Raw genomic sequence first — 72,089 nt, 5'->3', positions numbered from 1 at the left:
GTAACCGAGTAGTCACTGCTAATGCAGATTCTAAGGGAAAGCTGTTTCAGTGTACTACCTTTGGTTGCCATGAGCCTGATCCATTTTTCAGCAAGAGAAGCCAACTCCTGATTTGTCATGTCGATGGTAAGGTCAACGATTTCTATTGGTATGTTGTCACGGAGATATCGTATCAGAGTTCGATCGACCAGCTCCTCCATCGGCTTTACTTTTTCTTTATCTTCTTCCTTGTCAACCAATGTTGCAGGTGTTAGAGGAAACCTGATGATAGGGATGGTATACCAAGCATGCAGCCATGACTTAGACAAGACGCTTGTACGGGCGGCTTCTTCTACCGGCAACCGCGATTGTATATCGTGGTACAAGTTGGGAATATCTTCTAACTGTGAACGCCTTCGCCTCCGTTTCTCCATCTATGTATGTGTATGGGTCACAAGAAAAACACCAAACCCTATTGCTTTATATATACCTAGCTGATAATCTTTAGATCTAATTTCCTCAAGCTTTTAATTTAAGAATAAACTCAAACATTTTAGAATCATATATATAAGTTAACTAAAATTTTATTAACACATATATATAGTTACCATATATAAAAGATTTACTATATATATATATATATATATATATATATATATATATATATATATATATATATATATATATATATATATATATATATATATATATATATATATATATATATATGGGTAAAGTGAATATACCTAACAACCTTATATAAGCTTAGGTACCTAACTCCATAATACAACATCGGTTTGTATCATATTTACATGGTAATTGCCTAAGGTTCTTAAACTTCAACCCCATAACTTGATTACTTTCAAAATCTTTGGACTTTCACCAATATCTTTCTTTTACATTACGTCTTTGTATCGAATGCCACCTGATGGGCTTCTTATCCTACCACTACAAATAAAAGGATGTAGGAGAAATATAATGATGAATTTCCAAAATTTTTTTGAAGTAAATCAAGTTTAGGAATGAAGTTTAAGAACCTTGGATGATTGCAATGAAAATTTAATGCAAAATGACGTAGTTTGATGAGGTTAGGTACCTAAGCTTATATAAGGTTGTTAGGTATATTCACTTTACCATATATATATATATATATATATATATATATATATATATATATATATATATATATATATATATATATATATATATAGGGAAAAAGGAATATACATTATAGCCCCACCTTACCTGGGTGAAATAATAAACGATAATTGAGTAAAGAAAACAGGGATGGTAAAACGATAATGAAAGAAAGAAATGTTGTGGTGGATGATATATTTACCAAGTGAAACCAAACCGGGTATATCTAGCATGTTAAAACGACATATTTTAGAAGTTTAGAACTTAAGCTTAGGTGGGGCTGTAATGTATATTCCCTATCCCCATATATATATGGGAAAAATGAATATGTATCTGTTATGTACCTAAGCTTATGTATATAACTTTTTAAACTATGTAGTTTTAAACAAAACAAATCCAATTTCATTGTCTCTTAATGTTGTTTTAATAAAATATCATTGAATTGAGTTAAATTATGGAATGAAAAAAATCAATTATATATATTTTTATTGCAAAAAAAATCATTTAAGTTTATAGGGAAAAAAAACTAATATTTTTAACGAATATAACTCAAACGTTTTGTCTTTCAATCAAAAAACCATATCGAATGATTTGTGAACATCTTGATTAACTTATGTTATATTCTTTTTTTATCTTTTATTTTATTAGTATTCATTTAAAATGTAGTAGGATTGATTAAATGGGCATGAATTCTAACGCTTTAAGTTTTTAGACACAATTAATAAAAAGAACATATATTCGATCTATTTAGTAAGTCACATGATTAAGGGAGAATATTAAAAGAGATGTCACGATTAGTTTGAATATAGATTGATCAAAACTACATTGTTTGGGGAGTTCTATATATAAGCTTAGGTACATAACAACCACATATTCCCTAAGCCCTATATATATATATATATATATATATATATATATATATATATATATATATATATATATATATATAGAGAGAGAGAGAGAGAGAGAGAGAGAGAAAATAATGATCATTAAAGAATTAATTTCTCGAGAACTAAACAAAATTCGTTAAATCAAAATAAGAGAAGATCAAAATGATTTGTGACATTTTTGTAAATAATTGAAAAAAAAATAACACAAAGATACCTTATTAAAACTGATATGTGGCATTTTTGTAAATAATTGAAAAAAATAATACAGATGTACCTTATAAAAAAAATTATTTTCTTCGATCAAATTGAATATTGGCTAAATAATATCCTTATACTCTATCCCTCTATCTCCTCTCTCTCTCTCTCTCTCATACACACACACACACTCACACATGCACACACACACACACCCTTCATCCCGCCTCTGACCATCTCACGTCCGACCATCCATATTCAATAATCTCCAGACCGTCGACGATATCTGGTTTGACCAAATAAATGTTTCTGGTGATTCGGATGCCTAAAATCAATGTAGATTCGCCGAAAATTATAGATATGGTGAAATATAATCTATGATTAATGGTGTTCACTTCCAAATTGGAAAAAGTGGCATCCGAAGAACTCACTTATGAGTGGAGATACATCATTGAAAATCAATGTAGTTTGATTTTTGAGCTATTTTATTGAACCAATTTCTGCAATCGATTTCTATCTTTCCTTCCTCCTGCTATCGCATCACCTCCAGACGGTGTAGCCTCCTCACTCAAGTTCTTCTTTGACGTCTAATTTCCTCTTCCAGTTCCAGTTTTCATCGTCAATTTATGTAAAATCCTAAATACACCAACAATCTAGGTTTCATTAATGTCAATTTTCAACGCCAGGTATGTATTTAAAACTCTAAAAGCAAATCACCGCATTATTTGTAACTTATATTTTTTTAGTTTGGTTAGAATTATATTATATTTGCATTTTCCATCGAAATTAATGATCTATATTTATGTTTGATGACTTTTTGTTGAGCGAGTTACATTTTTTGAAAGAGTTGTTAATATAAATTTTTTTCATCAATTTTTCTTTTAGCAGACTAATGTTTTTGCTTCGTGTTCCTTCTTTTCTCTAAGATGTGGTTGTCTTCAAATTATTCATTTTAGGATTAAAATTGATATATGTTTGTACAGTGATTATTGAAAAAAGTTTTTGTAGATTTATGATTCACCTCGTGAATTTATAAGAAATTCTTATTACATAGATATGTAATTTCATTTTTAATTTCATCCTATGTTTGCCTAACAATTCATTTTAATTGGACTGATTTGTATATTCGTTTTTGTATCATTCTATATTGTTGCTTTACTTTACACTAGTAAGTACCTTGCTTTGTATCAACAGCTATTTGATTTTTATATGGATATTAAATGCTTCTGTTGTTGCTTGCTTTATGTAAACGGAATTAGCTTATTGTTTAGTTTTTATATCGTTAATTACTCTATAAATCTACCATACATTAGATTGATAGATTTTAATCTATAAATTATGTATAATGGTTAACTTAAATTCTTTTTGTTCATAACATAACAACTTTTGAGCATTTGAATTAATTGTAATTCACAAGTGAATCGCATATGAATTACATGTAATTTACATATGAATCACATGTAAATCATAAGTGAATTACATATAAATCACATATGAATCACATATAAATTACGTCTATATACAAACATGTTTTTTGTGTGTGTCTTCGTTATTTTTTTTTATTTTCTTGTGAATTTCACATTTGAATCTTAAAAGAAACAATCACATGTGAATATCACATTATATTATCATATGTGAATCTTAAATTATATAATCACATGTGAATCTTATATGATATAAACATATGCATTTTTGTGACTGTTCTTGTATTTGTAACGTCCCAAAAACACGATAAAAAATTTCAATTTTAATTTAAAGATATCATTGTTTTCAAGAAAACCCATCTCAAAATCATGTATCAAAATACAAATATTTCTCAAGATCAATGTATCATAAATCTCTAAAACATAACATCGAAGGATGTGTACGATCACTCATTCGTCTTGCCCCGATCATCTAAAGTACCTGTAACATAAACTTAAACCGTAAGCCAAAGCTTAGTGAGTTCCCCCAAAATATCACACACAACCATACAAATAACAACATGCATATATTAGCCTACAGCCTGACTAGACTGCCGCATTGGGCCTACAACCTATCTGGATCGCTCTTAGAGCCTTCAGCAAGACTGGACCGTTACGTCGGGCCGCTCTTCAGGACTTAGGCCCGACTTGATCGTCTTGCAGGCCTTCAGTCTATCTGGACCAATTTGGGTATCTTGGCCTTCAACAAAAAGCAGGATCACCTCAACTGAAACAACAATAACACATCAACATATATCATAACAATCAATAGCCAGCGAATACAGGTAGTCCTACAGATCTACCGGTCCAACACATATTTAGTAATACAGGTAATCATATAGTTCTATCAGTCTAACGTGTATCAGTAATCATCAGGAAATCATACAGATCTACCCCAAATTCAAAATAAAATCTATCAATATACCATGATATCATATCCAGTGGGCCGACCTTGGTGCCTTCGACCCATAAGTACAGTGAGGAAACTCACCTCTCAATCTAGAAAGAAGAGGACACTACTCTAAATATCAGCTCTATTGGTCACCTATTCATCAGATAGAGGTCAATCTCAAATACAACCCAATATACCCTTTGTTGAAACTTGGTTAAACCCTGGTCAAAGTCAAAATCAATCAAAACTCAAATATCCCACAACCACTGGTCACTTCTTGGCCTGATAAGTCAAAACAGTCGAGGAAGACCATCCTCATGTCGTGACATTCAAGAGCTCACGTCATGAGGACGCTTTAGACAGAAATGATGAATGAAGCTCTTAATCCCTTTGGCCAAGCAACCAAATCCTCCATAGTGTGTTATTTACTTCAGAACATCATAAAAATCATGTATTTTTGGACATGAATGTCCAATGCATGTCCAAACACTAACTAGGGCACAAGAGGAGGAAATGACACCAAATCTCATGCAAGAGTCTTAAAACATATTCTAGATCTAGCATCTATACTACTCAATGGACACTGGAGATCCATAAAGTTGGCAACTTTATGGATTTCAACCACTACATCATCTTGCATATGAAAGATAAAGGATAAAAATTTTAGATCTAGCTTATGGACTTATAAAACTATGAACTTGAAACTTATAAAATGTCCAGAAGGTGTGAAAATGCTTAATGGTGTAACTTGAATGCAAAATTGATGGACTAGATGCTCTTCCTATTCTTCTCCTTGGATAGAATCACCACAATCAAGATCAAATATGGATTCTAGGGTTTCAAAGGGGAGTGCAAGGAGGTGATGGAGGCCGAAGGTGGGCAAACCCTAGACCTCACTTCCTTTAAATACCGAATAAAATCCCAAAAATTAGGGTTTCTGCTAAGGCAGATCTCGCATCGTGATCCATATGTGCTCACATCGTGAGCCCAAAGGTGATGCACAATTGCACTAATCTCCTCACGACATGACATACATACCTCACGTCGTGAGTAGGGTTAAAACCTTTGAATTTTTAAACTTGAAAATTTCTCACTTGAAGTGAATATTACAATTATCCCCCACTTGAACTAGACCTTGTCCTTCAAGTCCGTTGTTGTGAACAACTCAGGGTAATGCTTCTGCATCTCTTACGCGGGTTCCCACGTCTATTTGGAACCTTTCTGATGCTGCCACTTAACCTTGACCAAAGACACCACCTTGTGACGTAAGGCCTTCGTCTTCCAATTCAAGATTGCCACTGGTCTCTCAATATAATTCAGACGATCTTCAACCTGAACATCATCCAAAGGAACAACACTGAATCATCAGCCACACACTTCCAAAGGTGAGAAACATGGAAGGTGTTGTGGATTTGACTGAACTCTTCAGGAAAATCTAGCCTATAGCTACCTTACCAAACCTAATAATCTCTCGAAATGGCCCAATATATTGGGACCCTAACTTGCCCCTCTTCCTGAAGTGTAGTGCACCCTTCCAGGGTGACACCTTCAGCAAAATCATGTCGCTGACCTAGAATTCCAACTCAGATCGACACTTGTGGGCATAACTCTTTTGCCGACTCTGAGTTGTCTGAAGTCTCTGTCTAATCTGTTGAATAAGATCCTTCGTCTGAAGGACTACCTCCGTCCTTCCAATGACTCTGTAATCAACCTCACCCCCAACAAACTTGGGTACAACACTTCCTCTCATAAATGAGCTCAAATGATGGTGTGTCGATACTAGAGTGGTGGTTGATGTAAGAAAACTTAGCTAGGTGAAGGTAGGAGTCCCAAATCCCACCGAAGTCAGTCATACAGGCTCAAAACATATCCTCAAGCATCTGTATGGTCCACTCACTCTGGCCATCGGTATGCAGATGGTAGGTAGTGCTAAAGTGCATCCTTGTACCTAGTTCCTCATGGAATCTTTGTCGAAACATCCGATACAATATAAACTGGGATGCCTTGCCGAGCGACAATCTCTCGCACATAAACATTGGCCAACTTCTCGACTAACAAGCTCTCACGGATAGCTAAAATGTAGGAACTCTTGGTCAACCGGTCCACTATCACCCAAATCGCATTGAATCCTTTGGCTGTTTGAGGTAACTTGGTGATGAAATCCATGGTGATATGTTCCCATTTCCATATAGGAAACTCCAAAGGATGAAGTTTTCCATGCGGACTCTAGTTCTCAGCTTTGACCATCCGATAAGTCAAGCACCTCTCGACATACTAGGTTATCTCCCACTTCATGCATGAGCACCAATAACTAAGTAGCAAGGGTGTATCGAAAATCTGGACTTGTATGCCTCCTCCAACATAGCCTGCTTGACCCCACCAAAATCTGGTACCCAAACTCGACCATACCGAGTCAATAATTCACGGTTGTCAGTAGAAAGCCTATCAATCTCACCCATGATTTGCTCTTACTTCTAGTTCTTTGTCTTGACTCCCTCTGCCTGAGCCTCTCTAATCATACCCAACAATGGAAAATCAATATAAATCCTCATACAAATTATCTGAACAGTATAACTAGTCGTCTTGCGGCCCAAAGCATCAGCGACCACATTTTCTTTCCCTGGGTGGACCAGAATCTCGCAATCATAATCCTTGAGCACGTCAAGCCACCTGCGATGCCTCATGTTCAGATTCGGCGGATCCATGAGATACCTCAAACTCTTGTGATCTGTGAAGATGGTATAATGGACCCCATACAGATAATGTCGTCATGTATTGAGAGCAAACACCATTGTTCCTAACTCCAAATCATGAGTCGGATAATGAACCTCATGCGGCTTCAGCTGCCGAGAAGCATAACTGATAATGTCACACCCTCGAACCGGACGATGGAAACGTCCGAGGGCTGGCGTGACTAACAATTGAATACCATTACAATGAATATAAATGAAACAAAAACATACACCACCAACATTACATAGTACAACTGCCATAGTTCACATCAAGTACATTGAACAAATATTACATAATTATAACGTAAATTATTTAAGAGTCACAAAACATGAAATATGCTTGATAATTATTCCTACTTATCTGTTACATGAGAATACAAGTTATTTGAAAACGGGTCAACATATATAATGTTGGTGAGTTCATAAGCATGTTTGATATAAAAATGATTTGTATCGTTGTATAACCTAGAAAATTCGATATTTTCTTAAATAAAATTTGTTTACGATGTGATGTGACGATCCAATATATGCAAATGTATACGTGATTTCAAAACATGTATATTTGTATGACTATCCCAAAAGCGCTCGTTTTATTGTATTTGATGTGTTAAATGAATAATGTAAATTTCCCGGAAAATCTGATATTTTCCAATTAAAAACAGATGTATGATTTTGTATTATCACATAAATCGCATTGAATAACCACCATGTATGAAGTTGATTTCCCCTTATTGATGAAATGGTAATGGATCTCTATGTGAAACGTTATAACCATGCATAATAATGACTATTTCGCCTGTCTTGGCATTTTCGCAATGTCGGTTTTGATCAAGATTTTGTCACCCTAGACTGGCCGAGTCTAACTGTAGCGAACAGCTCAGGTGTGGGGGAGTCACCCCCTTATAGATATATACACAAACTCTCGCTCTCCCTCCAGGAGACTTTGATTATAACTACAGGCTACGACCGGACACTCGTTGGTGCCGACCAATATTTCTCACTAAATCCCAATTATTACCCCATGAATATGAATAACATTGATTACAACCCGTTTGATATTTATATTTATATGAATAAAGCCTAATAAACACCAAAAAGGACAATTGTGGCCCACTAATCATGTGTGTTATTTAGAGCCTGTCGAGTATGCTTATGGACACGTTGGCCCATCGAGCATATAATTGATTTGGATCATACTAGCATTGCGAATGGGTCACTAAGACCCAATAGCATGTAAAAACCATTGAGGGTCCATTAGGTATGTAATTGGGTCACCGGAAGCCCAATAAACATGTTTTGCTTATATTGGGCCCAATAATCGTGTAATTGGGTCACGAAGGCCCAATAAGCACGAATGGTAATATTAGGCCCAAGCATCGTATTGTTTATCCGTTTGTAGATATTAATTGTAATATACAGTTTAGTTTACACAGATCACTTAGTTATTCTATGAAAGTATTTGACATTTGAGTTTTAACGATAACATTGTTTTATGGAAATATACCAATTTTAATTTCATATTGTGTAAAAATTTACATCTTTGGCCCAATTGGTTTAAATGTTAACATATTTAACTCCAAAATATTTATTTGACCATTTCAGCCAATTTTTCATATAAAGTTACATCTTCAGCCCCTTTCTTAATAAAAATGACATTTTAGTCCCTTTTGATGAAAATTGGCATTTTAGGTCCTTAACTCATTTTTCTTGGCATTTTCGGCCCAAAACATTATTTAAATTGTGGTTTCAACCCAAAAATATAACATTGAACATTTTCAGCCCTTAATTGTAAAAAGTTCACATTTTGGCCCAAATTTCGTAAGTTTTACATTTTTGTCCCAATTTCCAAAAAAATTGCATTTTTAGTCCAATTTATCAAGAAATGTCATTTTTAGCCTTGATTTCTACCCATTTCTAGTTTTGGACTCGAGTTTTGCATTAACGACAATTTAGCCCTTAATGTTTATAAATTTTCGCATTTTGGGCCCAAAACCGTGAGGCCCATTATTTAGGCCCAAATGCTAGAATTTATATTTTTGACCCCTTGAAAAGTATTATTATTATAAAAACCCAGTTATAAGCTAGTATTTACCATTTTCATCCTATATAACCGAATATGTCATCCTTTTTCCAAATACTTTGTTCTTTTTGCAAAAATGATACTTATACAATCTTTTGCTTTGTTTTTCCTTTCTTATACATAAATACACTTAGATCCTTGAAGTATGTTGTTTAATATGTTTTTGTTTATGAGTCTTTCTCATTTATACTATAGATCTCGAAATATATCAAGTATTATCACATTTTTCATGATAATAACCAAAGAAATCACACATAACACTTGTATCCCCCCCCCCCCCCCCCCCCCCCCGTAAAAAAAAGTAAAAACTAAAAACAAGGGGGTCTGAACTCACCTTGTGTTTGTGGTTTTGGTTTTGAAGAAGAAATGGAAGAAGTCTTGACCTTTAGCAAGCTTTCTTAAGTGATTTTCGGACTTATATGGTTTCTAAGAGTTAGATCATGAAGTAAAGCTAAGTAAGAAGGAGTTCTTAACATTAAGATGAAAAATAGATGTTTGTGTTTAATAATAACTTACCAAAGGTTGAAAAACTTATGAAGATCCTTGAAAACAAGCAAATTTTGAGATTTTGATGGAAGGAAGAAGGTGTTCTTAAGAGAATTTGGAAGTGTTTGAAAATTAATTATGTGTGTGGATGTGTTTATGCTCTCGGCCGAAGGTAGAAGAATAAAGGGGAGAGAAGGCTTGAGGTGATAGTTACATGGAGATATGAGAAGTTGCATGGATATATGTTGAGTAGTTTCCTAATTATCCCCAAACAAAGATGAGGTGTCAAGGCATTAGTTAATCATCCATTTCTCTTTTTTTTTACACACACATGGGTCGAGTTTGGGCTAAAGGAAGAAGAAATGGATTAACTTGGCCCACTTCAAATCTTGTTTCTAGATTTTTTAAGGCCCAAAGAGAAAGTTTTCGGCCCAAATTGTATAAAGGAATGGATTTATGGTCCATTAAGTCTAATTAGGTTAGTTATGGCCCAATAAGGCTTATTAAGATAAACCAATTCATTTTGGATCTATTATGACCCAAAATGTTAAGTTTCATGAAAGTGGGTCCAATTAGAGCCCAAATAATGGTTCTAAGCCCAAAATAGTCAAATTGGAAACTTATTGGTCCATTAGGCCCAATAAGGAAATCCTAGTCCACATTGGACTTAAACCGGGAATTTTAGGGTTTCCAATCTTTCGTTGACCAATTGTAGTGTTTGTATAGGGTTTTTGATGAAATTTGTTGTCATCAAATAAACACCAAGCATGCTTTCAAAATTATGGTTACAATTGCTATCATTGTTATAGTTACAGGGATATAGAATTTCCTAGTTGTGACAGATAACCCTCCCTCGCTACATAAGCACCACCCCCAAACCAGTAACAGATGTATCACAATACACAACAAATTTATCCACACCCTCATAGACGGTAAGCACTAGGCCCTCACATAAATTCAGCCTCAAAGTCTCGAATACATCCTGCTACTCAGGCCCCCAAAGGAAATCCACACCCTTTATCGTCAGATGAGTGAGGGGTACCATAATCTTGGAGAAGTCCTGAATAAATCTCCGATAGTGCACTGCTAATCTCAAGAAACTCTTGATCCCATATGTAGATTTTGGAACCTCCCACTGCATAATAGCCTCAATCTTGGTCGGGTTAACCAATATCCCATTCTGGTTAATGAGATGCCCCAAGAGCTGGACCTCTAGTAATCAAAACTCACACTTTGAGAACTTGGCATATAATTGTTCTCACCTCAAAACTCACAGAAGTTCTCGAAGATGCTCCCCATTTTGCGCCCTAGTCTTGGAATGCACCAAGATATCATCAATTAAAACATTGACTAATCGATTGACCATCGGACTGCATACCCAATTCATCAAATCCATAAATGTCGTCGACATATTGGTGAGCCCAAACGACATCACCACGAACTCGTAACGAACATAACGAATCTGAAACGCAGTGTTATCCACATCTTCCTCTCTAATGCTCATCTGATGATACCTCGACCTCAAATCAATATTGGAGAACCAAGATGCACCATGCAGGTGATCGAAGAGGTCATCAATCCGTGCAAGTAGATAACGATTCTTCACCATCAATTTGTTCAACTGTTGGTAATCAATGTACATCCGGTATGAACCATCCTTCTTCTTGACGAACAAAATCGGTAATAAACTGATTTCCCAACATATCCTGAAGCTGTGAGGACAAATCCTGCATATCAGGTGGTGCCAAACGGTACGACGCCTTGGCAATCGGAGCTGCACTTGGAACACAAATCAATCCTGAACTTAACCTGTCTCTCAGGAGGCACGCTAGATAACTCTTCCGGAAACACATCCTGACATCAACAAACTCCCTTAAAATAGGCACAACTGAAACCGAAACCTCCTTCCTAACCCAGGTGTCAACCACATACGTAAGATAACCCATACACCTATGTTGCAAATACTATCGAGCCATGGCAGCAGAATAAAATACCAATCCAATCCTAGTACACTCTTTGTATATCACCAGTTATCCCCCATTTAGGGTTCGAACTACCACCCACTGACCCTCGTTGAAAATCATAATGCTAAACCTACTCAACCAATCTATCCCTTTAATCACGCACACATCCAACATGGGAATGGGAATCAAATCATTCGGATAACACACCCTAAAAATCTCCAAGACACAACCATGATAAACAATCGATGTCGAAACCCCATGTTTTTTGGCGATAGAAACCCGCAATGGACACTCCAACTCTCCAAGAGTCATACCAAAACCCTTACTGAAAGACTGAGATACAAAATACCGACTCGCACCTAAGTCAAATAACACAAGAGCAGGCAATGAGTTCACTAAGAAGGTACCTAATAGGAATATAATCATAAGCATACGATAAAATATGTTGACAGAATAATAAATAGAAACATACTAGTAACGACGTCTGGCGCCGCCCTAGCCTCCCATGTTGTAAGCTAGAAAGGACGACCCCAAGCCCTTAGGGGATCCTCATTACCCTCTTGCCCATCCATGATCCTAGGAGTATCCGTAGTTGGTGCATGAACATGCCTGGTAGTAAGTAAGGGGCAATAGGCCATCACCTGGCCCACCTGCTTGCAATGATAACAAATCATGGGACCCACAGGTGGGGCCTACTAACGAAAATCTCTCGAATTGTACCCCTCCTTGCCATATTTATGGAAACTAGTAGAAGAAGATCAATAAATCCCATCATGAATCAGCAAATCAATGGATTTGAACTGCTTCATTGCAGGCTGGGACTGAACTGGAGCCTAACTTTGCTCCCTCGATTGCATCTCAATCTCAATCTCTCACCTCCTCGCGACCTCTTGGAGCTTAGTGAGGGTACCGTATTGCTAGGTAGACATAAATTGACATATATCTGTCTTGAGCATGCTCAAGTATTGTGTTATCTGGGCCTGCTCCAAATCCATAAATTTAGGACAGAACAGTGCCCTCTCAGTGAACATCTTGGTGATCTTCGTCACCGTCTCAGTCAACTGCCTCAAATCCAGGTACTCCTGGGCCAATATCTCATTCGCCACCAGGGGTATACCTCGTATAGAACATCTTCGAGAACTTCTCCCAAGTCACCGCAGCTAGGGCTGGCAATTCTCGACACGACACGCGACACGACCCGCGACACGACACGAAATAAATGGGTTTGGGTTGATTTTTTCAACCCGCTAACCTGTCAACCCGCCAACCCGTTTATTAAACGGGTCATATATGGGTTTCTCAAAAAATAAATGGGTTGACCCACCAACCCGTTTATATTCTTAAGTATTATATAATATATACCACTTATTTATAGACCATTTGATTGTTTTGATATTATTACTCATGGTGGATGGTCTAAGGCTATAAGTCGTACCCTATAAGGCTAAGTTTGTAACATGTTTCTATGAATGTTTTTAATTTTCATTTGGATGTTTAAGACTTAAATATCTAAAATTTAGACCCAAGAACCCAAATCTGACCCACGAACCCGCCAACTTGTGAACCCGTATAAATAAATGGGTTGGTGGGTCATATATGGGTTTATGTTCCAAACCCGCCAAACCGTGACCCGCCAACCCGTGACCTGTATATTTAAATGGGTCGTATTTGGATTGGCATATTTTGACCCGTCAACCCACGACACGCCAACCCGAACACGACACGATTGCCAGGCCTAACCGCAGCCCATTACTCAGGAGTGTAAGATCCATTCACCAATTTATACCAATCCTTCACCCCCGATGTGAGAACTTTCAGGGCGTACTTGACCTTTTGGTCATCCGGATAAGAACAAGTAAAGAAACAACCCTCAACATCAGACAGCCATATTATCGCCACAATCGGGTCCTTGACCCCATCAAACTCTAGGGGCTTCGTATTGTCGAAGTCCCGGTAATGGAAAGATCTCTCCCCTCGAATCCCCGCAGCAACTACAGTTATGGTAGCTACAGCAGCAGTAGTAAGAGCATCGCAGCGATCATCGAAAAGCTCAATCATGATGGTCTTGATAGACCTAAACAACTATGGAATAGATCCCCGGATAGCAGTAGCCACCTCCGCGGCAATAATCTCTCGTATCTGATCATCAGTCAATCTTGGCATATCCTAACGACTCGCTCCAAATCCGGAACCATATCCTCTCACGAACACCATACTGAAAAAAATAAACACAAACATAATAGAAATATCATAATTCATATCGTCACACTATCACAGATAGACTAAACCCTCGAGGCTTGTGACTTCCTTGCTACGCGTACGGGTCCTATGCTTTTAGTAGTATGGTGTAACATTCGAGATTATTAGTATGTTTCCTTTTAAACCTTAATATAAAATTTCTCTGATTTGTTGTCCTTAGCTAGTACGCGGGGCGTACTCTATGAGTACGCTTAGCGTACTAGCCCATTAAAAGATCATGGATGCACCTACATACGATGGGCATACTTGGAGTATGCAGAGCGTACGCACTGCAGGTGTAAACCCAAAATTTTAGGGTTTTTACCCTTTTTTAAACAACTTATGACACCCTTGGACCTCTAATAAACAACCTCCATCTCTTTATACCCTAATATCAAAACCATAATTACCATTTGTGAGATTTGAGCTTGGAAGTGAGTTTTGGTGGTGTTTTTGGTGGTGTTTTTGGTGAAGAACACTTGGAAGTTTTTTGGGAGTGACTTGATCTTGTAGATCCAAATTCATCTTTATCTTATCAAGTCATTTGAGGTAAAAACCTCTCATCTTGATGGTTCCTTATTCTAGATCCAACTTAGGGTGTTATTTGTGCATTTTTAGGCCCTTTATGCCATATTTAAGATTATGGTCTACTCCAGAAGCCATGGATGTTAGATCATAGCACTTTTGATGTCCCTTGTCCATAAAAATGCAACCTTTATGAGTTATACTAGTCCATGCATGTTTTTGGATCCTTAATTAGCTTATTTTTAAGATTTGAGTCCCATTAAGTCATGCATGGGAGTAAAGATGCCAACTTTACGTGTTAAATCACCATTTAGGATCAAATTTGAGAGTTTAGCTTGATAGCTTAACCGGTTAAATGCTTATTGTGTTGGTTTGGTCATTTGCGGAGTATGCAGGGTGTACTCAGCTTGTAGGATGTGCGTACTAGCCCCGTAAGGAGTACGCTAAGTATAAGTGTGAGTATGCCCAACATACTCAACAAATTGACTTTTGGTTGGCTTCCACAGGTTTGGGCCATATTTTGGACTTTTAGGGGTTGGGCCTCATTAGGCCATTGAACTTCTGACTATGATTCATTTCCAGGCCAGGAGCTTTCTTGGAATTAGGCCCATGATGATTTTTGGCCCATTTAGGAAGTTGGGTTATAGTGGGCTTTAGGATGCCGTTTAGGAATTTAGGTTTTTTGAGCAAATGGGTTGGGCCAAGTAAGAGAATGGTAAAATAGTCTTTTACCTTGGATGTTGGACGAAGATTTTCCAGATCAGCAGACTGAGATTTTATTTGAGAGATTCAGCAGCTTGAGGTGAGTTTCCTTGTTGTGTTTAGCGGGTCGAAGACACCAATGTTGTTCCATGGTTTATTATGATTGGGATGCTAGTTGTCTGCATGACTCTGCATGTATTTTTTCTGTATGTATACCAGGCGGAACCTGATGATTATATTGTATGCTATTTATCTTTGTGATTCTTGCATGTGTTTATGTGTTTGTATGTATACCGAGTGGAGCCCGATGTCAGGCGGGTCCTGATGACTGACAGATATGTTCTGAGCGGGGCCCATTATATGTTTGATATGTATGGTATGTGGTATTTTGGCGAACTCACTAAGCTTTGTGCATACGGTTTTCAGTTTATGTTTCAGGTACATGTGGTTCGAAGGGGAAGAGCTCGAGATGACTGCATTGCACACACCACATTGTTCCGCATTTTACATACTCTAATGTATTTGGATGTTTATTGTCATACCTTGATTTCACTATGGTTTTATGATATTGTTTTTCATAATGGATTTATTAATATAAAAATAAAAAATTTTGGTCTTAATTTTTAGGACGTTACAAGTTGGTATCAAAGCCTTGGTTTTAGGGATTCGGGCACACTCTCGGGTGTGACTAAACTCAAACTAAGGATTTGGTAGGTTTTTATAAAAGTAATCTTTTATACAAAGAATTTTCTAACAAAAGAAAGGGGTGCGGTGCATGTAATCGACTGACCTCAAGTAAGTTTTCCCAAAAATACCCATACATGTTTTATGATATGCTTAATCTATGTATATGTGAATCGCATGCTAGATTAGGGATAAGGATCTAGGAGATATGCCTTTGCATGTTTGGTATATGAGCTAGTAGACTTGCATGCTTATACTGACCAGTCAGTGATAGGATGGCATGTTTAGTATATGCTTGATTCCGATTAGTCAATACTTGAATGCTGCTTGCTTTGTGCTTTTTAGGATTTCTCATTAACTTCATCTAACTAGTAAGCGAATATGCTAAGTTACATATTATTGAGATTAAATAATTTTAGAAGGTTAGGTTTTAACTCTATTGCGTGGCTCTTGTTTGATTCCAACCGTTGTAATGTGATACCTTTCATTTGAAGAATTATCTGGTGTCGGTGATATGTAATTGTATTCGTGATCTAGTTAGAGGGTGTTAGTGGGAGTTCCTCCTGCAACTGATGGGGGAGAGCAGCGTGGCGATTTCCCTAGGAAATGTTTGGGAAGAGATTTACTTTTAGGAGCCTTCTCTTGTTTAGGGTTGTATGTATGGATAAGGAGGTGACTTGGAGGATTCGGAGTGGTCCTTAAGGAAAGTACGGATAGATGTGGAAGGTAGTATGGGCCCACACTACTGGAAGCAGAGGATCCGTACTCGAGTCAAGGAAAGTTATGATGATACCTAGAAGCTTGTAGAGTATGAGACTCATTGATGTGTATATATGTATGTTCTAATGGTTTATATGGTCTATTTTCAGTATGGTGGCCACACAAGGAGGATCAGGTAGTGTTTCGGGTTCGGGCTCCGGAGCTGGATAGTTGGAAGAGTAGATACGGGAGTTCATGTCATTTGAGATTACCCTCAGCATACTTGAGCAGACTCCTGTGATCTTTGGTACGGTCAAGGATGGCATCTTGGAGACTTTGGATCAGTGCTTGAGCGCTCTTCGGTCTGAGATGTTGGCATTGATGGGAGCTTGCACGTTGACCTTCCGAAAGTTTCGAGCATGTGGGGCTACAGAGTATTTCGGATAGAAGGACCCGATCGCATGCAGACGATGGTTAGAGGATGTCGCTAATTCCTTTCGCACTAGCAGTTGTCCCGATGGGGCAAAGGTCAGGCTTGCTTCTTGTCTTCTAAAGGACAGAGCTCGAGATTGGTGGGAGGAGTTTGGCAGTGTCGTAAGAGACGTGGTAGTTGATTCGATGAAATGGGATAATTTTGTGACGATATTTTGAGTTGATTTTGCATAGGTAATTAAGGTGCAGCAGTTGACAAGGGAGTTCCAGGACCTTCGCAAGACTACTGAGACAGTGGATAAGATCACTGAGATGTTCCGCAAGAGGGCGTTGCTGGCTCCGTAGTATGTGGCGGATGAGGAGATGAAGAAGGCGAGATACCATGAGATGTTGAGGAGTGATATTAGGTAGTTTTTGAGTTGATCCAATTGCAGCACATTGGAGGATATGATTGCGAGAGCCATAGAGAGGGAGATTGATCTAGAGATGGAGAGCAAGATAAAGTCGGATCAGACTCAGGGTTCAGGGGGTTCGGGAAAGAGGCCCACGGTATTTGATTCGAGATCGAGAGTCCAGTAGGGACGGAGCCGCTGTGGCAAGTGCGACGAGATGCACGATATAGCGTGCATAGTGGGTGGTGAGGCTTGCGTATCTTAAGTACTTCTTCATGAAAACCTACATCTAAACACATGGGATCATAAAGCATGTAGCTTAAATACTCACAAAGATCTAGAGTGTGTGAGAAAAGATGATGGTGAGGCTTGCAAGCTAAGATAATGCACCAAAACTCTTCTCTTCTTCTTCTTGGCTAGATATCACCCAACAATGGTGGAATAGGGTTTTCTTGAGGGTGAAGGGATGTGATCGAGTAGCCCCCGAATCAAATAATACATAGCAGATATACCATTCACAAGGAACGATCCTATAATGAAACACATAAACATAAGCAATAAATCAATATATAAAAAGAGATAAGGAGAAGATACATATCCATCACCACATCGGGAACTGCACGTGTCTCCACTACTGTCAGCTGAAAGGCCCTGCTCTTCGCCACAGGCACCTTCGTCCAGCCCTATCGGCCATCCATAATCCTCAATTTAGTAGGAGCAGGTACCGTGTACTATCATGTTGCTGGTAAACTTAGGCACTGGGACCTCTTATGTCCCCTCTGATTGCATTGGAAGCAAATCAAATATGATAATGTGGTGGTGGTGGTGGTAGCAGTACAATCCCTACTAACATGACTTATTCGGTTGCACTTAAATCATCCTGAACTACCTACCTTGCAGGTCCCCTCGGGTATCTTGCCGCACTTTCCATAATGGATGCGGCCCTGCTGGCTCCTCGATCGGTGATCTGATACCTTGGGCTTCTTTCCGACACTCCCTCTCTGAACCCCCTCTAGCTTCCTCTTCTTCTCCATCTCCAAATCTAGATCCCTTTCACAGGCCCTCACAATCATATCCTCCAGCGTCTTGCAGTTGGATCGACTCACAAACTGATGGATATCACTCCGCAACATCTCATGGTATCAAGCCTTTTTCATCTCCTTGTCTGCCACGTACTGCGGAACAAGAATGGCACTCTCCCTAAACATGGCGTTGATCTCAGTCACCATCTCAGTAGTCTTCTGTAGATCCTGGAACTCCCTCGCAAGTTGTTTCATGTCAATCATAGGTGCAAACTCGGCCCTACACCTAATCGAGAAATCAATCCAGGTCATTTCATCAAGAGCGGAATCATCTCCGATAGCATGTCCAACCTCCTCCCACTAATCACGCGTCATGTCCTTCAGAAGGAAAGAAGCAAGTTGGACCTTGTCCCCCTCGGGACAACGGGTGGTGTGAAAGGCATTGGCAACATCAACCAACCACCTACTGCTAGCAATGGGGTCCCAAGCCACATGGTAGTCTAGAGATCCACAAGCTCGGAACTCCCTGAATGTCATCGTGTGCGCCCCTATCATGGCCGCCATCTTGGTGCGTGTGACATCCCCATTTTCACAGCCAGAAAAGACCGATTTTGTTTATGCTTTATAAAAATCAGAGTACTTTTTTTAATAAAAATGTTGCGGAATTTGTTCCAAGAAAAACATGATAAATGTGTCATCAACGCATTTCCGAAGAAATGTATTTTTATTCCTTTTAAAACCTTGGGATGTCATCGTCAGTACAGAAACATAATCATAAATATAACTTACATTCATTTACACTAGTAACAGGTTACTTCCTCATTACATCTTCCTAAGTTCTTCTCCTTATACTTTTCACACCACCTGGCCCCATACCTTTGGTCATCGAGGTTAGACTTCGAGAATTTTCCCTTCTTATCATGTCTTGAGGATCCCTCAAGCTTCCTCTTTTCGCCAATTTCAGCTTTCTCCATACCCTATTTCCTTATTTGGGTCTCAACATTCTTGGCTGCCCAAATGGCGGCTTTTAAAGTGGTTGCTTGCTTGACCATGGGACCAAAGTCTGCTGGTAATCCATGGGCAAACTTGTTGACCTTGGAGAGTTCAGTTGGAACTAGGTAACTAACAAGCTTCATCTTCTCCCTAAAACTTGCAGTGTACTCAGTGACGCTCATTCTTCCTTTCTTTAGGTTCTAAAACTCGTTGTTGATCTCTAGTAGATCCTGCTCAGAGCAGTACTGCATTTTTAGTTGCACCACAAAATCTTCCCAAAACATCTTGCTTGCTTCTCCTTTGGGCATCGTATTAGCTAGTAGCTACCACCAGTTTAGTACTCCAAACTTTAACTGTCTGACCGCTAATACAGTTTTCTGCTTGTCTTTACATTCACAGCTTTCAAACACCATCTCTATCTCAGAGATCCAATCCACAACCTCTATAGGTTTTGGGATTCCCGAAAGACTTGGTGGTTTTGCACCCAAGACATTCTTATACATTCTCCCATTTTTATCATTACCCCTCTCAGGGTTATTCCTCCTTTCCCCTTGGGTTCTTGCTTGACTCACGGTGCGGCTATTTTTCTAGTAGTGCCCAAAAAGGAGTATGCACAACCGGGTCAAATACTTACCAAATATAGTTACGGGCTTAGACACCAATCCAAGAGTCTCCCACTTAGATAAGTCTAGTAACTATAAATGCAAGTATTATTCGATTAGCAATCATATCTCTCAAAGACACTGTCGAACTCTGATCTTATCAGTAACCTGTCCTTTAGATAAGGGATCATATATTCCTCCATTCTAGATATCCAATGAACTGAGACATGGATTTTAATCATACTCTCTATTCGCGTGTTGTTTCTCAATTTCCGATTTATGACGACTGACAACAGACTACAGTTGAACACATCAACTTAGTCACGACTTGGCCAAGCGCTTAGGTGTCATCACTAAATCATCGAGGGGCCCACAGATATCGTTTTTATCCCACTCTGGGTAAAAGGAACGGATAAACTTTGACTCAATGCTCGCTTGTACCCACTCATCAAATCACACACAACAATATGTTTTACAACACCAAGTTACTGGTGCGTTTACATATTATCAATGTTCAACCGACTTGCAGAATATAAATCACACATCTCGGTTTCAAGGATATAATATATTAGCATCTCACCAATCACTCGAGATAGAATCCATGAAGCGATCCAAGTGAGCGTGGGTTTAATCCAATACTCTAATCTTATAGCAGCACTCGTGAACTCTACAACAAACTTGTGCTATGTCCAAACACTTTAGACAATCTACAGAAGGATTCATAACAATCTTCATTCATACCTACTTCCAAAGTATGAGCAAATGTGGAGGTTTTGAATAATGTTATTATTCAGGAAGTCAAAACATGCAAAGTAAAACACAAGAATAATACTAATCATATATGGCCCCAAACTTTTGAGTATAAATAAAACACCTTTTATTTAATCACCATATTGATTTCTCATTATTTGTTGTTCCGGGTAATCAACTTCTTACTTGAATTATAACAATAGTTTTCCTAAGCTCTTAGCATGCACACTATGTTTTCCTATGGTCCTTACTTTATAAAATAGATCAAATGAACACATTTCCAATGATGCTCATTTCACAATTCCCAATCCTAATCAATTAGGGTAAGAATACAAAATTCTCGCCACTACTAGAATATCTCAGATTCTAACATTTTATGCAACGGTCCTTTTGTAATATCACAGTGCCAAAGTCACCAAGACTTCGCCAATGAAATTACAAAGTACCCTATTGGAGATTGTCACAAGACAATTCCATAGTCATGAAGTCTCGCATTCAAAGTAAATTCCTTTAAACATCCTTCTTGCATATAAGTTTTTACTCTAGACATAGATTCTTAACGTTCAACTCCCAATAAGGAAACATTTCCATATTTGTCATATGACAACTCATTCTAAATAGAATCTTATCTATTCATAATAATGCCAATATGGTCCATCCATGACTATACTTCCAATTGTCCGCAAGCGACCAATCCTTAGCGAACCTTAGATTGTCCTTGACAGTTGTTTGATTATTTTAGTCAAATCCGATTCTATTCCATTTGTCCCTCTAAATGCCCTAGGCATTTGGAAAATTTTAGAACGGTCGAATATTATAGCATATGCAATCGATCCTATACCAGAAGTGTATAAGATACTATTCATAATAAAAAAAAATTGATACTTTATCAGCTTCTTACTATAATATTGTCATAATGTTCCTATTTGCCGTGTTCTCAAAATTTGAACTATGAAGAGGGATGAAAATAATAAATATATCCTTGACTAAATTCAATTAAAATTTCTCGATCTAAGCTTTTAGATTGGAAACGAAGTACAACATTCTCTCCCTTAATTATAGCAAAAACAACTTTTCAACCCCTGCAACTTTGCAAAGTGAAACTTTTGTTTTTTTCTATAATTAATATTGCCAACTAGCAATAATTAAAATAATAATCATCATGCTCTGACTAATATGATGATTATATCCATTCCAGCATAACATTTATACTCCACTAGCTTTGACACATATTCAGAAAACAGTTGGACTTCTAGGAGACAATACTTATTGACTTCCAAAGTTCATATTTCCAATACGATGTGTTTCGATAAGCCTTTTATCTAAGCTTCTCAAACTCACACACCTTTCCGTAGACATCTCACATGTGTGTCTAAACTAATTCAGAACTTATATTACTAAGTCCTAAATGTTCAGACCAATTTCCAAATCTCACAATTCGAACTATGAAGAGGGATACCATAATCATAATCGAATTTGAGAATGCAATTTACATAATTGCTATCTGCTTAAAATATATCTTAGTGAAAGCGTTTCCTCACAATCATTTCATGAAGGAGAGAAACCTTATGACACTTATATTTTATGGTGCATGTGTTCCTATCCATGTGAATTTTTCATAACCATAATCATGAGATAATGTTTGTGACAAATCCAAACTCTTATGGACAGAACTTGTTCATTCTTAATTTATGCCATCAAGGGTCCCACCATTGCTTCCAAGTTATTTAGCAGCTCACCTATGCCAGTCAATGTACTTTCATTATACAAGGTGTTTGCCCTTATGCAACCTATTGAGAACTCGTAGAACTCATATGCATAATCAACTCAACTAGATTGGCACAGAAATAAGAATTTTGTCAACACGATAGGTTACAAACCTCAAGTCGTGTCCTAGTGTTTAATAGTTTTACTTCTTGATTTGTTCTTGAAACTTTTCATGATCTTTAGACTCCCATTGACCTCCTGGCATATTAGATTCTCTTATAAAGAAACATTTCTTGACTAAACAAATATCCAAGAGTTAGTGTGTGTCTATATCAAGACAAAACCTACACACAATTTGGTACTAGTTGGTCTTTGTCTTATTCAAGACATCACAACTTACCAAAATATGCAAGTGTAAGAACATTCCTACTTAAGATTATGCCACTCAAGTCACAATCTTGGAGTATGACTCTAAGACTTGATTTTGGAACGAAGTACGATACATCTTATTGACTTAACCACCACAACAATTATCCATTCCTCTTCTTAGCCAAACTAGTGCACTAAGGTTTCCTTAGATGATGAATTATAATATGGTTCCTACGATTACCAAGACGATCATAAAACACGATATAAAAGTACTTTCCCTTCTTCTTAGATTGGAAAAACTTTCAATCTTTTTGCCTTCGTTGACTTTACTTATTCGTTCTGCCATTCATTGAAACTTTTCAATGATTCAGAAATACATTTAATCTTGTAAGTATAACCACATTTACTAGACTTTTAGTAAATCATGACGAATAATATTATTATTATTTATGGTGGACTCAACTAGTGCACAATATTGTGTACTAGTTCCTTTAGTTCTTCACTTGACTCACATACTTATGTAAACAAGGAATTAGTCTTAATTACTTAAGTACCAAGATGTCCATACATCACACAATACAAGTTGTATCATTCCAAGTTTATGTCCAATTGAAACTTGGGCGATGGGAATCTTTCCTTACTTAGAAAATTCTGACACTGCCATAAATAACATAACTAAGAATCACTTCCATTTCAACATTACTAATAATAGAAGTACACAAACATCAACTTTTCATACATGTCATTGCAAGGATAAATAAATAAGACAAAATCAAAATTTATTTTATTGCGGAAAAATTTGTCCTTACAACGCAACTCAAATGAAAAAATATGCTATTACATTTCTTAGCAATCTACTCTAAAGCAGCAGCTCGAAAATCCGATCTTCGAATACATGCGATCGAAATCCATTTCTTCACGATCAGATTCAGCATGCTTCTTCCTTTAAGCTTCCTCTCTTTATTCGATCCATCAAAAAAATGTAATCTTATCACATAATGTATCAAGAATCAAAAATAGGAACTTATAGAGTTAGTTAATGGATTTTACCTGAAGTAGAGTCATACATCTTGACTCTCCCATCTCTTAGATCTCTCAGGTAGACATGACAGTTTTGTCTCCAATATGCCCCTTCTCTTGGCAATAAAAGCAAATTGACTCTTTTGGAACAGCACATGGAACTATTTCATACTTTGCCTTTTTCTTATGATCAAATTTTTCGACCATGGCATGCCTTTCATTGCCATCGCCTATGTCCATGGAGGCTTGGAAGGCAGATCCACTAATCAACTATGTGGTCTAATTTAATAAATTACACTTTTAATTTAATTAAATGTAAAGCATATCACTATGGATTTATTAACTTTTAATTTTCAAAAATTAGGTTTTTAGAATTTAACATTTTAAAATCAAACTTTTAATTAAAATTTAAATTCCAAAACTTGAAGGAAAGTTTTGAAACCTTTCAAAACAATTAGGTTAACTATTTAAATTTCAAAACTAAAACTTTTAAGTTCAAATTTAAACTATAAAACTTAAGGGTTTAAATTGAAACTTTTCAATGTAACTAGGTTAAATATTTAACTTATAATAATCCTATATTATCCATATTTAACCAAATCCATCAATTTTGATGAAGATAATCATTCCAAACTTAAAAAATCGGATTTAAGCAAGAAAAACGAGTTTTGGCAATTATCCTCAACAGAATCTGGTAGAAAAATCAAAAATCCCAGCATCAGAACAAGAAACTCATCGAGTTGTGCTCTGAACTCGTCAAGTTCACCCAACTCGTTATGTTTATATAGAACTCGTCGAGTTCATGCTCCAGACAGCAAAAAATTTCGATTTCCTAATCTTTTAGAGTTCGCAATTGCATCAATTCATTATACAAACAGTGTAGGCTCTGATACCACTGATGGGAATTGAGCACTACATCAATCATATGGTGTACATGCAAACCCTAAAGATTTGGATCTAGTTTGTCTAATGAATATGCAATAATCACCCAAAGCTCATAAACCCTAGATCTAGCATATGTATATCGAAATTAACATGTAAGAAAAGATCTAGATGAATACCTCTTATAGAATGGCTTGAATCTCGTGTCCTTGGAGCTTAGAGTCACAAATGTCACTCCTCTAATGGTTTACAAACACCATAAGCAAGAGGAGGATATTGGAAAGAGGAGAGGATCACCAAAACCATCCAAGATCTCTACCAGAAGACTTAGCCACATTTTTGGGATCCTTAGGGGTCTATTTATACTTGTGTGAGCTACTAGGGTTTCAGGAGAAACCCTAATTCTCTTCTTAGGCCTTAAGCAACCCATGGAACCTTTCTAGAAGGCCCTTGGACGAAAATCATATGGGCTTCCCATATATGATATAAAATGACGTAGTATGGTGGGTTTGGGTATCTAAACTTATATACCTTGCAGAGAAAAGTCATTTTTCCATATATATATATATATATATATATATATATATATATATATATATATATATATATACTTCTAAGAAATTGATTCTTAAGTGTATATCAAGCATGAGACTTGTTAAGAAAATGTAATTCTTAAGCATATGAATAATATAGAATAAGTCACAACAGTTCATTCTTAATTATAAAGGTTTATTCTTAATCATTCTCATGCTAAAGAAAAAAAAAACATTTTTCAATGGAAGAGGAATAGAAAGTTGCAAGTATATTGTGTGTATATGTATTTGTATCCTTATAAATAGTTTAATTTTATAAACTAATTGATTTTTTTGTTTTATTTACAATCATGTCATTAAAGATCACAACTTTAGATTTCTTTTTTGATCCAATGGTCCATGATTGGTCATACATTCATAATATTTGTAATTTACATTTAATCCATAAATAAATTAGGCCAAAATGATCAAATCCATTATTTGAAGGTGATTGAACTCTAACCAAAGAAATCAAGCGAAACATACAGACCAAATTTGCAATTTTCTCTTTTTATTATATATTTTAGGGTTAGGTGTGAGATCCTGATACTATACGGGTTGATTAAAAAAATGTAAATATTAAATATTTTTTTAAAGTAAAATTTGGAATAAATACAAACGAAATGATGAATAAGTAGATATGTCAATCTATACGGTTGATAAAGTAATTCATATTCGAAAGTAATTACTTGATCATAATGACATTTATACCCTTCAACACACTGCAACAAAAGGGACAAAATTTGTATAACTAAGACGCACGGAACTCACACCACTTGTTGAAGCAACTTATGGTGTATTCAAACCACCATGCTAATGCATAATAGTACAATGACCAGGCCCCAAGAAAATACTTAAACATTAATAAATATGACAACAAAGCAACTACCAAGACCTATGAATTTTTCTGAATTCACCAGCACCCATTCAGCAACAACTTGGATATTGAGGAAAAGTTTCATAAATACATTGCACTTTAACTTATTCCGTTTTCACACCTTTATATTAGGTATTTTTTTTAGTTTTTAAAGTAAAGTCACATTTTCATGCGTCTTGATTGAGTAGCTATTTTTTTAGTTTTTAAAGTAAAGTCACATTTTCACGCATCTTGATTGAGTAGCTATTTTTTTAGGTTTTAAAGTAAAAAACTACTATTATATAAATGCTTAATTTACATTGATTAAAAAAATGTCATTATATATAATCAATGTTTAAATATAAAAATTTATAAAAATAACATATTATGTTTTGTTGATATCAAATTAATTGAACAACTAAAAAATTAAGAACAATAGTAATTAATAATATAGATATTAAAAAACAAAAAATAAAATAGAGTCATAATTCAAATTTATATTTATATATGTAAACTAAATTTTAGTAAATCTTGATGGATACAAGTTGTTGTTTGTCAATATGATCCGTAAAACACAAGTTAATGTCAAAATGTATAATGTTTTTTTTGTATATATATATAATTATTTTTTTTAAATATAATTAGAAATAAAATAATTAGCACGCTTTGTTTACAAAGTATCATTAAAGATGTTTGATTTCATGTGACTTGATTGATTCAAACCTTAATAATAATAAAACTAATTTTCAATTTTAGGAATTTATCTCGTTTATTTAAGAGTTTTGATTTTCAAAAGCCACAAATTTTTTTATAGTTCAAATATGTATTTTAAATAATTTGTTTTTTCTTTTTTGTTCCAAACCTAAAATATAGGGATTCATACTATATATGTTAATATATATTAATTAATATATTAATAAAATTAATTAATATGAGGTGACATTTAATATGTAACATTTGAATTAAAAAAATAACAAGTGAAAAAAAATTCTAAAGTTCCGAAAAATAATGTGTGAAATTCAATGAAAAGTTTATATTTAGCAAAAATAATATTTATTTATTAAGATATACTATTTTTTTTTATAAAGATAGTTAGAATAAATAGAAACATTCGTATTTGAACATGTTTCGGCGACAAAAGGGATTAGGGTCTAGGGGTTATCTTTGGAAATGAATAACCATAAAGTTATTGATGTAAACTAGATATAGATTAGACATATGATACTTGTATATAATGTAGTATAGAAAATATTTTCTTTGTTCCCTAATCTTATTATATAACCGGATAAATAAGACAAAACCATAAATTCAATTTGTTAGTTTTGTTCATGTGATAGTGAGGAGACAACTCATTCCAAAGTCATCCCTTTCTTCCAACTTTAAAGATTTCTTGAATACAAAGCTTGGAACCCTAATTTTGATTATATAAACTATGCATCTTTCCTAAAATCCAAATAACACGTACACACATGAACATAAAAATTTACGATTCTTGAATTTCTTACGATCCTTTTAAACATGTTGATATATTCTTCTTCTGAAGCAGAAGACTCCAACGATCATAATGTTCCAACTACCAAATTGTTTGGTCGTGAAAGATCTGTACATTCCTTACTTGGTGGAGGACATGGTATCTCTAAAAAACTTGTTATTTCAATAATGTATTAAGTTTTTTTTTTTAATATACATTGACAACCATATATTGAGATTAAATTTGAAGTTATTTTATTGACATTATGTATCAAAATAATGAAACCTCTTGTGATTAACAAGATGGGTTTGCTAAATTAATGTTGCGTTTAATTGATTTATGTCGCAGTTGCAAACTTACTTTTATGGAGAAACAAAAGCTTGTCAGCAGCAATTCTGCTAGGAATTACGATGATCTGGTTTCTCTTTGAAGTTGTTGAGTACAACTTTGTTTCTTTAATCTGTCACATCTCGATCCTTGTCATGTTGATCGTCTTTCTCACATACACAGCAGCAAAATTCGCGAATTGGTAATGTTTTTTTACACCTTATACAGATTTCCAAAAAGGAGAAATAATTTTATAAAATAACTTGTTTTTAATTTGTACTATATAGGGATCTTCCTGATATACATGAGATAACGATACAAGAATCTGTATTCAGATGGTTGTATAGGAAAGTAAATTGGGTGTTACTCCGATTCTATGAGATCTCAAGCGGGGAAAATTTCATTGAGTTTTTCTTGGTACGCATTTAAACTATGTTTCTTTACTCTAATATTAATTATTCTTGAAGAAGTTTTCAAATATGATCGTCTTGTAGGTGATCGGATCTTTATGGATGATTTCAGTTCTTGGCAGTTATTTCAGTTCTTTGAATCTCTTGTTCTTCTGTAAGTTCCAATTATTATATATGGTTTTTAGCTCAAAAACCCGATGGATTTTGATCTTATATATGTTTGGGTTGCATTCTCTATGTCTATGTAGGTTTTATTTGTCTTGGAACTTTACCGGTATTGTATGAACAATATGAGCGAGAAGTTGATCGCCTCATACGCAAAGGGAGCAAAGATGCAAAAAAGGTGTTGAAGAAATTTGATTCCAAAGTGCTAAACAAGATCCCAAGAGGACCAGTTAAGGACAAGAAGCGCAAATAAATGTTAAATACTTTTATCTTCAAATTCAAAAGACATGTATGTAGTAGTAATGTTGTATACTTGTATATATCTCGAGAAAGCTTATATATACCATAAAAATTAACTTGTTGGAATCGTATTATCTTTATTGGATCATTCTAACGTGGTTGAGTGTTTACTGAACAAACAAATGTGAAATCTCACAACCAGAACTACATAAAATTGAACCTGTTTCATATTCTTTACGCCTCTTAACATCAAATAATTGTATTGTGGTCTATTTAGCAAACAAATGTAACATATCAAACTTCTATCCAACAGTGTGGAAGGCATTCATTGACCTATGTTGAAATCGTTAGAAACTTAAACATTTAGGGCTTTAGTCTTAATAAAGTAGAGCTATGAAGAGGGTGGCGATCTTTATTCTTTACAACTATCACACATAATACTATAAACAGATATAAAAGATATACAATATATTTTATGTTGTATTAAAAAAAACAAAAATGCATAAATTATTTATTAAGCAATTTCACGAGGCACGTCCAAACACCAAATAGGATATTTTGGTACTTGCAAGCAATGCCAAATACTCAACTCACTCAACATCAAGAAATTGATTTCTCATGTTTAAATTAAAAACAACACTTTGCTTGACAGATTAATTAACTTGTACAATATTTTTGGCATGAATTATGATACAACATGAACATTGATCTTACTATATATTTTTCATTCACAAACTATCTATCTACATTCTGGATACACTTCATAATAATATCATTTTTCAATTTCATCATAACTACTCAGAAACTCCACAACACATGGATACACTTCATTAACCGCCTGCATTCATTCAAATTCAAACCACACACCATTTATACATTTTCAACTAAATTACATCTTTGGTCCCTGCGTATACCTGATTTTCACAATTTTGGTCCTCATCTCAAATAACAACCAGAATTGCAAAGATCAGCTATACTCAGGGACCAAATATGTAATTTACTCTATATCACAAACAAGATTGAAAACAGAGAAGGTAGAAGGTATTACCAGTCGCCCCCCAACCAGATCATAATGCGCATAATGCGGGCCATCCGGTTCACCAAATAATTTATAACTAACCAAACCCTCAGGAATCAGCTTCGCTGTTTCTGTTAATTCAATAACATTATCAAATATCAATGAAGGGTAGAAACCGCCATTTTTTCAAAAGTACAAGGGTAGTTTCGAAACATATATACAACTTACCCTGTACAGCTTCAGGGGGGCATATTGCATCTAGATCCCCTGCAATGGCCAACACAGGGACATTGATTTTATGAATATGATCTTTATAAAAAAATTTCCCACTTCTGTCACACAAACCACCCTCACGAAACGCTGATGTCAGCTGCAGCAACAGTTTAGCAGGTATCGTACCTTCAACAAATTCAAAAATCTCATTAAATTATTTATTATTACTATAAACAATATCATACAAAATACGATATGCTTACAGAAATTGTTTAACACTAGCTTTTTCAACAACTCTGGATGCATCATGTCTTGTGCTGATATCATATGATTAAGCCATGATAAAACATAAGGAGGACGCGATGTTAGAGGATATGCAGCTGTTAACATTGCTCCTAAAGGAACAATAGGCACATTCAGCACCTGTGCGGGGTCCGCCTACATAAACAAATAAATAAATTATAATCTAGTCATATGTAAAAAAGTAAATCACAAGATATATTTACTTACAAGTGGTAATAGTAATTTTAGTGTTGATTTTGAAGAAGTGTAATCAAGTGAAGATGCCAAAGTAACAATAGCAGCCAACCCTGGTTCCTTTCCTTCAGCGCCTTTAGAATGAGAATTAAATACATTTTAAATTTTGGTTTAAGAAAAAACTAAAAGGGCAAAATCGTAAATAATATTAATATTTACCGAATCGTGATAGCATGGAATATAGTAAAATGCCACCCATGGAGTGTCCTACAGCAACCAATTTACCATCTTCGGGTTTAGTATGCGCTTTTATATATTCCATCTGTTGTTAGAATTTAGAAAGAAGATTTGTTTAATAGTATATCTGTAGATACGAAAGGGTAAAATGGGAAATTTTATATTAATGTCACCTCACCGCAGCAGGAACGTCTTCTTCAAGGTAATGATCGAAGTCCCAATCGTATTTGACAATCATGTCCAACTGTTTCTGGAAGTCTTCCATGGTTGTGGTCAAACGTTCTTGAAGGTCAAACAATGGTGGTGAAACAGAACGTTGACCTTCTTCGATAATATTGATTAGTTTTTGACTCATGTCTTGTATTTGACTTGCAACAGTTGAGGTTTGTTTTAATTCCAATAAACCTAAAATGTTTTTCTTTATTTCGTTAAAACGTTCTGCTAGGAAAGAATCGCCTATGAGTTTTGAAAATTGGTCAAATAATTTAGCAGAGATTAGTCTTGATTGACCTTCACTTAGGAAGCCGGATACTCTATCTGATAGGGTTATCAGGGTTTCCGTTAACTTAGTGACAAGTATTGATTCCTCCCATACCGTTGGTAATTCCACTGGAATCTCTGATTCCACTGGAATCTCTGATTCCACTGGAATCTCTGATTCCACTGGAATCTCTGATTCCACTGGAATCTCTGATTCCACTGGAATCTGTGATTCCACTGGAATATGTGATTCCGTTGTATTGGTAGATGGAGACTGTGAAGCAGATAGAACGGTTTCTGCTCCGGAAACAGCAACGGCTTCCATCTGGTTGGATATTGCGTGTGCTGACTGTTCGATGTCTTTGGGGTGGGACCCGTGCATGCTTAAGCCAGCTCCTCGAACCTCGAGAATCCAGGTGTCGAATCCTTGTTCACACATGTATCGAGCAAATGAAGACTACAAGCAAACAGTGTAATTTCTCAATCTCCTAGAATCTAATAATCTATCCTCATTACATAAAGAATGAAGGTAACTACCACATTTCCTCTTTATAATCTCATCTTTCACTAGAAGTTGATTGTTTTACTATGTCCCTTTTGCTTCACTCTCTGGTTTTGGTAGCTTGTAGATTCCATTTTCCCCTTCTTTTGTATCCAAACTCCTAGAATCTATCATCAGTTGTTACTATTCACTAAGAACTAGCAGACAACTTATTAATGTTTGCCTCACTCATCTATGCTCACCTTTTTTACCCTTGACTGATATAAAATTAAAGATGTACGGTATATGATCGTAGATAAGAGAAAGAAGGAGAGAGAATCGAACTCACCTCAGGTGAGAGATCGTACCCTATCGCATTTGTTCCCACCCCTGATAACAACAATAGTGGATGCTTTCTCGATTTAGCCTGTAATAACTAACATATGTAAATCAAAGATATACAGACATTGCAGTTAACGAATAACAGAGTAAGCAAAATACGAAATCAGAAGTCAGATATAACTAAGATTCGTCTCCATTAACAAGTTACCTGCGGAGAAGGATGGTATCTCCATAAAGCAAGTCTCCAGTCGGAATTATTGACAGAAACATAGTGTAGCTCGTCAGCAGTACAAATCGGAGGCTTATTAGAAACCTTCTCGCCACTAATTGAGATCTCGGATTCCGTCTCATCAGAAGAGAAAGCCCTAACTCTAACAACCGATGTCAACCGAAGCGATGGCAACGGAGGAAGACGGCGGAAGGGAAGTTGAAAGCAGACGCGGCGGAGGGCGGCGGATGATGGCGATGCCATTTGGAGAGGGGTAGGAACGACGGTGTTGTGCGATTGAAAGTGGATGATCGCCGACATAGTCATTTTTAGAGGTTTGTAATTGGGGAAAATGAAAATGGAAAAAAATTAGATAAAGCTTGAGTGATTGCGTGTCATGGAGTCAAAGGGTAGTTGTGGCGGTGGCAGCCGGGAGGAAGATGATGGATCTGAAGAAAGCGAAACTATTAATCCCCACGTGCTACTCCCAGAGCAGGGCATGCACGGTTTGACTCTATCTGTCATATGCATCAACAGATCTCTGGTCGAGCTTGCTTGTGAACTTCGAAAATTTTAACCCAAAAGAAAAAAAAAAAAAAAAAAAAAAAAAAACCAAAATGTGGAAAATTTTGGAATGAAATGTTTGATAGAGATACATGGTTTAATTAAAAATATATATATATAAAATTTTAATAATTTGAAAAGTTTAAATTTACAAGAAAAATGAAAAAAAAAATTAAATTATTAAAATTAATGAGAGTTTAATATATTGAATACATTATCTATATAAACTTTTTCTAATAAATACTATACATATATTACCTTACATATTAAATATGGAATTTTAATTTAATAAAATAAAAAATACAATAAAATAACAAGTAAAAAATATAATTTTAAAAATTCTAAAAAATGTCATGTGTCCAAATGAATAAGAAGAAGACATGTGACAAAAAAAACCTTCATTTATTATAGTAGATAGAGGTTATAGTCGGTAAACTAAATGAGATTGAATTCTTTTTATTTATTTATTATTTTTTTTTTTTGAGCTATTCACTATGGGATATATGTTTATATGACTTTTTTTTATCACAAAGGACCATGCAAATTGTCAAAAAATATAGTGAATTCACGAAGTTATTTTTTCTAACAATGTAAGACAGCCGTGAATTAGCGAACATACTAAAACTTGCGCATAACTCGTAAGGAATATATAATTTTCACGAATAAACTTAAAAGTGCGAATTATTATTATTACTACCACCAGGCCATAAATAACCGTTTTGTCATTTAAAGTCGTTGGATCGTTTTAACTTTTAATCTCAGCGGCACAAACTTCTTATTTACGGTTAATTATGGTAGTTTTTTGCTTCCACAGACATCGCACACAACGGTAGTTCTCCTTCTCCCATGTTCAGCATCTTCTTGCTTCCTCCTTCACGCATCATGATCGGTTATCGGTTGAAGCAACCACGATCCACTCTTCTATAATCTTCCTTCAAGAACTTCAACTCCTCCCCCTCCACCACTTCATATTCAACCGTTCACACTTTATTCCCCACATTCAGTTTTCTACCCATTATCCTTCAACTCCTCACAGTTGGTTTATCGATTTCACAGCCTCCTTCCAAGAGTGTTTTAGTTATGGCACGTTAATTCCAGAAGTTTCGCCCACGTCTCCTTCCGTCTTCATAAGCTCTCACCACTTCTTCAACTTCCATCTTCAACTCTTCTTACAGATGCCCACGTTGCTTCTATGCTTCTTATTCGCTAACTGCTACAAGCACGTTGTACAAATCGACCTATTTAATGATCGTTCGATGTTTAATGTTTCTATCTTTCAATTGGTAAAAAGAATTGCTTCATCAATTTGATGGTATGGATTCCAATTCGTTTTATATTTGTTCACCTAAGGTAAAATTATTGACTCCCGAAACTACTTCCTTCTTCTTATACTATATATACTTTGATTGGTAAATAGAAGATTGATTCGGTTTCTCTCTCCCTCCTTCATCGCCTTTATCTTTCAGGTATGTTTTGATGTGAAGGGTTATCTTTGACTATTGTTTGTTGATTCCACACCTTTTTTGGTGTAACATCCCGGAATCGCAAGAGTAGAGTTGAAGGGCTAAAAGTGTAAGTTTCGGAGGGTGACTCGGCGAGTCAAGTCGCGACTATGGTCGCGTGTCAAGTGGCCTACTCGGCGAGTCCAAAGATGGACTCGGCGAGTAGGTGTTGTATGGAGAAAACCCTAATTTTCGGGGTTGAGCCCTATATAAAGAGCATTATGCCCCTCCACAGCCTCCCTTATTCCCCCCTTGAGTCCCAGAAACCCTAGATTCGTTGAGAGTCCCTTTGTGGAGGAAATTAGAGCTTGGAGAGGTGTTGGTTGAAGAAATCTTGAAGGAGAAGTGGCTTGGATCAAAGGGCTTTGCTTGGATTCGAGTTTCATTGCTGTTGAGGCATCCTTTGGAGGTAATACTTTCGTTCTTGGGCTGTATTTGTCACACCCCCAAACCAAGGATGGCGGAAACGTCTGGGGGTGGAGGACTTCATGTAGAGTATCACAACAATGAGTATAATAGTGCTCAAAGTAAATACAACCAACACAAATATAATTGAAAACGTTACATCAAAGCACATGTTTACATGATTCACATCAATTACATTATAATACAAAATGAACTATTTGACGATTTATCGTCCCATCCTCAAAACGTTGTTGATTTCCTGTTTTCACTGAATTCCTGAGAATACAAGTAGTTTTGAAAAGTGTCAACACAGAGGTTGGTGAGTTCATAAGAGATTTCGTTGGAAAAGTAAATCGTTTTCCTTGTAAAAGCGTTAGAATATGTATCCAGAAAATCCGATATTTTCTTTAAAATCTGCGTAATTTAGTCTTATGACTGAAGACCGAAATGTATAAGTAACCTTTCTTATTAATAGAAAATGTTATGTACTTAAATGGACATGGACGCGTTTGAATTAAATGAAATTTCTGTATGTTCTCATGTTCGTTAATACTTTATATATATGTAGTCCTAAATTAGAGGACCGAGAAATAACAAGTATTGACCATACTTAAAAGTATAAATGTGGTTTCAAATGATGTGTAGTCGTAACTACCAAAACCAAAAGTGTACAGTAATATCTGTACTCATAGAGATAAAAAGTGATTTTAACTCGACATAAAACTCATTTAGGTTTTAAAAATAAAATCCTGTAAACTTATGGATTGTTATATCCCTATGTGAGTCGCTATAATCATACTATGACTATGTAAACCTGCCACGACGTTCTCAGGTGTCGCGAAAAATAAAATGACATTTGTCACCCGTAGACCTGCAGGTCCAACTGTAGCTAGCAGCAAGGTGTGGGGTGTCAAACCCAATATAGATCTATATACAAGTATCATGTTCTCCTTCAAGGAGATTCTGATTATAACTACCAGGAATTATATCCCGCACTTGGACGTACGGGGAGAGAGAGAGAGAGAGATAGAGAGAGAGAGAGAGAGAGTCTCACAATATAGGTTAACAAGTTTACGTGAAATGTGTGTGAATATAAATTTTTCTTGTATGAATGTACCCTTTTTGTACGAGTGTGTTGAGTGATGTATCGTAAACTATACCTATTATAGTTTATCTAAAATGTATGTAATATGTATGAACTCTTTTATGGAAATGTATTAGTGTTATGAATTTATCAAACTATAGGTTAACAAATTTACGTGAAATGTGTGTGAATATAAATCTTTCTTGTATGAATGTACCCTTTTTGTACGAGTGCGTTGAGTGATGTATCATAAACTATACCTATTATAGTTTATCTAAAATGTATGTAATATGTATGAACTCTTTTATGGAAATGTATTAGTGTTATGAATTTATCAAACTATACTTTTTATAGTTTAATATACGTGTTCTAAAATGAATGAATAATATTTATTATGAATGACTTAGTTTCAGTTCATGATGATAAACTAACAAAGAAACACATTCAATAATTAGAACTTATGATTATACACTTTGCTCAACATATTACAAAGTGTTATGATATTTACATGTTGTTGGCTAAATTTAGTCATTCTGCCCTGTTTTGGAAAAATCATAGAAAAATCATACGAAGTCGAAAACTAGATCCGTAAATTCTGAGAGTTCACAAAATGTGTCTAGTTTACTCATAATTTTTATCACGATTTTTAATGACCTCCAACTTGGGTGAAAAAGTCCATAATCACAGATTGGTCCGGATTGTTGGTTGAAATGATAGGCAGTTTTGTAAAAATCACCATAAATTGTAGAAAAATCGTATGGAGATGTGCAAGTAGTCATTTTAAAGCTAAAAACTTGAACTATTTGCACCTTGTACAGTTTTGAAAACAAAAATGTTTAAGATGCCCAAACCAGTCCGTGAATGGAGTTGAACTTTTCTGATGAAGGCTGTTAGAAAATTTTAGTTATGTTCTTAGTGTTTTAACTTGTATTCCCCCCCCCCCCCCTCCCCCCTGAAAACTTGAGAAAACATGAAAATGTAGGGGTATGAACTCACCTTGAGTGATTTCAGTAGATAGATGATGGAGAGAAGGGGTGTTCAACTCAAGAACACTAGGGAAGATTGCTTGAAGATTTGAAGATCTAACACAAATATGATGGAGTTTGTGTAAGATATCCATGGTTTGAGTGGAAATAAGTGAGATAATCATAAGGAGAATGGATTATGCTTACCAAATGTTGAAGAACACTTGATAATCAGCCTTGAATCTCGAGTTTGGTGGAGAAAGAGTTTGAGAGAATAGTGGTATTTGATACTTAGTGAAATGAGAGCAAATGAGAGAAATGAGGAGAGACGATGTTTGTTCCAGCTCTAAAAACGTGGGAATGAGTGTAATTTGAGTTTAAGGGACATTGAAGTGACTTAGGTAAGGTGGGGAGGTGTGGTTAGTCAAAGAGTGGGTGTGGGGTGGTTGCTTGTGACATTGGATAAGGCAAAGTCAACACTCCACCTTTAATAATTCACCCATTTGATTTTTATTATTTAAATAATGATTTTCATCAAAATATGTTTAAATTATGAATATTTAGAGTTTATTATGTTAAAATATAATTTCTGGAGAAAATCCGGCTTTAAAATCACGAAAAACGGGCTTAAAATGTTAAAAATATCAAAAATGGGCTAAAAGTGACAAATTTCCGAATTCTGGCCGAGGTTCGGCCTTCTGATGTTGAAACCGAGAGGAGGGAGGGTAGAAACCGAGAGGGGAGAAGGGAGAGAGCAGGAACCGAGAGTGGAGAAGAGAGAGGAGAGGAACCGAGAGGGAAGAAGAGAACAGAGAGGCGGGTAGAGGCAGAGAGGAGAGAAGGAGCAGAGACCGAGAGTAGGGAAGAGACAGAGAGGGAAGAAACGACAGAGAGGAGAGGAAGCGACAGAGAGGCGGAAGGCGGACAGAGAGTGCGAGAAGCGAACAGAGGCAGAGGCTCGGTTCTCGCGTGCCACAGCCAACAGAGGCTCGGTCCTCGCGTGCCACAGCCAACAGAGGCTCGGTCCTCCGGATTCGGCCAACATAGGCTCGGTCCTCGTCTGGGGTACTTTCGGCCTTAAGGAGCTTCGGCTCCTTAAGAGGGGTTTCGGTTCCTAAGGTCCCGTTTTCTCGTTTTTACCCCGTTTTAAGCCGTTTTTGACCAGGTTAAGGGTCGGAATGACCCGAATGATTCCAAAAAGTTACGGGAAACTTTTAAGAGAGATTTGGGAGAGATTTCTCACACTTGGAGAGATTTGGGAGAGATTTGACATTCTTGGAGAGATTTCTCATACACAGAGATATTTGCGAGATTTTTCACATACTTGGAGAGATTTGGGAGAGATTTGACATTCTTGGAGAGATTTCTCATATAGAGAGATATTTGAGAGAGATTTCACATACTTGGAGAGATTTGGGGGAGATTTGACATAGAGAGAGATAGAGTGAAAACGATTGAGAGAGGTTCCATGTGTGACAATTGTGAGTGTCCGGCATCGCAATGCATTGTTCGTAAACCCTGTTAAGCCTTGTTTAAGGATCTTACACACTCCCGATGAGTATGCATCATTGTTTTATCGGTTTGGCTCGCCACGTACCACAGTTTTAGGTTAAGGAGATTTAGATGTTCGCACTTTTTGCTTTATGATTTCTCATTAGAATAGGGAGTTATGTAGAAGTTTCATAGTGTAAATTTTAGTACTCACGGGCAAATTAAGTCAAACGGTTTGACTTGCTGACTTTAGTTGACTTTGACTTGACCGAAATTTGACGGTTGTCACAGTATTTTCCTAGTTTCTCATTTTAGGGTTGTGTGGGGAGCTTGGTTGTGTGGCATCTTGATGTTTGGGGGATGGATCTGAGGTTGCTACCTCAGATCTGGAGTGGAGAAGATCTTAAGAGCATTAAAGCCCCTGTTCTTGTGTTGTTAATGGAGCTATCATGTCCCAAACCTTGGTTCTAAAGTGAATAAGGCCTAGATCTCTTTAGATTCACGTAAAGTTTGCCACTTTACGTGATGGATGGATTGTAGGAGGTTGGATCTATGTTTTGGATCAATTGCATGGCCTGAGATGCTTCTGTATGGATTCAGATCGGTGGTACTCGACGAGTCACATGGGTGGACTCGACGAGTTGCTTGAAGATGGCCTGGAACTCGACGAGTTGGAAGAACAACTCGGCGAGTAGGTTGAAGATAGCCTTGGACTCAGCGAGTCTGTTCTTGGACTCGGCGAGTCTTGTCGAAGAGTCCCAATATTTCTGGTTGAGTCGAGGAATCGGTGAGTCAAGGGATGACTCGGTGAGTTGGGTGCAAGTGGACTCAGAGTTGTTGGACTCGACAAGTCTTGGGGCGACTCGGCGAGTTGGGTCGCTAATTGAAGGAAGTTCTGAGCATAAGGACTCAGCGAGTCATCGGGTTGACTCGGCGAGTAGGGTCAGTCAGGGGTTGACTTTGACTTGTCCAAGGTTGACCAGTTGTCTTCCAGGGGTATTTTGGTAATTAAGGGTATTTATTGAGTTTTATGTTTTGATGTTCAGTGGAGGAGTCTGTGTCAGAGTTCGGAGCAGCGGGATCTTATCCTTTCAGCCAGCAGTTTCGAGGTGAGTTATCCTCACTATATCAACAGGGTCTAAGGCACCAAGGCTGGCCCTTTATTGGATTAAGATTCGGATATGGTTATGATGTTATTGTTTGATGTGTCTGCATCCTGGTAGCTAGGATGGTACATGCTAGGAGACCTTGTTAAGGTCAGTTCCCCGATATATATTAAGTGATGCTATGCTAGTGACCGGTTAGGTCGGTAACCTGGGTAGGGTAATGATATGCTATGTGATCTGTTTGTTCGGTTTGTTGGCTATAACTGTTATATGATTGTATGTTTTGTGCACATGGTTGTTTGGACTAGAGATGGGTTGAGGCGGGTCCTGCTTTGTGCTGTAGGCCAAGATATCCAGGGCGGACCGGTTATTCTGAAGGCCCAGCGAGCGGTCCGGATAGGCTGTAGGCCCCACGAGGGCGGACCAGACGTGCCGAGGCTCGGAGAGTGGACCAGGCCGACTGAAGGCCCGATGCGGGCGGACCAGTCACACTGTAGACTCAGAGAGTGGACCAGGTGGGTTGAAGGCCCGATACGGGCGGACCAACCCCACTGTAGACTCGAAGGACATGACTAGACCTGGAGGATGGATCCGGTGGACTGAAGGCCCGATACGGCGGACCAGTCACACAGTAGACCCGATATGCATGGTTGTTCTATGTTCTGTTATGTTATCTATGTTTTATATGTTTTGGATCGGAAGGTCGCAGCCTGGAAGGGCGTATACGTGGTTGGTATTTTGGGGGTATCTCACTAAGCTTTCGGGCTTACAGTTGTGGTTTAATGTTTTTCAGGTTCTTCAGGAGACCGTGGCAAGGCAAAGGCGCGATCATACCGCTCCTCATGATTTTGTAGCAATGCGATTCTGGGGATACTCTAAATGATTTGTATTGAAAACCTTTTTGTAAATAATTTAATGAAAATCGGGTGGTTTTTTGAAAAATTTAAATTGGTTGTATTTTTCGGATGTTACAAGTTGGTATCAGAGCCTTGGTTTGAGTGAATTGGAGGAACCCTTGTGTGACTCCAGTCTCAAATCGAGGAGGGTTTTCAAAAGAGAATTTAAAATGGTTTTCAAAGTAAGTAAAGGAGGATGCGGAGGTACGATCAGCCGGAGCCAGTAAGTAACCCCAAAGTACCATACATGTCAATTGTTTTATTGAGCTTTGATAGAACAGCATGCTAGAGTTAGGCTAGGGATCTTCAAGATTTCTTGATGAGTTGCCTGATTTATGATGCCTGCTAGCCTAGGTTCCTTGTGAGAGATTTCTAGTGTTCCTCTAGTTGTGAGGATAGAGCGTTGTTATGTATGTCGCTAGGGTGTTGTGGAAGTACTTCATACAAATATGGGTAGGTGTGGAAGGTAGTATGGGCCCGTACTACTGAAAGCACGGACCCATACGCGTATCAGGGAAACCATGACCTCTAGGGTTGGGATGAGAGTTGGTTCCCGGGATAGTGGAATATGTCTGAGATTTTGGTGTGTTATTTTCAGTATGGAGATTTCAGGGCACGCTGGGAGTGGATCCGGGTCAGGATCAGGAGCAGGAGAGGGAGTTCCGGGTGGGTCTGTACAACCCGAGGTTGTCAGTCAGATGAGTACGCACGAGTTGGATGCGAGGATTTGTGAGATCCTGCATGATGAGGTTGCTGCATTGTTTCGGGCTGAGCTGCCGGAGTTGTTTGGGTCGATCAAGACCGCCATGGTGGAGTATTTTGATGAGCGCTATGCGGCTCTCACGGAGACGACTGTCGCAGCGGCTACAGCAGCTGTAGCAGCGACAGGGGGAGGAGCTAGTAGAGGTTTTCAGTATCAGAACTTCGATAATACGAAGCCTCCCACTTTTGATGGAGTTCAGGATCCGATCGTTGCTATGAGATGGTTATCAGATGTGGAGGGATGTTTCTTCACGTGCTCATGCCCTGCTGATCAGAGGGTGAGGTGTGCTCTGAACCTGTTAAGGCTCGGGGCAAAGGATTGGTGGAGATTGACCACGGGGTCGTACTCGGATGCGCAGAGGGCTGCGATTTCATGGGATCGGTTCAGGGAGATGTTCAGCACTCGTTATGTTCTGTAGGTCGAGAGGGAGAGGTTGGCTCAGGAGTTCTTGGAGCTGAAACAGGATTCGGAGTCGGTGACGGAAATCACCAGGATGTTTACTGAGAGGGCGATGTTTTGCCCTGAGTTCGCTTCGGAGCAGGCTCAGATGTCCTAATATCTGAGTATGCTAAAGAGAGACATCAGGCAGTTTGTGTCTGCGCAGAGGTGCGAGACCTTGCTGGAGTTGCAGGAGGCCGCCAGGCGGCGTGAGTTAAAGATTGAGTTGCAGATGCGTGAGCTGAGGCAAGCTCCGGTTCAGTCGCAGCCGGCGACGAAATGCTCTAAGACCGTTGATTCCAGGATGGGAGATCAGGGTAGCCACGTCTGTGGAAAGTGTGGAAGGGGTCACACCGAAGTTTGTCGGTCCGGTGGAGCATGCCGCAAGTGCGGAAAGGAGGGACACTATGCGAGGGATTGTCGACAGTTAGTGCCGGTTCGGGATTTGAGGATATGCTATCATTGTCATCAGGTTGGACATTTGAAGGTCAACTGTCCACGGCTTGCTACAGGACCGGTGCAGGCTCCAGCACCGGCTACGTTGAGGATCACAGGTGGAGGTCAGGGTGGAGCGGAGCCCCTAAGGGCTTAGGGACGTGTTTTTCAGCTTGCTGCTGCGGGTATGTTTCTTTCTGTGGTTTTTGATTATTTATGATTATTGTGGAGTATTGTTATCTACTAGTTTCATTGGTTGGTTATGGAATTGCGTTTCGGGTTTTTGTGTAGTATCCGTTGTCCCTTGAGGGTTTGGCGAGTTGTGATCGAGATTTCGTTTTGGTATCCTTTGTTCCCTGAAGGATCGATATGGTTATGGATTAGTACTTCGAGCTATCGTTGATTATCTTTGCGAGGATTGGTGGTGGATGCAGCGTTGGTTTGAAGGTCGGGTAGATTCTGCAGTCTGAGGAATGGATATTTGAAGATTAGGTTCTTTTCGAGCGGGTTGTTCAGTGTGGAAACATGATTTTTATGAAAGTTGTTAACGCTGGTGAGAAACATTTTGAGTGTAAGTGTTGATTTTCTGCAAGATTGCTTTGGGAGATCGGTGATGGCGACCGGTGATTAATTGTCAGTGTCTTAAGTGGGGGAGAATTGGAAATTCTCTGGATGATCGTTGGGCCTAAGAGGTTGTTTAGCTGCTTGGGGAATTCAGCGGTATTTCTATCAGCCGAGAGCAGGCTCGTATGGGTGAGTAACAGGCGTGCGGGGCGAAATACAGACCTAGAGCAATGGATTGTGGAAGGCATGGGAGCAGGCCAGGATTGAGTATGTATGATGGAGATAGAGTTCGAAACCCCTAGAGGGCTAGAACGGTATGCGCGGGAGGATTTCCCGAAGGGATAGTTCGGAATGATGAATGCTAGTTGAGCGGTCCGGATAGACTGAAGGCCGGTAGGCGTACCAGTCAGGCCGAAGGCTCGGAGGACGGTCCAGTCAGATTGGCTGAAGGTTCTGAGAGTGGTCCAGATTGGCTGAAGGCCTGGGGAGGCGGTCCAGTCATGCTGAAGACTCTGCGAGTATGGTTGGATCGGTTCGAGGTTATGGGTTGCGTATGTTGCAGTGTGATTACATTGGGAGGTCTGGCCCCGGGTAGCGATTTTGAGCAGTGAAGGTAGTGCATGGGCTTGAGAGTCCCTGCGATGAGAGTCAGAGTAGTGGTGATGCATGGATGTCGGGCACGCTTTAAAGAGGTAATGTAGCGTGGGATGAGCACCATAGTGCCTGTCATGGTGACTGGGCGGACGAGTGGTTTCCTTGGTAAGGAAAGAAGGAGGAATGAAATTCCAGAAGGGAGTGCGAATTCACGGAAGTGAAAGCGGCAGTGTAGAGTTATGATTAGAGTGGTCCGTCGATGGTCTTTGAGTAGCGTGTTGCGGCGGCAGAATAAAAGCTCATTCGACTCGATATGTTTGCTCAGGGCGCGGAGGGAATACCGCAGGCGTAGAGCCAGGGAGAGGGGTTCGGAAGGGATACAGAGAGAGAGTCTTGGACTCTCAGTGAGCTTCTGATCAGAGTTTTGGGTATGTATTAGCGGTTCATCCTGGAAGGATGTTTGAGGATATCATCAGTGTATCAGGTTTTCCAAACCTGAGGGTGCTAGAGCTAGATCAGCGTGTGTGTATGTGTGATTGCGAGAGGAGAACTCAGGGGAGTTGCTCCGGAATGGAAGAATGGGTCTTTCTGTCGTCATGGAATGGATAGAGTGGGATTCGGATCGGGGATCCGATGGTTCGTGGTTTTATAGCCATATGTGTCACGTGAAAGATGAGAATTGGAGCAGTAAGGCCTCATGGGTAATTCTCGGTTGTTGAGTGCGGTTATCGGAGGGTATAGTTGGTGCTGGGTGGAGTAGGTAGTTGGAGCACCGTATGGAAGGAGAAGGTGAGCTTCCGGTTTCTATGGTTGTGCCTTAAGGGACTTGGTTCGGTTAAGGTCAGGTGGCGCGTCGTGGGAAGTAATTTGAAGATGAGATGCCGTAGGCTTCGAGGACGAAGCCTAATTTAAGTGGGGAGGAATTGTAACATCCCGGAATCGCAAGAGTAGAGTTGAAGGGCTAAAAGTGTAAGTTTTGGAGGGTGACTCGGCGAGTTAGGTCGCGACTATGGTCGCGTGTCAAGTGGCCTACTCGGCGAGTCCAAAGATGGACTCGGCGAGTAGGTGCTGTATGGAGAAAACCCTAATTTTCGGGGTTAAGCCCTATATAAAGAGCATTATGCCCCTCCACAGCCTCCCTTATTCCCCCCTTGAGTCCCAGAAACCCTAGATTCGTGGAGAGTCCCTTTGTGGAGCAAATTAGAGCTGGGAAAGGTGTTGGTTGAAGAAATCTTGAAGGAGAAGTGGCTTGGATCAAAGGGCCTTGCTTGGATTCGAGTTTCATTGCTGTTGAGGCATCCTTTGGAGGTAACACTTTCGTTCTTGGGCTGTATTTTCCTAGTTTCTCATTTTGGGGTTGTGTGGGGAGCTTGGTTGTGTGGCATCTTGATGTTTGGGGGATGGATCTGAGGTTGCTACCTCAGATCTGGAGTGGAGAAGATCTTAAGAGCATTAAAGCCCCTGTTCTTGTGTTGTTAATGGAGCTATCATGTCCTAAACCTTGGTTCTAAGGTGAATAAGGCCTAGATTTCTTTAGATTCACGTAAAGTTTGCCACTTTACGTGATGGATGGATTGTAGGAGGTTGGATCTATGTTTTGGATCAATTGCATGGCCTGAGATGCTTCTGTATGGATTCAGACCGGTGGTACTCGACGAGTCACATGGGTGGACTCGACGAGTTGCTTGAAGATGGCCTGGAATTCGACGAGTTGGAAGAACAACTCGGCGAGTAGGTTGAAGATAGCCTTGGACTCGGCGAGTCTGTTCTTGGACTCGGCGAGTCTTGTCGAAGAGTCCCAATATTTCTGGTTGAGTCGAGGAATCGGTGAGTCAAGGGATGACTCGGTGAGTTGGGTGCGAGTGGACTCAGAGTTGTTGGACTCGACGAGTCTTGGGGCGACTCGGTGAGTTGGGTCGCTGATTGAAGGAAGTTCTGAGCATAAGGACTCGACGAGTAGTGTCAGTCAGGGGTTGACTTTGACTTGTCCAAGGTTGACCAGTTGTCTTCCAGGGGTATTTTGGTAATTAAGGGTATTTATTGAGTTGTATGTTTTGATGTTCAGTGGAGGAGTCTGTGTCAGAGTTCGGAGCAGCGGGATCTTATCCTTTCAGCCGGCAGTTTCGAGGTGAGTTATCCTCACTATATCAACAGGGTCTACGGCACCAAGGCCGGCCCTTTATTGGATTGAGATTCGGATATGGTTATGATGTTATTGTTTGATGTGTCTGCATCCTGGTAGCTAGGATGGTACATGCTAGGAGACCTTGTTAAGGTCAGTTCCCCGATATATATTAAGTGATGCTATGCTAGTGATCGGTTAGGTCGGTAACCTGGGTAGGGTAATGATATGCTATGTGATCTGTTTGTTCGGTTTGTTGGCTATAACTGTTATATGATTGTATGTTTTGTGCACATGGTTGTTTGGACTAGAGATGGGTTGAGGCGAGTCCTGCTTTGTGCTGTAGGCCAAGATACCCAGGCAGACCGGTTATTCCGAAGGCCCAACGAGTGGTCCTGATAGGCTGTAGGCCCCACGAGGGCAGACCAGACGTGCCGAGGCTCGGAGAGTGGACCAGGCCGACTGAAGGCCCGATGCGGGCGGACCAGTCACACTGTAGACTCAGAGAGTGGACCAGGTGGGTTGAAGGCCCGATGCGGGCGGACCAACCCCACTGTAGACTCGAAGGACATGACTAGACCTGGAGGATGGATCCGGTGGACTGAAGGCCCGATACGGCGGACCAGTCACACAGTAGACCCGATATGCATGGTTGTTCTATGTTCTGTTATGTTATGTATGTTTTATATGTTTTGGACCGGAAGGTCGCAGCCTGGAAGGGCGTATACGTGGTTGGTATTTTGGGAGTATCTCACTAAGCTTTCGGGCTTACAGTTGTGGTTTAATGTCTTTCAGGTTCTTCAGGAGACCGTGCCAAGGCGAACGCGCGATCGTATCGCTCCTCATGATTTTGTAGCAATGCGATTCTGGGGATACTCTAAATGATTTGTATTGAAAACCTTTTTGTAAATAATTTAATGAAAATCGGGTGGTTTTTTGAAAAATTTAAATTGGTTGTATTTTTTGGATGTTAGATTTGGTTTCACAATCGACAAGTTCCATTGCTGAAAGGCTTAAACCGATTTCGTATTTTAGGTTTTACTTCATTTCTTGCGATACGTATATCTCCTCCGGTGTTGATGTAACATCCGGATTTTTAGGGACATTATTGTGTATGTTAATCTTGAGATTGAAGGAGGGATTCGACGAGCTGAGGGACCAACTCGCCGAGTCGAGTCGAGTTGATCGCGTGGATTTAATGAGTGGACTCGACGAGTCAAAGGAGGGACTCACCGAGTAGGTACTAGGCAGAGATACCCTAATTATCCAGGTTTGTGACCTATTTAAAGTCCTTTATGGCCTTCATTTGCGGCCACACTTTCCCTTGAGAGCCTGAGAGAAACCCTTAAACCGTTCTAACCTTGGTAAAGTGAGTGTGTAATCATTTTGGGCAATCTTGGTGCATTTTTATGAAGAAGTGTAACACCGAAAATTTAAAACAAATTTTTTTCAATTTTTATAAAACATAATTCCATCGATATTCATAAAAACAACCATTTTAATTATCCAACAAAACAGTACAAAATCCCAAGATCATAACATCAAGCTCCGAACGTGTGTGTATACGGATCAAGCCGGCGCCTTCCCGCGGTCGTCACTAGTACCTGAAACAAATAACATCAACTCTGTAAGCACAAGGCTTAGTGAGTTCCCCAAAATACCACATATAACACATATTAGCCACTCTAGGCTATAACTCTGTGGGTCCGTGCACCCAAACTCTGTGAACCCTCAGGTTCTAGCTCTGATAGACATGCACCACATAAATCACATAGAAATAATGCAGTACAACACATAATATACATAGCATACAAATACTCTATCACATAACTCTGGTTACCTACTCAAGGTAAAGTATAGTGAGAAGACTCACCTCGCGTATCTCGGTATCTCACGAATCCTGGAAATCCCTCGTGCTCGATCCTCCGAGCTCTAATCCTCCTATAACATTTATGCTTCTAATTAACACTTTATATCTCTAAGGTTGACTATCAATAAGGAGTCAACACTGGTAAACTCTGGTCAATGGTCAACTCTGACCGGACTCGGCGAGTACCAAGGCGACTCGGCGAGTCTGGGCGTATACACCAATTTCCCTGGAATCCTCCCTTGACACGTCGAGCATTCACTCAACTCGACGAGTTCCACCTGGCATGAGTTGTAGGGCCACCACGACTCGACTCGCCGAGTCTCAAAACAACTCGGCGAGTCCAGTTTGACTCAATCCACCGGTCCATTCTGACTCCCCCTTGACTCACTGAGTCCACCCTCCCCAACTCGGCGAGGCCACTCACTGTGTGGTCGGGCAACATTCATGCTACTCGCCGAGTCTGTTCTTCGGACTCGGCGAGTCCGTGCCATGCACTGACTCAATCTTGCTCTAAAGGTCAGATCCAGTCCATTAATCTATAGATCCGGTCCCTCCAAGCTCATTTAGCACGTAAAGTTACAATCTTGATGCACATACAACCTCTATATGACCATATATGATGTTTTTGACTCATTTACTACAACACAAGGTCATGGACTCCATTGTCATACATAAAGCTTGATGAGTGAGGCTCTCTTATGGGTTCAGATCCATAACCTCAACTCAAGGAGGGAACCAATGGGCACCACATCATCCCATAAATGACCATCATAAGCCCTAAATTACATAATGCTTCACCAAACAGAAAATAGTCCGAGATCATACCTCTAGAGTGATGATCTAAGCTCCAAATCCACGAAATAGCAACCTCCTTTGCTTCCTCTTGCCTAGAGTCTCCTTCTTCTTGCTAAATAACACACACAAGGTCAAGAAATGCTCCTTTCTCTTCACAAATCGCTCAAGAACACAAGGGTCTCTCACTGAGGGTTGGGTGAGCACAAATGACGGCCATAAGGCCCTTTAAATAGGCCTCAAACCCGGAAATTTAGGGTTTCATTGCACAGCGCAGACTCGCCGAGTCCATATCCTGGACTCGCCGAGTCCAGGCGCGCTCCATTGCCCAAATCCGCATCCCTACTCGGCGAGTCTGAGCTCCAACTCGCCGAGTCCCCCTCACAATACCACAAAATTAATTTACAAGATACCTGGTAAAAATCCGGATGTTACAACTCTCCCCCACTAGAACTAGACTTCGCCCTCGAAGTCTCGCTCTAAAACAGCTCCGGATACTGCTCCCGCATCATACCCTCCGACTCCCAGGTCATTTCTGATCCCCTCCAATGTTGCCACTGAACCAATACCAGAGGTACCTCCTTGTTTCTCAAAATCTTGATCTTCCGATCCTTAATAGCCACTGGTCTCTCAGCATAATTCAGGCTTGCATCCACCTGAATATCCTCTAATGGAACCACTGCCGACTCATCGGCCATACATTTCCTCAACTGCGATACATGAAAAGTGTTGTGAATCTGCCCCAACTCTGCTGGTAACTCCAGCCGGTAGGCTACCCGGCCTACCCTTGCAATCACACGAAACGGACCGATAAACCGAGGTCCCAATTTGCCCCTCTTCCTGAACCGGATCACTCCTTTCCAAGTAGAAACCTTCAGGAGAACGAAGTTGCCGACCTAAAATTCCAGCTCGGATCGGCGCCTATCCGCATAACTCTTTTGTCGGCTCTGAGCGGTCAATAACCTCTGTCTGACCAGCTGTATCTGCTCTGTCGTCTGATTCACGATCTCCGTACTACCCATTACCCTTTGCCCAACCTCTCCCCAACATATGGGAGTCCGACACCTCCTACCATACAACAGCTCAAAGGGCGGCATACCGATGCTCGAATGATGGCTGTTATTGTAGGAAAACTCTGCCAAGGGCAAATACATGTCCCAACTACCCCCAAAGTCCAATACACATGCGATGCGAGCCATCTTTCTTCTTCACAAACAGGATGGGTGCTCCCCACGACGAGCTACTCGGCCGAATAAACCCCTTCCCCAGCAGCTCCTGAAGCTGCGAGGATAACTCTTGCATCTCTGGAGGCGCAAGGCGATACGGCACCTTAGCGATAGGCGCGGCTCCCGGAACCAAATCGATACCAAACTCCACTTGCCTCACAGGAGGCACACCTGGTAACTCTTCGGGAAAGACATCTGGAAACTCACGCACCACCGGAACTTCATCCACCGAACTTGGTCTCTCGGAGATCACTCGCGTGTCCATCACATACGCCACAAAACCCTTACAGCCCTGCTGTAAACACTGCCTCGCCCTAGCAGCCGAACAAAAGGCTGATCCAGAATGTGTACCCTCACCGTAAACCGAAAGAGCTCCCCCACTAGGATCTCGTATAGTCACCAGCTGACGCTCGCAATCGATAACCGCACCGAATCGGCTCAACCAGTCCATGCCCACTATAACACAGACATCACCCATCGCAATAGGAATTAGGTCGATCGGGAACTCAACCCCAAAAATCTCCAATACACATCCCCGGAGGACCTCTGTGGCACAAATCACTCTGTCGGCGGCTATGGAAACCCGCAGGGGCCGACTCAGTGCCCCACGACTAACACCGATATGCTGACTAAATGTCAAAGATACAAAAGATCGACTCGCACCCGAGTCAAATAACACTAAAGCAGGTACAGAATTCACAAGGAAGGTACCTATGCATAGCATAATATAAGCATAATATCTCAACACCATAAATAAATAATAAAAAGGAAGCGTACCAGCCACAACGTCGGGTGCAGCGCGGACCTCTTCCGCAGTCAGCTGAAAGGCTCTCCCCCGAGCCCTCGGTGTCTCGGCCTTCACGGGCCGACTCTCTGTAGCAGTAGCTCTGATGGCGGCGGGAGCAGACCCCTGAGATGCTCCGCGCAGCAGCGGACACTCTGCCTTCCGGTGTCCGATCTGGTTGCAGTGGAAGCACACTGCAAATCCCTTGGGGCAGTCCTTGGCCATATGCCCTTCCTTGCCACATTTGTAGCAAGACCCTGCTCGACAGACTCCATCGTGACCCTTGCCGCACTTTCCACAAGTGCGGCCCTTCTGGCTCCCGGGTCTGAGATCAGCGGGCTTGGCCCGCTTGGCTGCCGGCTGGGACTGTGCCGGCCGCCGATCCCTCCCCAGAGACTCCGCCTCCTCCCTGGCCTGAGTCTCAAGCTCAATCTCCCTCTTCCGAGCATTTGCCTGAAGCTCGACAACTGTCCGATACGAGGAGTTTGCAGCGAACTCCCGAATATCCCGTCTCAGAATGCTCAGGTAACGGCTCATACGTGCCTGCTCGGTAGACACGTGCTCAGGGCAGAACATCGCCCTCTCATGAAACTTCCTCGTAATCGCGGTAACTGACTCGGTACCCTGCTTGAGGGTCAGAAACTCCTGTGCCAGACGCTCCCTCTCCACCTGAGGAACGTACTCATCTCGGAACATGGTAGTGAACCTCTCCCAGGTCACTGCCGAAAGCTCAGTCGGTGTGAAGTGCGCCGTCACAAACTTCCACCAGTCCTTCGCTCCCAAGCGAAGCTGGTTCAGCGCGAACCGAACCTTCAAATGCTCAGGGGACGAGCAAGTGAAGAAGCATCCCTCCATATCAGATATCCACCTCATAGCTGCCACCGGATCCTGCGTACCATCAAACTCTGGTGGCTTGGTGTTGCTGAACTCCCTAAACAATGTCGCATCACCTCCCTGGGGTCTTGCCGCAGCAATCGCTGCGGTAGCCGCTGCAACCGCAGCCTCAGAAAGAGCGGCATAGCGCTCGTCAAATGTCTCAATCAACGCGGTCTTAATAGACCCGAACATCTCTGGTATCTCAGCTCTGATGACCGCAGCCACCTCCTCATGAATGATCTGTCGAATCTCCTCATCACTAGCTCCGGCATTCTCCGGCATGTGACGTGTCCTCACCATGATCAACCTCTGAAATACAACATGCGACAATTAGAATTCACTCGAACGCCCTTACATTCGACAATCCACCCCTCCTTGATTCTTGGTATCCCAAGATTCTTATTTGGACTGTGTATCGCACCGGTGCTTTCAGTAGTACGGGCCCAATACTACTGTCCGCACCGTTACAGTACACACCCCAAATCTTCCTCTTCGGATCCCAATCCCCAAGTACTCTATCACTTTGAAATAGATCTCACACAAAGCCCTAGCTGCTACCTAATTACTCTCAGCATCTCATAGCAGCTCACCCCTCCCTAGGCCAAGGCACCACAAAACAGGCCACTCTAGTCCTATTAGCAATACCTAGCCTACTCTAGCATGCAAACACATCACATTAATAATAATCACCACATAATATAAAGGTATTTTGGGAATTCACCGTTCGGGCGCTGGCTGATCGTACACACGTTTCTTCCTGGAAAATCTTTTACTCTTAGAAAATTTTGGTTTTATTTTGAAATATCTCTTCAATTCCTCAGTTTGAGTTCAAATACCCCCGAAGGTGTACCCGAATCCCTCAAACCAAGGCTCTGATACCAATTTGTAACACCGAAAATTTAAAACAATTTTTTTTCAATTTTTATAAAACATAATTCCATCGATATTCATAAAAACAACCATTTTAATTATCCAACAAAACAGTACAAAATCCCAAGATCATAACATCAAGCTCCGAACGTGTGTGTATACGGATCAAGCCGGTGCCTTCCCGCGGTCGTCACTAGTACCTAAAACAAATAACATCAACTCTGTAAGCACAAGGCTTAGTGAGTTCCCCAAAATACCACATATAACACATATTAGCCACTCTAGGCTATAACTCTGTGGGTCCGTGCACCCAAACTCTGTGAACCCTCAGGTTCTAGCTCTGATAGACATGCACCACATAAATCACATAGAAATAATGCAGTACAACACATAATATACATAGCATACAAATACTCTATCACATAACTCTGGTTACCTACTCAAGGTAAAGTATAGTGAGAAGACTCACCTCGCGTATCTCGGTATCTCACGAATCCTGGAAATCCCTCGTGCTCGATCCTCCGAGCTCTAATCCTCCTATAACATTTATGCTTCTAATTAACACTTTATATCTCTAAGGTTGACTATCAATAAGGAGTCAACACTGGTAAACTCTGGTCAATGGTCAACTCTGACCGGACTCGGCGAGTACCAAGGCGACTCGGCGAGTCTGGGCGTATACACCAATTTCCCTGGAATCCTCCCTTGACACGTCGAGCATTCACTCAACTCGACGAGTTCCACCTGGCATGAGTTGTAGGGCCACCACGACTCGACTCGCCGAGTCTCAAAACAACTCGGCGAGTCCAGTTTGACTCAATCCACCGGTCCATTCTGACTCCCCCTTGACTCACTGAGTCCACCCTCCCCAACTCGGCGAGGCCACTCACTGTGTGGTCGGGCAACATTCATGCTACTCGCCGAGTCTGTTCTTCGGACTCGGCGAGTCCGTGCCATGCACTGACTCAATCTTGCTCTAAAGGTCAGATCCAGTCCATTAATCTATAGATCCGGTCCCTCCAAGCTCATTTAGCACGTAAAGTTACAATCTTGATGCACATACAACCTCTATATGACCATATATGATGTTTTTGACTCATTTACTACAACACAAGGTCATGGACTCCATTGTCATACATAAAGCTTGATGAGTGAGGCTCTCTTATGGGTTCAGATCCATAACCTCAACTCAAGGAGGGAACCAATGGGCACCACATCATCCCATAAATGACCATCATAAGCCCTAAATTACATAATGCTTCACCAAACAGAAAATAGTCCGAGATCATACCTCTAGAGTGATGATCTAAGCTCCAAATCCACGAAATAGCAACCTCCTTTGCTTCCTCTTGCCTAGAGTCTCCTTCTTCTTGCTAAATAACACACACAAGGTCAAGAAATGCTCCTTTCTCTTCACAAATCGCTCAAGAACACAAGGGTCTCTCACTGAGGGTTGGGTGAGCACAAATGACGGCCATAAGGCCCTTTAAATAGGCCTCAAACCCGGAAATTTAGGGTTTCATTGCACAGCGCAGACTCGCCGAGTCCATATCCTGGACTCGCCGAGTCCAGGCGCGCTCCATTTGTAACACCCCCCTCTGGCACGTATCACAATATTGTCCGCTTTGGGCCACTCGGCACGAGGACTTCCCAGGGGGTCACCCATCCCGGTACTACTCCCGCCCGAGCACGCTTAACTGCAGAGTTCTTATGGGATCTGCTGCCCTCACGGCTTTAAAACGCGTTGTAATAGGGAAGGTATCCACACCCTTTATAAGGAATGCTTAGTTCTCCTTCCCAGCCGATGTGGGATCAGATCTAACCCACTTTCACCCCCCATTATAGGGTTCGACGTCCCCGTCGAACACATCGACCCGTGCCCTAGCTCTGATACCAATTTGTAACATCGAAAATTTAAAACAAATTTTTTTCAATTTTTATAAAACATAATTCCATCGATATTCATAAAAACAACCATTTTAATTAACAAAACAGTACAAAATCCCAAGATCATAACATCAAGCTCCGAACGTGTGTGTATACGGATCAAGCCGGCGCCTTCCCGCGATCGTCACTAGTACCTGAAACAAATAACATCAACTCTGTAAGCACGGGTTGCACCTGATCCTACATCGGCTTGGAAGGAGAACAAAACATCTCCTTATAAGGGGTGTGGATACCTTCCTTGTCACAACGTGTTTTAAAGCCGTGAGGGCAGCAGATCCCATAAGAACTCTGCAGTTTAGCGTGCTCGGGCGGGAGTAGTACCAGGATGGGTGACCCCGTGGGAAGTCCTCGTGCCGAGTGGCCCAAAGCGGACAATATTGTGATACGTGCCAGAGGGGGGTGTTACAAATGGTATCAGAGCTAGGGCACGGGTCGATGTGTTCGACAGGGACGTCGAACCCTATAATGGGGGGTGAAGGTGGGTTGCACCTGATCCTACATCGGCTTGGAAGGAGAACAAAACATCTCCTTATAAGGGGTGTGGATACCTTCCTTGTCACAACGCGTTTTAAAGCCGTGAGGGCATCAGATCCCATAAGAACTCTGCAGTTTAGCGTGCTCGGGCGGGAGTAGTACCAGGATGGGTGACCCCCTGGGAAGTCCTCGTGCCGAGTGACCCAAAGCGGACAATATTGTGATACGTGCCAGAGGGGGGTGTTACAAGAAGGATGAAGAGGTTCATGATGGGGAACAAAGGAAGGCAGTGGATCTGTGGTATTGAGTGTTTCAACTACTAGAATAAGGTACAAAGTCTTCATCTTTCTCATTCCTTGTACTAGATCTCATTTTTGGAGTTTTAGGGCTTTACTTCCATCCTTTTGAATCTATGAGTTAAATAAGACATGTCCTTAGAGTCTAGGTGTCCCAGCTTTAGTCGTTCAAATGAGGGTTAACGGGCTAAATCCTTCATGAAAGGCATATATTAGCATTTTGGAGCAATAACCTCGAGTATGAACGTAAAGATCGAAGCTTTACATGATTATTGAGCCTTGGGGTGATAGATCTATTGTTTGGAGTGATAGATCTGATTGAAATGGTCTGAATGAGTTGGTCTGAATAAACTCGCCGAGTCAATGAGCCGACTTAACGAGTTGGTTAGGGTTTGTCCCGAAGAACCGAATCATGTGATAGCTCGATGAGTTAGGGGTCAACTCGACGATCTGAGTTAGACTATCTCAAGACTTCTGAGGAAAATAAGTGGACTCGACGGGTCGCAAGGGTGCACTCGGCGAGTCGGGTCAAACATAGACTGTTGACTCAAGTTTAACTTCTGTTGACTTTGGGGCTTTGGTCAACATGAGTAGTAGAGGCCATGGTCTTTTATCCACTTCAAAGAATTAAAGAGAGGAAGAATAGCCTTCGATATTTAGAGTGGTGATTAGAGTATCACTTAGAAATATTCATCACTTGTGATTAGGCGGAGGCTAGTTCGAGATTCAGGAGCGAGGTCTTTACTTGCGGCTTCTCAGGTGAGTCTTCTTACTATACATTACCTTGAGTGGTATCTATGTGCAGGCCGGAGGGTCTTATGTGTATATGTCTGTTTGAGATTTATGTGCATTACGTTATATATATGCTATGTGCTATATAGACCTGACTGGAAGGTCCAACGATATAGACCTGACCGGAGGGTCCAACGATATAGATTGGACCGGAGGGTCCAACGATATAGACCGGATTAGAAGGTCCAACGATACAGACCGGACCAGAGGGTCCAACGAGCTATGGGACTGGAGGGCCCGTTGAGACACATTGACCGGAGGTTCATACCGAGTTATAACATTGAGTGGCTTATGTGTTGTATGTGGTATTTTAGGAAACTCACTAAACTTTGTGCTTACCGTGTATGTGTGATGTGTTTCAGGTTTCTCAGGATCGCGGGACGGCACCGGCTTAATTGTACACACCAGAGAAAGAGTTACGAGTATCCTGGATTATTAATGGAGTTGTGTTTTGTAAATTGAATAAACGAGATTTTTATATAATATGCTATGAAAAGTATGGGATTTTTAAATGAATTTTTTTTTCGAAAATTTACGGTGTTACAGTTGCTCTGCCCAGATTGCGATTTTTTTGATTGTTTTTGTGGGGCTATGAATTTTATGGAGTTGATTATTGATGGAATTTGCTCTGGTTATTCACCAATTCATTAGTTGGCCTGGTTGAGAAGGTAAGATAATCGGCTTACCTAAAATTTTGTTTCATAATCATGAGTTTGTTTAATTTTTTTTCTGTATAGGAACAAGTTACTGATGTTGGTGGATGGTTTTTACTATTTTCTAACTAATCTGTAAGGAAAAGGGGTGGTTCATCAGGTCGGTTACCAACTTTGAAGGAGATGGAGAAAACAAGAGAAGAGGCCAAATGCAGATGATGAATGGTTTAAGAAAAGAAAATATATGACTTTCATTTTTGTGGTAATCATTTACTTTGATCTTTAATGTCAAACCGGAACATATGTCCCAATTCGTCTTCTTAAGTTGTCCAATGCATTCTTTTAATCTATCCAACGTTCTTCTTTCAAATTTTGACACTAATTTGAACATTGATTCTATTTTTATGCAAAATAAACTATATAGATTTCAAATGTTGTGTACTTTATTTGCTTACTAATGGTGGTATGCTATGTTATTTCATCTTACTAGAATTTCACACCGTTCTTCATAATAAGTGGTTTGATCTAATGCTACAAAGACAAAGCTACATTTCTACGCTTCTGAAAATTAGATAGTGTTGAATGCAATGACAAAATGTAACACCCCGACTCTCAGGTATAAACTTTACAACCTTATATTCATTTTGAAAGGTCTACTCGATGAGTTGAATGCCCTGACTCGTCGAGTAGGAACGAACTTGGTTGCGTGTCTTAAGTGACCAACTCGACGATTTGAAGAACACAACTTGACAAGTTGGAGCTGGAGGATGAAACCCTAATTTCCAGGGTTTTCCACCCTATTTAAAGGGTTATTAGCCTCCCTTACAGCCCCATTGAGCTTAGAAACCCTAAATCGTATTTACTCTCCATATTTGTGTGTTATTAAGCTTGGAAGGTGGACTATGGTGAGAAGAGCTTGAAGCCCAAGGAGCTTAGAGCAAAGAGAAATTATGAATCCGAATTCTACTCCATCTTAGCATGACTTTGAAGATAACAAGTCGTTAATTTGGCTCTCCTTTAGCTATATATCTTCATGCATAGGTTTAGAACCCTTTCTAGTGTATTTTTGTAGTATTTTCCGGATTTGGGGAAAGATCTGAGGTTGCAACTTCAGATCTAGACTCCTTTAGCCCTTTATTGTCATAAAGTTCTAGTATTTGTAAAGCTATGGCCTTCCCCTTGCCTTAAACTTCTTCTTTAGCCTAGTTTTGACTCTTAAGGCCTTGCATACACGTAAAGTTTGCAACTTTACATGGTAACTAGGCCCTAGAAGGTTAGATCTACCAATTGGAGCTTTAGAGTAGCTTAAAATCATCTGGACAAAAAATGGACTGCATGAACTCGACGAGTTGGATAAGCCAACTAGATGAGTTAGGAAGGGTTTTCCCGTTGTTTAGCTTCCGCATGGACACGACGAGTTAGTAAAAGGACTCGACGAGTCAGTTAGGGTTTTCACGACTTCTCGAGTTCTGGAAGGACTCGACAAGTCAGTGAGCTGCACTCGACGAGTTGGGTCAACATGGACTGTTGACCTTGACCGTTGACTTTGATTATGACCAAGGATTAGCCAAGTTTGACTTCTGGGGGGACATTTTGGTAATTTGGGAATTTATGGAAAAGGATCATCGGTGGGTGTAGGAGTCAGACTTGGAGCTGCATTTGGTGGAGTTTGACTTTATCACTTCGAACTACTTGTGAGGTGAGTTGTCCTCACTATACTAACAGGGTCGAAGGCACCAATGTCGGCCCTTTACGAATTTATATCTGGATTATTGCATGATATGCTTATTGATTTACATCCTGGTAGTTAGGATGGTGATAAGCTTAGTGACCTGGTTAGGTCAGTATCATGGTATATAGGATGATGTTATGTTAGTGACTAGTTAGGTTTGTATCCTGGTTATAGGATGTTGCTATGATTAGTGTTCTATTAGATCGGTTTGACTGTTATACCTTTTTGAAAACAAGTTTTGTAATAATCATTGGTTTTGAAATGGTTTAAAAAGTTTAAATTTGGCATGATTTTTTTTGGATGTTACACAAAAATAACCTCTTTTTCTTTGTTGGATTCCCTCTTACTTGGAGAGGTAATATTAAAATCTAAATACTTGACTTTTAGGGGTTTTCGACTATAGCTTTATGCTAATATTGTTGGTATTGTCGCTTTTTTTGTTGTGGTTTCTGATACATATGCATTATGGGTTAGGATATTTTTGCAAAATATGTTATTATATGTTGTTGTATACAAAAGTCATGGTGTAGATTGGCCGACAATTAGAGTTTTGTTTGAACCGCAACAGTTAATTGATCTTAGTCTCTGATGGGTAGCAGAGTGCCAAATGGTGTACTGGAATGTAAGAATTATAATTCTTTTTAAAAACCTTTATTATTAAATATTCAGTTACTACACTTCATGTCTTCCATTAAGATCTATTTTTTATAAATCTATATAGAATTCTTAATGTAGCCAATTTGGGAGGAAGATTGTGTGAGATTTTGGGAGCTTTTGTTTCCTTTAGTCAAATGTAATTTCTTACCTTAGAAACTTAAAGAATATTGTTTCCTATGATTCCTTTAAATTTTGTCAATAAAAAATGATTGAATTTCATATTGTTGACTTGCTTGTGTGTTTTGTGATGATTTTTGTGTGTAGAGATTTGAGCAATAATCACACTAGAGGTCATCAAGTGTGATTATTGCCTAATCTCTACACATAAAAATCATCACAAAAACACAAGAAATTCATGAGTTTGTAAGTTTATCAGTCTCCCATCTCATCACGAAAGTCAACGAAAGGAGTCTTTTCCATTTAATGTTAAGATTTAACCAATTTACCCTTGTTTTTAAGGACTAATGCCTCTCTTTCATTTTCCTGTTAGGATACTTTTCGAAAATCAGATTACGGGTAACATTCCAGACTCTCTATTTTCATGTTAGGCCAAATGACATATTTGTAAGTATTTCAAATATCATATTCATGTAGCATTTGTGTTTTTTTTCTAATGAAGCTTTTATTTCTCTTACATCATCGAACAACAACCATTTGACAAGAGTGATTATAGATTCTTTTTCAACAACTTACACCCTTAACAATCTTGTACACCAACCATCCCATTATATGTTTTGTTGCAGTTGACGATTTAACTAGCATGCCGCTTGGCGAATTTGTCATCAGCAACAACTTTGTGAGTACATGATACAAAAATTTCAAATTAGTTCTTGAGAATCAAGTGAGCTAATTTTAGTTTTCTGATTTTTAATTCTTGAAATTTGAACATAATTGCTTCTATTATGTTCAATGATCGTCTCATGTTATTGCAAAATAGTTTTATTACATACAGTTGCTAGAGTATGGGGAAGATTTGGGGTGGCATAGATAGATTTACCACTGGGTTTTGAGTAAGGTTGAGGATTCTTATTGGAGGTTTAATCACATGTGCAGGTCAGAAGGGATGTTATAGAGAGAATGGACAGCTTTACCCTTGGTAACCGCGTATGCAAGAGACTTCTTATGGATTGTTGCATAATGGAAATGTATTGAAATAATCATGTTAGACTTTTTTTTTTAATGATTTTCGAACATTTTACCCCACCCCCTGCGTTATGATTTTGTCCCATTTTAAATGGTCATAGGATGGTCTATTGTTGGGACACAAGTTTTTTTAACGGCCTTGATACTCACTGCATACTACATAATACTATCAAAAGTTTAGGTGTGACTTATGCTGAACGTTGTTCTAAGCTAAACTTGAAAGTTACCTCTAAAGTTGAAACAACTTTTTTGGATGTGTTTGTTTAGAACTGAATTCACTAAATTGTTATGTTTTATATATATATATATATATATATATATATATATATATATATATATATATATATATATATATATATATATATATATATATATATATATATATGGGAAAAGTGAATATACCCTTAAAGTATATAAGCTTAGGTACACAAACTCACCATACTATGTTGTTTTGTATCATATGTATACATTGTAATTGTCCAATGTTCTTATAATTCAACTTTCTAACTTGATTTACTTCTAGGATTTCTATAAATTTCACATTTATCTTCCTCTTAAATAATTTTCGTTTTCAACTCTAATATATATACTAATAGGTGTTCGGCAAAAAGAAGTGATATAAGAGGAAAACAATAGTGAAATTTCGAAAATATTCAAAGTAAATCAAGTTAAGGTTGAAATTTAATAACATTATAATGAATATATCAAACAAAACAATAGTGGGTTTGAGTACCTAAGCTTATATATCCTTAAGGGTATATAATATATATATATATATATATATATATATATATATATATATATATATATATATATATATATATATATATATATATATATATATGATCTAAGGCTTAATTTAAGTTGTTATTTAGTAACTAAACTGTCATACTTTTAATAACTTTCACTAAAGTGTTATAATTATGATCAATTTATGTAGTAAAGTTGTATGTAAAGTTGCGAGTTTTGTTTGATTAAGGGGTGATCCAAACTTTGTTTGTAAAGTTGGAGGTAGTCAATGGCTCTTGTTGTGGTTATGTTGCTGAAGTTTTTGGTACCCATTTTCATTCGCCTTTGGGGTACCATTAGCAATTGTTTTAATATGTATGTTAATAGTGATGCATTGAGGCTAATATTTTGTGTCTGAGGATTTAATTCGCATATTTGTAGATATTTCCTTTTAATTTATGCAAAATAAAAGATAAGGATAACAATTTTGCATTTCTTTGTCTACCTGATGCCCTTTGTTTTTATGTAAGAACTCTATGTTTTCATTTTCTACATTTCCATATGTTATTACCATTTCTTTGTCTACTTGTGCATAAGTAATTTTTGCACAATTTACATATATAACTAATAAATTCAAATGCAATGTTAATATATATATATATATATATATATATATATATATATATATATATATATATATATATATATATATATATATATATATATATTACATGATTAAAATTTGAATTGAAATCGATTATTTATGAGTCCACTTCGCTTTTACAAGAACTAAAAATATCTCCACCAATGCAATTTGCTATAACTAAATGTAAGAGTTATTTTATTGTTCAAATTTTTAAAATTAATAACAATTTAATTTTTTTGAACCTTTTTTAATTGTTGATATAAAAATATCATACTATTAGTGTTGATTTTTGAAACTTTGAATTGTCTGAAATTATTAAGTTTCATGGTGGCTTAACTAAGATTATATAAAAAAAAATTGCATTGTACTTTGGTTATTTATTTACTTATTATGTTCTATTTTAAATATTCACCATTTATAACATTGCATTTAAAAAAAAAAATTACCTAGCATTTCACTTTTATTTTTTCGGCTTATCATTAATTTTAAGAAACGAACTATTCAAATTTGCTTCGACTTACCAACAAACCAAGTTTATTGTGTAAAAATATAATCAACTTTGTTACAAAGTTGGTCTAACCTTTTTTTTTCCAAACTTGTCCCAAAATTATTATTTTTACAGCTTTTGAAATACTTTTTGCACAAACGCATTTCTACAAAATGTTTTACAACTTTTTTTATAATTTATTTTAAACTTTTTTTATTAGTTTTTAACCTTTTATTAAAAATTTTAAAAAAAATTAATATTTTTTACAACATATTTAAACTTTTTTATAAGAGCTTATAAACTTATTTAGTAGTTTTTAACTTTTTATTACACGTTTTTTATAAACTTTTTAAAAATATTTTTTACAACATATTTAAGCTTTTTTATAAGAACTTATAAACTTTCTTTTAGCGACCTAAGTAAATTGAGCAAACGTAAGAAAAAAAAAGGTTTAAAAAGTTGGAATCGTAAATAAAAATGTTTAAAAATGATGATTTCATCTTACAGGTATTAAAAAGGTTGAAAGAGTTTCAAACAGTTTTTTACAACTTACGTTTTTAAACGTTTCAAACATTTTTATTTTTTGTACTTGTAATTTTTCAACATTCTTAGGTTGTAAAAAAAGTTTAAAAAGGGTTGTAAATTAGATTAAAAATATTAGTTAAAAAGGTAAAAAATTTGTAAACAAATTTAAAAATTGTGTAAAATAAGTTTTAAAATATTTAAAAAGGTTCTATAAAAAGTTATAATAAAATTGTAATTTTTTTTAAAAGGCTGTGAAATAATTATTAAAAATATTGTAAAGGAAGTTTAAAAAATATTGTAAAAGTCTATAAAAAGTTTGTGCAAAAAGTCTTACAAAATTTTAAAAATATTATATAATCAGGTAGATTTGTCATGGTAGAATGTAATAATATGAACAAATAAAAGTATAATACTACAAAATAAAGTAAAATTGATTCATTGTTTTTACATCTACATTTCAAGTAACTACTGTTTTGTTTGACACAATGTAATGTCTCAGAGTTTTTACACATATTTATAATTCGAGTATTTTAAATGTATGAAATCACATAGTAGATTCATGTTTTTTTGTTCTTATGGTGAAACACATTATTGTTGGGGTACCATACGCTAAATGATCTTATTAGGTTTGTCCAAAAGATCTTACTATGTTTGTCCTTGTGGGTGGTTTTATCTGAATTGATAATTTTAAAATGTTGACTTTTAGATCTATATTGAATAATATTTTAGGTTTTTAGTCTTAAATTCACTATGTTGTTTATTTTATCTTATGTATGGAACACAATTATAGGTATTATTTCAAGAGATAGAAAGATAATTGGATAGATTTATCATCTACATAACTATTATAGAAAGGAATGTAAGTAATATGCTATAAAAATAAGATAAATCAATATATTATTTATACATTTGTCAATTTGTCCACCGGACGGGTATGACACTTTTGATGATCTTGTGAATTGTGATTTATGTTTGAGGATACATAGGTACCCCGAAGCAATTGTGAATATTTTGTAAGATTTTAAAGATAGAAAAAGAAAAAAACAGGATCAGTGTCCATAATTTTTAATTTTGTATTATTGCAAATATGGGGAACAAAACAAATTCAACTTTCAAACTTTCAAAAAATAAAAATTTATTCCTCTAATATAAATCTAACCCTAATGGCCCCTGAAAAACTACCTATAAGCTTTTTAGTTGTGTATCTTCATTTTGTCCGGTTGTAAAAAATGACCAATTTGACCATTTTCACATTTTTCTCAAATTTGGACTCTTTAACCATTTTGACATTTTTATCATTTCAAATTTGGACCATTTTTATATTTTTACATTTTGATCTTTTTGGCATTTTCAAAATAGGCCTACGAAATAACCATTTTGATTATTTTACAATTTTACATTTTGAATTATAATGACATTTTGGCCACCATCATGTTGACATCTTGAATCTTGATTGAATATGCAACATAAAAAACACCTCGATGCAGCCTTAAGTAGTCGATTGAAGCTTCATAGTTTTAAATGAGTATCATATTGATCATATACAATTTTTCATAGATAAAAATTTAAGTTTTCTAGCGTTTGGGGTAAAATGGTCCAAAGAGATGGTTGGTTTTACACACCTGTGGGTTGTGACCAAAAGGGTGTCATTGAGATAGATTGCAAAAGGTTTATAGAAATAAACTCGAATTGGGGAGAAGGTGGCAAGAAGGCATGTTGTTAATTTTTTTGTGGTGTTTTATTTTCTTGCTTATAAATATTATAACTATTTTTAACTGATTTGAAATAGAATATGTTTTTTCTATTAATTTCAATAATAAACAATAATAATGCTAAACCTATAACAAAGTAACATCAATATATTTTTTATTATACCGGTCAATTGTCCACCGAATGGGTATAACACTAGTTTAAAATGGTTAGGAGTAAGATAAATATTTATAAAATACAAGAATGAAAGAAAGGGTTAAAGTGAATTGTTTTCACTTATGCCATAGTTCTATCCCAACATTTGAAAACTATCTTTAAGATTATCACAATGGATAATCGTTTATAAAATTGATTAATCGTCTTATTACATGAATTTTTATTTATCCACTTCATTATAAAAGTGTACGGCCAAGGTGGATGCTGTAATGGAAAAAATTAGTATTACTTTCAGAAGATATATCAAGGGATCTATTGTATTTTTGTTTGTTTCTACCATTATCTTTACCAATATGTGGATCTATTGTATCTTTGTCTGTTTCTACCGTTATCTTTTCCAATATGTGTCCATTCAAATAAAAATATGTGTCCATTCACACGTTCGTGTCCAATAGACTCTCCCGAGGAGAGAGTCAACTCACACACTTATTGTTCAAAAGGTAATGAATTTAAAGAGTTGATGTTATGATGTAATAAACGTGTAACGAATTGTTTAAATTATAGTACTGTATATATTAAAATTGGTATATTTGCTTTCTTTTTGACAAATCTTCCCCTTCTCTTCTCGATAATTCCTCCACCGGCTCTACCAACCTTAACCTGCTCTATCGTCAACCGATAAAAGACTGCATATGTGTTCTCTTCTCAGACAACCCGCTGACATTTGTTTTCATCCTTCGCACCGCCTAATATACCCAATTCAGTTTCTCCGCCTAATCAGTGCTCCAGGTAAATTTTTCTCTATCCACCATCATCGACTCTTCCCCCTCACTGTCTCTACAAACCACCGCCATCAACTCTTCCTTATGGCCATAGCGACGCTGGCCACACCAAACGTTGGCGAGTCGAGGAATTCTTCAGCTTCTATTTTTCTTCATCCAGACGAATATCCCTGATTCGATTCACTCTTTCAGTTGGTGGGGCTGATTCCAGACCAGATGAACGTTCATCTTCTTCGTTTCGTCGCCTTCCATAGATAGCCTTGCAAAGAAATCTCGGCTTCCAAATTTGTAAGTTTTCAAGAATTCGCTTGAAATAATCACTCAATTTAGATTGAAATAATCATAAATTAATCTTTGTCTCATATGTGTTTCATTAATTCTGTTTTTTTTTAGATAACAAATTTACCCTACGTTTGTGTATATTGATGTAGGGTTTATCTAAAATCAATTGGACTTCGTGTTTGGCATCTGGAAACAGGTATGTGGTTTTAAAATCTGCACATTAAATGTGTTCTATGTTTTTCTTTCCATTTCATACAGTAGATGGGTACTTTGGTTTACAACAGAAGTTGCTTTACTACATATCCTTCATATGCCCTTATGGTGTACAGTTTGTTAATGTTCCTTTTTCTATTCTACTCATTAAAGAGATCACAATAATTTCTTTTGGTACATAAAAGTCTCTCTTTTGACATATTTTAGATTACACATTTTTCTAATGTTTCATTTTCAATAACTGCAAGGAGTCTTAGAATATCCTCTATGGTTTTTAGTGCGAAGAGGAATGATGACAGTCGTTCTGCTTTTTATTTATGGGTTTTGTCATGGAGAACGGTGCAAAGGCTGCAAGCAAAATACTACAAATGGTACTTTTAACTTGATAAAACCTGCATTGAAGTTTATAAAATGCTTTGCTCTCTTCAGGTCTGTCTAATTAGAAATTTAGTTTATGATATTCAATGTCGGGATGTTAGTTTTCTTACTTGGATTTTTTTTTACTAAAATGACCTTAACAAAAATGTATGTTTGTTGGCTGGTGTAGGTTATAGTGTACAGGTTGATATGTTATCAGTGATTTCATCAGCAGGTAGAGGTGTCACTCTACTCTATCCTTCCAGCAACAGGGTAAGAATTCTGTTTTTTTTTTTTTTTTCAAATTTATGAATGAAGTTTAAAAGAGGAAGGATTTTGATGCACCGATGAAGAATTGATCATGCTCTATCTGCGAAACCAGTAGTTATCTAAACCATGTCCTGTTTCTATAATCCCTGAAGTTGATATCTACAAATGGGTAGTGTTTTTATTTAGTTTGTGATTGGTTATGAACTATGGAGTATATGTTGATTGTTTTGAATTTGATAGCAGAGAAAACGAATGGTATTTCTTCACCCCTCGCGATAGAAAATACCCAAATCGAGCAGCTGTTTCAGGGATAGATAAAGCGATTTACAGTGGATCAAAATACGTTGGCGTGAAGAAAGCTTTGGTGTTCGACCTCCAAAGGGGGTTAAAACCGATTGGATTATGCATGAGTATCGATTGAAAGAGTCTCGATCACAACCCACTAAGAAACTCAGATCACTGAGGGTAAGAACGAATTCAGTTTGCATCATGTTTGTTGTTGATTTGAATAAATTCAGAGGAACTAGAGTCAGGTCTACCCATGAGAAGTACTATCGTATAGGTAAATGTCAATATTCAAATCATCAATTAATTGAATAAGTATTATCTTTGCTGAATTCTTTCAGATTCATTGGTCTTCTGGTAATAATATCCTCTTTTAGACCTCTTTTCCACCCATCTGAATTTATGGCTAATACCCTGTTTTCCACCCATTTGTCCCTTCCAATATCTCTGTCTAAAGTATCCTAACATTTGATAATTGCTTAGGTAGATTTAAGATGCTTCCATACGGAAGATGAACAAAATAAGAATTGCAAGTAATCTTTTTGGTATAGTGATGAATTGCAAAAGATTTAAAATTTTCAAGGGGAACAAGTGAATTTTGGAATATACCAACTATGATTGGTATATTAACTTTTTCAATATAATATTTTAGGTCGATTAGTTTTTTGGTATATTGATGATTTGCAAAATATAACTATTTATAGCAAATATATTTATCACCAACCAAGTAAAAAATAACTTTTTTGCCCTCAAATTATTCATTTGCAGACAGGGGGGGTGGATACAAAGAAGCTTGAGCATAAAAATGTGTCACACGAATTGAGATTTAAATAAATAACCCAATTATTTTTTCAAAATTCCAACTTTTTTACAAATGTAGTGAATAAAATACAAGTGTATTATGCTTTTAACACCAGATTATCTTAACTTATAGCATTCCTTTGCAGATAAATAAAAGAAAGAAAATATTCTTCCTAATAAACCCATCTTCATGTCAATTTGAAATCCAAATGAAATGAACACCTTAAACATTTTTGTGGATGGCATTGTCATTTGTACTATATATACATATAACAGATTAAATATTTATGCATATAACAAATAAATTATTTTACTTCATTACAAAAGTATATCAAAACTCTTTAAGCATTCATTCATGTTAGAATACTATCTATTATCTACGAATACAAAAATATATATACTTAGTACCACTTCTTTAATTTTCTTTCTTTTGCATCTTTTTTTATTTAACTATGCACTTCTTTTGTAACAGGAGAATTTGTAGGTTATTCTGCATCGGCAAATATATTAATGGAGTATGTGTTATCGGATGTTGCAATTACAAGAAGTTTCACTGAGTATCCGTGTACTACTTTTGGACAGGAAGATCCAAACGCATGTCGGGTTGAATTAGATGGGTTAATGGAAGGTTACATGGATCCAACCGTTTTTCTTTTTCTTTAATATATATATATATATATATATATATATATATATATATATATATATATATATATATATATATATTAAAGAAATGAATATTAAGAATAGTAAATTTGTCGTTTTTTTGGTAGAATTAGTCTCTATACTATTGTTGTTCTATATTTTTGTTGGGCTTCAAAAGTTAGGAATACTAAATTTGGATGTTTTTTTGGCAACTTTGCTTCTCATTCTTTAGTCATTTTTGACACTTTTGGTCATTGCAATAAATATTTTTACACTTTTTAGGAACCTTTTAATATTTAAAGTTTGGCCACAAAACTTTAACGGTTTGACAACTTTGATCCATTTTCTAAAAATTTGCTAATTACTACCCTTTTAATTCTTTAGCCATTTTGAGACTTTCTTTGCAGTAAAAACTTTTACATTTTTTATGAAAACATGAAAAAAAACGATCCGGTGCAAATCCCGGACTTTTCATCCTTGCACTTTCTACGTCTTTCATATTTATCGATTCGGAAACAACATTGAAAGCTTCTGGTCCCTGCGTAGCGGCGTAACCTTTCTAGTTGTTAAAAAAGATTTCATTCAAAAGGTAAGTTATTTATATTTGTTCAAAAAATAGCATGGTGACCTCCTATAGTCAATTTAAGAGCAGGGTTGGACCAACAGATGTTTGTAAGATACTTATGAATAGGGTTCACTGAAATCATGGACCCAAACTTTACCTGATTTTACCTTAACATGTCTTCAGTTTTTGGCCCAATTTCACAAATAGGTTAAGTGGGAACGATACACAAATTACATATAGACGCAGTCGGTTAAGCGGGAAGCAAAATTAGATTCTGGGAATAATAGATGGTGTTTTGGTTCCTTTATCCTCGATGTTGGGAATCAAAACTCTGTGTTACACCAATTATTGTTATCACATGTCGATAATACAATAACAACATTCTTTAATCTTTTTATTTTTTCTTATCCGTTTCTTGCTAAAAGGCTTAAATCCAAAAAAAAAAACTCATTTAGAAGTAATACCTCGACCTTCAATACTAATTAAATTGATTTCTATGGGTCTTTTCTTCTTACTTCTTTCTTCATAAATCAAAAAAAGAAAAAAAAAACACTCAATACTCATAACCTATATTTCTAATTTTGAATTTTATTTATTTTTTAGACTGTAAATCATTTTATTCATTTTTTTTATTCTTATTTTCTTGAATCCAGATAGTAGCATTGAAGTAACTAATTAACTTGACTGTCAATCGAACTTTCTAATATCTTGGTTGTCTTGATTCTCGAAGTGTCAAAAATCAGAAACCAGAAAGTATTATACATTTATATTTCTGATACTATTTATATTAAATCAGTTTTTTTCATTGTTTAATGTTTATGATTTTGATTTTCTTGTTTCAGGCGCATTGAAACAAAACTAAAAGCAAAATTTATTTCAACAAATATTAGAAAGATGACTATTTTCAAGTAGAAGCACAAAAAAAAATGGTATTATTTTTAATGGAATCTTAATTTTATGTATGTTTCAATAGAAAATGAAAAGTTATTACTTTTTTGCTTAAATTTTTAGACCTTTAGGTTTAAGGGCCTATTTTTTGTTACCTTGCACAAGGTTTCTAAAATTTTGCAGACAGTCCTGTTTAAGATTTGGGTTAACGTATAACCAACTATTTAAAATGTTCAAAAAATATATATAAATTGAAAATTTATAATCCGATGGGAAGGTAATTGTACAATTGTTTTAAAAATACCATAGTACCTTCATATAGCTTGTTTAATAGGTAAAAGTGTGTTAAAAAAACTACAAAATTTCAAATTTGATCATTGTGGTTTGCAAAAAGCTTTGGATGGGGTCTACAAAAATTTCAGCTTGCACAGAAGATCCAAAATCAAGGTTTTACTGAGTTTTTTGTCCAAAAAATTTTGAAATTACCGATTTACCCTTTTAATTTCAGTTTTGTATTTTCTTTTCTTATTTAATTTAATAATTTATGAAATAAAAAAAAAAAAAAAAGATAGACACCCACTCCATCCCTATCGGTACCCTCTCTCTCTCTCTCTCTACAAAACCCATCTTCATCATTCTTATTTTTAGAAAAATTGAATATCACCATTACCATCTTAACAATATGAAGATCTAGGAACCAGATGAAGATGAAGAAATCAGGGGAAAAATGAAGATAAAGATCTTGTGTTCATCTCATAACTAATACACAAATCCAAAATTTAGGGGATACAAATTGATTTCTTGCCTTCAAACACGAACAAGCACATACACTCCAAAAATTGAGAACCCTTTCAAATTCTCTCAAAATTTCATTTGTTTCTTCGATATCTCTTCCAATAAGATCAAAAATTTCATCTGGAAGAGCAATAGATGATAAAAAAATCATAAGCACCCATCTTGGGTTTACTATGTGATTGAACAATAGGAGGGAACTCACACACATTGTGTGTTTGTATCTGTGTGTGTGATAAAGATAACAAAAAGACGAATGATGGGATTACGAAAGGGTTAACACCACTCTCGCATTACTATTCCTCAATTGCTAACCAGATCAATTTCCTAAAATTGATCTTTGTTTGGATCGATCATCAGGAGATTGAGTAAAAGGGATAAGTCATTCCAAGATATGGGTTTATTCCACCATTGTAAGAACTCATACAGAGGGTCGATGATGGTTTCGTTGGGGTTGTTGATGGAGAAATCATGGAGATTGGGTTTTTATTTATGGCCTCAGACGTTGTGAAGGATGCAGTCGAATGTAGCTTGATCTGTGGGTGATTCTGAAATGTCGATTGGGTGGTTGAGGATGATGATTTACAGATGACGGTGATTGTGAAGAATATGAGATTGAGAAGAAGATCTGAGTATTGTGTTGGGAGAAAAAGTCGTATGTATGTGTGTGTGTGTGTGTGTGAGAGAGAGAGAGATGAGATGGGGTGTTATTTTTTATTTTTTAAAATAAAAAAGTATTAAAATACATACCAAAAAATACAAAAAAAAAAAAATTAAAAAAGCAAAACCATCATTTCAAGTGTTCCAAGGACCAAAATCACAGAAAAGTTTTGATTTTGGACCTTCCATATAAGTCGAAATCTTTTTGGATCATATCTAAAGTTTTTTACAAACCACAAGAACCAAATTTACAGTTTTGTCTTAAAAAAAACACTCCCAAACTTAAACGTTGGTTAAAAACACCCGTAATGACTTTAAAAACTTTATTTGAACAATATTTATCTGACTTAAGGGGTGTTTGGATTAGATTTTTAGCTTATTTGTGGTGGGAATAAGCAATAAGCATGGGGAGAAATGCTTATTAAAATTAGCTTATTTAGCCTAATAAGCTGGATTTTATCCAAACACTTAAATTAGCTTATTATGGAAATAAACAATTAACACCTCTTTTTTTCCTATCCAAATACCCCTTAGTACATAACTATAGATGGCCAAGCTCAATTGTATAAATGGGCCGGGCTTAATGTATTTTTTGTATCCTTGGTAAGTTGGTATAATACCAACTTATATATGTGTGAAAACTTAACTTTTGAAACTTTATTAAACCAAATATACATGGACCAACTTTTTTTTTTTTTTTTTTTTGGGTATACATGGGCCATAAGCCCTATGGTTTATATTGTATTTCATGTCTATACATACGCATGTATCCTTTGTATTCACTAAACAAATATATAGTGAAGATATTTACCAACTATCATACATATCACCTGAGAAACTTGAACCCGGTAATTTTATGATTTGAGCGTTTTTTCCACTATGATCCTTTCAAGCAACTGGTTTACTGCATAACTTTACATTTATTTCATAAAGAGAAATTTTCAAATATAACCAAAACAAACATTTTAATGCCAAAAACTGAGCAACGAGTCCACAAAGGGTCTCCTGTGTACCTGATTTCCGTACTGCAGACTCATTCTTACAATCGAATTTTAGGGATTTTTTTTTGTAATTTTGTTTAGTCCGAAGTATCCTTTGTGCGGCTGGTGGTATCTTCTCCAAACTAAGCAGTATAAATTTCGATAAATCTTTTTTCTTTTATTCTGGAATGTTTTTTGTCTTGTTGCCTATACAAAATCTACATTCCAGAAACAAAAGATAAATCCGGAATAAAACCAAAAAAATTATTGAAACTTATACTGCTTAGTTTGCATAAGATACCGCTAGTCCACAGAGAGGTTATTGCGGACTCAAGTGTTGTGTTGCAAATTAAGCGAAAAGAGAAATCCTTAAAATTTGAACCTTAGCACAAGTCCGCAATACAAAAACTGCATCCGTAAAGGACGCTCTGCAGATACATTGGTCGTTTTTGAAAACCCTTTTTTTGTTATTTTTTGGCACTAAAATGTGTGTTGATTATATTTGAAATTTTCTTTACTACGGTTAGATCTCCCTGTTTTGTGATGGCGGAGGCTCATTAACAAGTGCCGAATAACGGAACATTTATAGGCATAAAAAGTAGGAATCAATTTAATTTCTCTAATGAATATTGTTACACATCGTTTTTGCAATAAAAATCATTCGTCAAGTTATATATACTCTTTCATTATCTTTAAGCATCCGCTCTATTCAGTTTTAAAACATAATCATTGAAGCTTACATAGCACTTTAAATTTTCGATATGGCATCTATTTTATTTTTCTTTTTTGTTCATTTGCATGTTTAGTAGATTGCTTCTATCCTCTCAACCAAATGATAATTTTCATCATAAGCTTATGTGTACTGTGTACATCCATATTACTTGAAGGTTTTATTAATATATTAAAAGTTTAACTTATTTATAAGAAAACGTGTCAAATTATA

At 37.6% G+C, this 72,089-nt stretch overlaps 3 protein-coding genes and 1 long non-coding RNA gene across 15 annotated transcripts in view; 2 read left to right on the top strand and 2 right to left on the bottom strand.

The window, feature by feature from the left end:
• Nucleotides 1–413, bottom strand: part of LOC145039322 (F-box protein At5g03100-like) — a 966-nt gene extending 553 nt beyond the window's left edge. Inside the window, exon 1 of the mRNA XM_078987392.1 lies at nucleotides 1–413. This exon is cut by the window's left edge and continues 553 nt beyond it. Coding sequence (XP_078843518.1) covers nucleotides 1–413 — 413 coding nt within the window.
• Nucleotides 414–27,729: 27,316 nt separating this feature from the next.
• Nucleotides 27,730–29,002, top strand: LOC145038330 (reticulon-like protein B9). The gene is made up of 5 exons (XM_078986722.1): nucleotides 27,730–27,893; nucleotides 28,083–28,263; nucleotides 28,349–28,478; nucleotides 28,556–28,625; nucleotides 28,720–29,002. Exons 1-5 carry the CDS (start codon nucleotides 27,782–27,784, stop codon nucleotides 28,887–28,889), a joined length of 663 nt encoding a protein of 220 aa, XP_078842848.1. The 5' UTR covers nucleotides 27,730–27,781; the 3' UTR covers nucleotides 28,890–29,002.
• A 495-nt stretch (nucleotides 29,003–29,497) lies between these two features.
• On the bottom strand, nucleotides 29,498–32,861 carry LOC145041327 (alpha/beta hydrolase family protein). 3 transcript variants are annotated; one of them, XM_078989346.1, is made up of 10 exons: nucleotides 32,333–32,861; nucleotides 32,132–32,209; nucleotides 31,332–31,758; nucleotides 31,000–31,259; nucleotides 30,804–30,906; nucleotides 30,618–30,718; nucleotides 30,371–30,545; nucleotides 30,123–30,293; nucleotides 29,925–30,025; nucleotides 29,498–29,714 (listed from the first exon to the last, which is right to left on the bottom strand). In XM_078989346.1, the coding sequence occupies exons 1-10, from the start codon at nucleotides 32,657–32,659 to the stop codon at nucleotides 29,649–29,651; spliced, it is 1,809 nt and encodes a 602-aa protein (XP_078845472.1). In that variant the 5' UTR covers nucleotides 32,660–32,861; the 3' UTR covers nucleotides 29,498–29,648. The 3 variants fall into 3 exon arrangements, with proteins under 3 accessions (XP_078845472.1, XP_078845473.1, XP_078845471.1); XM_078989347.1 differs by having other exon boundaries at nucleotides 31,000–31,226; nucleotides 32,333–32,860; XM_078989345.1 differs by having other exon boundaries at nucleotides 31,000–31,758.
• A 31,325-nt stretch (nucleotides 32,862–64,186) lies between these two features.
• Nucleotides 64,187–67,391, top strand: LOC145041326 (uncharacterized). Of its 10 annotated transcripts, none has more exons than XR_013680063.1 (7): nucleotides 64,189–64,415; nucleotides 64,503–64,696; nucleotides 64,840–64,886; nucleotides 65,152–65,274; nucleotides 65,451–65,533; nucleotides 65,614–65,995; nucleotides 67,089–67,391. It is a non-coding gene; the product is annotated as an uncharacterized LOC145041326 (long non-coding RNA). The 10 variants fall into 10 exon arrangements; XR_013680064.1 differs by having other exon boundaries at nucleotides 64,195–64,415; nucleotides 64,601–64,696; XR_013680070.1 differs by having other exon boundaries at nucleotides 64,197–64,696; nucleotides 65,614–65,699; nucleotides 65,771–65,995.
• Nucleotides 67,392–72,089: the final 4,698 nt, after the last annotated feature.

This window comes from Lactuca saligna, chromosome 4, assembly GCF_052625555.1.
Source record: "Lactuca saligna cultivar CGN05327 chromosome 4, ASM5262555v1, whole genome shotgun sequence".
NCBI lineage: Eukaryota > Viridiplantae > Streptophyta > Magnoliopsida > Asterales > Asteraceae > Lactuca > Lactuca saligna.
Note: the sequence above shows the minus strand (reverse complement) of the source record. Positions and strands in the feature narration are given on the sequence as shown.

What these genes read in the sequence shown, in the direction of transcription:
- LOC145038330 (XM_078986722.1), top strand. Translation starts at nt 27,782, where the DNA reads ATGTTGATATATTCTTCTTCTGAAGCAGAAGACTCCAACGATCATAAT. An exon ending in GCAGCAAAATTCGCGAATTG is followed by an intron (nt 28,264 to 28,348) that starts GTAATGTTTTTT and finishes TGTACTATATAG; the next exon opens with GGATCTTCCTGATATACATG. An exon ending in TTTGAATCTCTTGTTCTTCT is followed by an intron (nt 28,626 to 28,719) that starts GTAAGTTCCAAT and finishes ATGTCTATGTAG; the next exon opens with GTTTTATTTGTCTTGGAACT.
- LOC145041327 (XM_078989345.1), bottom strand. Translation starts at nt 32,659, where the DNA reads ATGACTATGTCGGCGATCATCCACTTTCAATCGCACAACACCGTCGTT. An exon ending in GGTACGATCTCTCACCTGAG is followed by an intron (nt 31,759 to 32,131) that starts GTGAGTTCGATT and finishes GTTTGCTTGTAG; the next exon opens with TCTTCATTTGCTCGATACAT. An exon ending in TTCCATGCTATCACGATTCG is followed by an intron (nt 30,719 to 30,803) that starts GTAAATATTAAT and finishes CTCATTCTAAAG; the next exon opens with GCGCTGAAGGAAAGGAACCA.